The sequence below is a fragment of the Coregonus lavaretus genome (assembly GCF_964263955.1).
Source record: "Coregonus lavaretus genome assembly, chromosome: 9".
In the NCBI taxonomy this organism is placed as follows: Eukaryota; Metazoa; Chordata; class Actinopteri; order Salmoniformes; family Salmonidae; genus Coregonus; species Coregonus lavaretus.
This window is the reverse complement of record NC_139996.1, coordinates 42,968,531-43,040,619: the sequence shown is the minus strand read 5'-3', so window position 1 is coordinate 43,040,619 and position 72,089 is coordinate 42,968,531. Positions and strand designations below refer to the sequence as shown.

Sequence of the window (72,089 nt, the reverse complement as noted above, 5' to 3'; positions counted from 1 at the left end):
GTAGTAAACAACCTAAGATTTCAAAACTAAAAGTGGTAAAAGTAGTAGCTTACAATAATGAACAACTCCAGGTAAAAATACACTTTATCTAGTGCTTGGCCTACAGTGGGGGAAAAAAGTATTTAGTCAGCCACCAATTGTGCAAGTTCTCCCACTTAAAAATATGAGAGAGGCCTGTAATTTTCATCATAGGTACACGTCAACTATGACAGACAAATTGAGAGAAAAAAATTCCAGAAAATCACATTGTAGGATTTTTAATGAATTTATTTGCAAATTATGGTGGAAAATAAGTATTTGGTCACCTACAAACAAGCAAGATTTCTGGCTCTCACAGACCTGTAACTTCTTCTTTAAGAGGCTCCTCTGTCCTCCACTCGTTACCTGTATTAATGGCACCTGTTTGAACTTGTTATCAGTATAAAAGACACATGTCCACAACCTCAAACAGTCACACTCCAAACTCCACTATGGCCAAGACCAAAGAGCTGTCAAAGGACACCAGAAACAAAATTGTAGACCTGCACCAGGCTGGGAAGACTGAATCTGCAATAGGTAAGCAGCTTGGTTTGAAGAAATCAACTGTGGGAGCAATTATTAGGAAATGGAAGACATACAAGACCACTGATAATCTCCCTCGATCTGGGGCTCCACGCAAGATCTCACCCCGTGGGGTCAAAATGATCACAAGAACAGTGAGCAAAAATCCCAGAACCACACGGGGGGACCTAGTGAATGATCTGCAGAGAGCTGGGACCAAAGTAACAAAGCCTACCATCAGTAACACACTATGCCGCCAGGGACTCAAATCCTGCAGTGCCAGACGTGTCCCCCTGCTTAAGCCAGTACATGTCCAGGCCCGTCTGAAGTTTGCTAGAGTGCATTTGGATGATCCAGAAGAGGATTGGGAGAATGTCATATGGTCAGATGAAACCAAAATAGAACTTTTTAGTAAAAACTCAACTCGTCGAGTTTGGAGGACAAAGAATGCTGAGTTGCATCCAAAGAACACCATACCTACTGTGAAGCATGGGGGTGGAAACATCATGCTTTGGGGCTGTTTTTCTGCAAAGGGACCAGGACGACTGATCCGTGTAAAGGAAAGAATGAATGGGGCCATGTATCGTGAGATTTTGAGTGAAAACCTCCTTCCATCAGCAAGGGCATTGAAGATGAAACGTGGCTGGGTCTTTCAGCATGACAATGATCCCAAATACACCGCCCGGGCAACGAAGGAGTGGCTTCGTAAGAAGCATTTCAAGGTCCTGGAGTGGCCTAGCCAGTCTCCAGATCTCAACCCCATAGAAAATCTTTGGAGGGAGTTGAAAGTCCGTGTTGCCCAGCGACAGCCCCCAGCGACAGCCCCCACTGCTCTAGAGGAGATCTGCATGGAGGAATGGGCAAAAATACCAGCAACAGTGTGTGAAAACCTTGTGAAGACTTACAGAAAACATTTGACCTGTGTCATTGCCAACAAAGGGTATATAACAAAGTATTGAGAAACTTTTGTTATTGACCAAATACTTATTTTCCACCATAATTTGCAAATAAATTCATAAAAAATCCTACAATATGATTTTCTGGATTTTTTTTCTCATTTTGTCTGTCATAGTTGATGTGTACCTATGATGAAAATTACAGGCCTCTCTCATCTTTTTAAGTGGGAAAACTTGCACAATTGTTGGCTGACTAAATACTTTTTTTTCCCCACTGTATATCCTAATCTGACTTTGGTGCAGGTCATGTTGTTCTTCATATTACCGTCTCTGGTAAACACACACTATATCAAATAAAATCTAATCTTTATTTGTCACATGCACAGGATACAGAATGTGTAAACAGTACAGTGAAATGGTTACTTGCATAGTAACAATATCAAAAACAGAAAGTGTCCCGATAAAAATATTTTATAATTTTTCGATGACGCTTACCCGACAAACTTGTCTAAATTGATGGGTCATGTGAAATAAATGCTATAACCATCCCCCAGCCACATCTAGCTAAGTGGATGGGGCACTTTTGTCTAGACATGTACACATGTTCATGAAATGCAATAGATGGCCGTAATCACCCCGAGACACACATGGCTAAATTGATGGGTCATGTAATCATCTAGCGAAGTGGAGTCTTTTGTTTAGACATGTAGCTAGCTAGTTAGCTATTTAAACAATGAACCGGCATAATCCCAACTCATACTACTACCAATAAAAGCATTGTCATAGCTGTAGTATGAATCTGCAGGTAGCTAAAGCTAACCAACTAGGTTCAATGTTAGCTAGCTAACATTATGCTATAACTAGCAATGCAAATGGTTTCTGATAATATTACTACACAGATCCTACACGTAACGTTAGCTAGCGAGCCAGCAAGCTAACGTTCGCTAGATACCTAAACAGTACGCTTTAACTTGCAATCAAAAATACTTTCTGACAAAATTAGAAACTTAGAATATCTGAAAATGTAGCTAGACTCTTACCCGTGTACATGGATGAACGCTTCATGGCAGACTGGAATCATATAACTCCACTTTGTTTGTAGCTACATCTTGTTTGGCCAGCATTGTGTCAAGTCACTCCAGTTCATACTAACCGTGGCGTGTGCAGAAAGTAGCCCATCATAGCTTTTTCCAACTGATCTGTTGATAGCACCTGCAAAACTTTTGTAGTTCTCGATGGCTAACAATATATCTTTCAAAAATGCTGCGGTAGAAAGGAATACCAACACATACTGAGCAGCTCACGTTATAGACAGAAGCATGCTACATGGAAGACTAATCCAAACCCATCTCCTGGCATGTCCAGCCTCCCCATTATCTCAGCCAATCATGGCTAGCGGGAAGGTTTCTGCCTTTTTCTGTGGCTAAACCAACTAGGCTCGTAATTTAAGAATTGTATTTGTATTTACAGATGGAATACAAGTTTGTTATTAAGGCACAGGAAAGTTAACATGTTCCAGAAGGCATTTCTGCCAAAAAATTCATTAAAATAAAATGACATTCAAAAGCCTCTTCTGTGAAGTAGTGACGTGCGGCATACGCCTAGTTTCTTGAAATGGGTTCTTATATTTCTCTGGTGTATTCGTTAAAATAACATCAATCAGAGCTGACTTTGAAGGATCTTTAGGGTTGGGCCGTGTAGGCTTAGTCACCAGCTGGATTAGGTTTATATCATTACACATCTTTTAGATTGCCTTTAAGCCTGCATTTCCCAATCATAATTTAGGTCACCCAGGATAATAACTTCTGATTTAGTAAAAGAAGACAACAAACTAGTGAATTCCTTGAGTGCACAAAGGTTAGCCGAAGGAGGATGGTAGACCACTATAAGAGTTATGTGTCACGCTCGTGGACTGATGAAGGCACGGACCAAGGCGCAGCGTGGTAAGCGTACATACTTTTATTACGTGTAGTACACAACTCACGGACAAAACAACAAACCAAACGATACGTGAAGTCTTAGGTTAACACCAAAACAAACCTTACGGAACAAGATCCCACAATGACTAGTGAATACAGGCTGCCTAAGTATGGACCCCAATCAGAGACAACGAGCTACAGCTGCCTCTGATTGGGAACCACCCTGGCCAACATAGATCTAACCGATCTAGAATGAAAACATAGAAAAACTAAACATAGAAAAATCCACACCCTAGCTCAACATTTAAGAGTCCCCAGAGCCAGGGCGTGACATTATGGATAAATATTTCCCCAGACAAAGGCTTACATTGTGTAACAAAAACATTTGGGCAATGGAAATGGATTTCAGGAAAGAGACAGATAAATTATTTTTTTATAAGAATGGCCACTCTACCACTCTACCCTGTCTGTTAGCTCTGAACACATTATAACCCTCATTATCGATATCAGAGTCCAGAATGTCCAGAAGTTTCAGTTAATACAAGTATGTCCAGATTTGTCTGCATAGCCCAGATCTTGATGTAATCCAGTTTAAGAAGTAAGCTCTTAATGTTCAGATGCATCAACCCAAGTCCTTTACGATTTCACATGGAGTCTCCATCTCAAACAAGCTACGTTCAATATGTGGTTGCAGGCCCTGTCTGATGGTTAATATTGATATAGTTGGTATGGCTATAAGATTGCACAGAACTGCACCATTTGGTCTATCCCTATTAGTAATAGAGGAAGGAGAAATTGGAATTCGTTTTCCAAGGTTAGCACCATAGGGCAGTCAATATGAGGAACTCTCAGAGTAACCAATGATAGAATGTTATAAACTGACTTACATGGGCTTTGGTTGCTATTTGTGATGTGGAATGTGGAAAGCGAGTGGAGGAAGCCAGGGGCAGTCAGTGGAGGACCTGTACCCGGCCGAAGACTACAACCCTCTGTCCCGAGAGCCCACAGAGGAAGATCTTCAGTGGCTAAGGAATCGTCTCCGGGGCAGGTTCAGTGGAATGGCATGTCTCCTTGAACCTGAGCCAGAACAACTGCTACTCTCCCTGTCATCCCTGTCTGTACTGGACATTTAAAAAAAAAACAAGGGCACCTGGGGCATGCAGGCATCCTGGCTGGCATGGCGCTGTCGGTGGAGCAGCAGGAGGCTATATGGCAGGCAACAGTTGGACAGCGCATCAACCCCAACTGGCATACCAAGAGGAGAGGGAGGTTGACGGCCAGCAATTATGGAGCAGTGGTTAGGGCCAAGCGCATTACTCCATCGCTGCTAGAAAGGGTCCTCAGATCACAGCCATTGGATGGGGTATTGTCTGTAAAGTAGGGCATAGATAACGAATAGGAGGGCATCAAGGCATTCAAAATGGCTACAAGGATGGATGTGCAGGAGTCAGGGCTTTGGGTCACAGGGTCTGGGATCCTGGGATCCTGGGTGCCTCACCAGATGATCTGTTGGGCACCACAGCAGTGGTGGAGGTCAAGTGTCCCTATGGTGCAAGGGACCTTACCATTGAAGAGGCAGTGAAGTCAAAGGATTTCTATATCAAGGAGGGAGGGTCTTACAGCCTCTGTGAAGACCATCCTTACTGGCACCAGGTCCAAGGTCAGCTCCACATCACTGGAAGGGACACATGCTTCTTCATTGTGTGAACCACCAAAGCCTCTATCAGCATCCCCATCCAGCGTGACGACCTCTGACAGACTCATATTGCTCCTCCTGTCAGTACATGTTTTCAGGGAAGCCAATGGTCCAAACATATTCCACATAGCTCATACACACACACACACTAAGCTCCCGGAATAGGTTATGTTATAGTACAAACAAGTTTCACTCAAAGCAGCCAGCTAAAGTAATGTAGGTAACTTTATTATGGGCAGAGTGTGAACTTATATATGTGATGTTCAAATTATTTCGTACCCTGTGTCTTACTTGCTGAAGGCCCCAGTCATCCCTGCCTGTACCTGACATTGTTGAAAAACAAGTGAACAATGAATAAAGATCACACACAAACAATAGGCTCCTAGAAGAGGTTATATTACATTCACGTTTTGCTCAAAGCAGCCAACTAAAGTAATGTAGTTCAATCACAAAGGCTGGTCTGAGTCCATCTCCTCAGTTTCATTCAGTAATACAACACAATTTACATTGCATTTTATCATGGGCACAGTGGGAATTTATATCTGTTGTTTAAATTATGTCTTACCCCCAGAGTGAGAGAGTGAGAGAGTACATAACTTCCAACAGATCACCTTGCTGAGGGTGATGTTGATCGTGTAGGATATCCATGCACCGGATGGCCTGAGGGATGCACTCCTGTTGGACTGGAAAACAAAGAGACATTTGGTCAGTGGTGGGTCTTTTTCAATGCTGTATCACCATCTTTATCTGGACAGAAAACACATTGTTTATCATACCATTGTGACAAGTGGTACCTCAACACCCAATCTTAAGTCATGAGAACCATACACAAACATGACAGATATGCAGTATCTACAAATTAATTGTTGTATCACATTTGATGAGTTACTGACCTGTCCGTCCACAGGCTTTATCTGCTGTAGTCTCTACAACTGGATGCTTGCACTTGGATCACACTGGCACAGGATGTCATCACACTGGCACAGGATGTCCATGCACAGGATGGTCTGAGGGATGCACTGTTGTTGGAAAACAACAGACATTTGGTCAGTTTTAGGTCTTGTTTAATGCTGTATCACCATCTTTATCTGGACAGAAAATGCATTGTGTATCATAACACAATCCCACCTTGGACAATGTGAAAAGTGGTCCCTCAAAACCCAATCCTCATGCCTCAATTTTTGTTCTTGTTTCCCAAGAACAGTCTGGATCTTCCTCTTCTGCCATGGTGGATGAGCTACCTTTTCTGGTAAATACAGGGCCATTTCTCTTTCCCAACGGAAAATGGCAGCTGCAGACCCGAGTGTTGTCACTGAGTATCCGGTCCACCCATCTGAAAGATAAAAAAAAATGTTTTTACTAGCTAGCTAGGTTGATTACTAAAATGGTAACATCTATATTTAAATACCATAAACCACAGACTTGGCTATAGTAACGGTAAAAGACTCGGCTTTGGTCTATCTGCACATCTAAAATCCTTCTATGTGGATGGGACATTTCTGCTGGGATGGAGGAATTATCTGGAATGCTCAACTAGATGATCAGGACAGTCTAGGGTACTATTTGCCCGAGAGGTGAAGTATTGTGATGAGCTATACAACTGTACTTATGATTCTAATTCTCAAGAGGAAAGTTAAAACCTTCAGCCGTGAGGTCACTGAGGAGGACCAACAGTGGTAGGGGGGCGTCTGAAAAAGACTGACATGCAGGGGTGGAACGTAAGGATTTTGGGCACTGGCCAGCAGACCACGATTTCTACTAGCCTGGGTAACATTCAGGTCCTAAATCTGTTGCATGCAATGTTTTTTTTATTTTTTTTTAAAAAAAATTGGGGGGGGGGGGGTAGATCAACTTAATATTGCAGATAGATTATAACTTCCATCAATGTAATTGTCTGCATCACTTCCAATCCCCCATGTTTTTTTATATATATATATATATACATATATGTCACGGATTCAGCCGAGGCTGCTCCTCCTCCTTGCTCGGGCAGGCTTCGGCGTTCGTCGTCCCCGGAGTACTAGCTGCTACCGATCTATGTTTCGGTGTTTGTCTAGATTGGTCTGTATTGTTTACACCTGTGTCCCATTAGTGTTGAATTGTATTCCCTTTAAAACCCCCTGTCTCTCATTTGTTTGTTGTGTGTGATTGTTTTCCGTTAGGTCGGCAGTGCTGGTTGTATGCGATTATTGTTCCTCCCTGTTTGGAGTTTTTGCTTTGTACTTTCTTTACTGTGTTGAGTAAAGTACATTCTGCCAGTAGTTCGGTGTCCTGCGCTTGACTTCGTTTCCTGCATACACGTCACCCTGACAATATATATATCTACATACATACATACATACATACATACATACATACATACATACATACATATACAAAGTAATAAAGGGGAATATATATATATTTTTAAAGGATGTGTATGTGTGTGTGTATATGTGTATGTATATATGTGTATGTATATATATATATGTGTATATATATATATATATATATATATATATATATACACTGCTCAAAAAAATAAAGGGAACACTTAAACAACACATCCTAGATCTGAATGAATGAAATAATCTTATTAAATACTTTTTTCTTTACATAGTTGAATGTGCTGACAACAAAATCACACAAAAATTATCAATGGAAATAAAATGTATCAACCCATGGAGGTCTGGATTTGGAGTCACCCTCAAAATTAAAGTGGAAAACCACACTACAGGCTGATCCAACTTTGCTGTAATGTCCTTAAAACAAGTCAAAATGAGGCTCAGTAGTGTTTGTGGCCTCCACGTGCCTGTATGACCTCCCTACAACGCCTGGGCATGCTCCTGATGAGGTGGCGGATGGTCTCCTGAGGGATCTCCTCCCAGACCTGGACTAAAGCATCCGCCAACTCCTGGACAGTCTGTGGTGCAACGTGGTGTTGGTGGATGGAGCGAGACATGATGTCCCAGATGTGCTCAATTGGATTCAGGTCTGGGGAACGGGTGGGCAAGTCCATAGCATCAATGCCTTCTTCTTGCAGGAACTGCTGACACACTCCAGCCACATGAGGTCTAGCATTGTCTTGCATTATGAGGAACCCAGGGCCAACCGCACCAGCATATGGTCTCACAAGGGGTCTGAGGATCTCATCTCGGTACCTAATGGCAGTCAGGCTACCTCTGGCGAGCACATGGAGGGCTGTGCGGCCCCCCAAAGAAATGCCACTCCACACCATGACTGATCCACCGCCAAACCGGTCATGCTGGAGGATGTTGCAGGCAGCAGAACATTCTCCACGGCGTCTCCAGACTCTGTCACTTCTGTCACATGTGCTCAGTGTGAACCTGCTTTCATCTGTGAAGAGCACAGGGCGCCAGTGGCGAATTTGCCAATCTTGGTGTTCTCTGGCAAATGCCAAACGTCCTGCACGGTGTTGGGCTGTAAGCACAACCCCCACCTGTGGACGTCGGGCCCTCATACCACCCTCATGGAGTCTGTTTCTGACCGTTTGAGCAGACACATGCACATTTGTGGCCTGCTGGAGGACATTTTGCAGGGCTCTGGCAGTGCTCCTCCTGCTCCTCCTTGCACAAAGGCGGAGGTAGCGGTCCTGCTGCTGGGTTGTTGCCCTCCTACGGCCTCCTCCACGTCTCCTGATGTACTGGCCTGTCTCCTGGTAGCGCCTCCATGCTCTGGACACTACACTGACAGACACAGCAAACCTTCTTGCCACAGCTCGCATTGATGTGCCATCCTGGATGAGCTGCACTACCTGAGCCACTTGTGTGGGTTGTAGACTCTGTCTCATGCTACCACTAGAGTGAAAGCACCGCCAGCATTCAAAAGTGACCAAAACATCAGCCAGGAAGCATAGGAACTGAGAAGTGGTCTGTGGTCACCACCTGCAGAACCACTTCTTTATTGGGGGTGTCTTGCTAATTGCCACCTGTTGTCTATTCCATTTGCACAACAGCATGTGAAATTTATTGTCAATCAGTGTTGCTTCCTAAGTGGACAGTTTGATTTCACAGAAGTGTGATTGACTTGGAGTAACATTGTGTTGTTTAAGTGTTCCCTTTATTTTTTTGAGCAGTGTATATATATATATATATATATATATATATATATATATATATATATATATATATATATATATATATATATATATACATACATACACATATATATACATACATACATACATACATACATACATACATACATACATACATACATACATACATACATACATACATACATACATACATACATACATACATACATACATACATACATACATACACATACATATCCTTTAAAAAAAATATATATATTCCCCTTTATTACTTTCCAACCCTGCCACCCTTTCACCACTTGGAGTAAACTAGTGAACAACAACGCCTAGGCCTCTACTTCCAGCCTATACCCACTATCTACATTTTATAGACACAGTCAATTTTACAGTAATTACATTTTGTTTGTTCTTTCTCCTGAACTTCTTCTACTCTGAACCTCTCCGATCATTTTCATGATGTCCATCCGGTTTGCTTCTATATGCCATATCTTTCTAACTGTGCTTCTTCACCAAAGCTCCCAACATACAACCCATACACTTATTATGGACACGTAAGGATTTTGGGCACTGGCCAGCAGACCACGATTTCTACTAGCCTGGGTAACATTCAGGTCCTAAATCTGTTGCATGCGATGTTTGTAAAGGCAAAATTTCACTGCTGTGTCAGGCTAGTTTGGCACATTTTCAACTAACCATTTCACTGCTGTGTCAGGCTAGTTTGGACCAATCTACTAGCCCAGTCTGAAAAGTACTAACTTCGGACTAGCTTAATTTCCATCTCTGCTGACATTTCTAACTGACTTCACAGGTCATTTGATTAGGTCATGGACAAACAGATGCACTTGTGGAACAAAACCATTTCTGTGTTTTGTATGGGGAAAACATTAAGCCAAAAAGTCCTTTGTGAGCTAGCTAGCCAACCTAGCTAGCTCACCAGGTGAAAAAAGAAACTACTGGAACCATTTCCGGGTTTTACCGCAAGGGTTTTATGGGTATTATGTACTGTGGTACTCAATAGAATGACGTCGTTCTGTATGTAAGAGAGCACTGCACGATGACCTCAGCCTCAGCTTTCCAACACTGAGCAGACAGCCTTGTCCTCTCTGGCGTCATAATCCCCTACATCTGTCAAACTCATGCGTCACTCTATGTGTCAGGCATGTAATGTCTGCCGCCGTAGCGCACCGTGCTGTCACCACCACCGCTGGGCTGAGCAGGAATCAAGGGCCCAGGAATGAAGAGTGGGAGGAAATGAACAGTGGCTCTAATCTGATGCCCTGGAGTGGAGAGCCACTCCATCGCATTTGTCCCATTTTACATATTTGACAAGGGCTTCAGCTGCAGAGAAGAAGATGGTTAGAGATTGAAGGGAAAAGTGGACGAAGAGGAGGAGAAATTCTGAGGAAATTGCAGGTGTGCCCATGTGGATGGATGGCAACGTGGCGAGAAAATTCCCACCCCATCACCCTTTCCACCCCCTTCACCACCCCCTCAACCCTTCTAGCTGTGAGGACTCTCAGAGCCCATTTAGCGGATGAAGTTTGCCATCTGCCACTACAGTTCCCTGCCACTCTCTACACCAACCACTGCTTATTCTCTGCTCTGTCTCTCTCTTTCTCTGAGCCCTCTCTCTTCCTAAATATAATTTCATTCTCATTGATTCTTTAGTGTAGACTGTAGAGTCCTAGAGATGTATCTGGCTGATTGGCACTTCTCTCAGAACGGCAGGTGTAGGTCCATCAGAGGAGCATGCTCAATCCCTGCTACTTCATGTGACTTAGGCCTAGATTCAATCAGATCAAGCGTTAACGGTCGATAGCCGACACCCGCATAGCTGATGTTTTGGTGGTGTCGGAGGTGTAACTGTGTTGGAGCTGTCAAATCGGTCAGCAGCTGCTCTTGATCATTGTCACAAAGCCACACCCCTCCTACCCACGTTAGAAGTTCAGAAAGACAAAGTGTAGGCTATATAGAAATAATGACGCTCAAATTGAAAATCATTCAACAAAATAGTGAGGATTTCTATCAGCCTAATCGAGGTGTAGATTACATCTCACATTCCAGTGTTTGAACTTGTAAAGTAGGCTGCATGGGATTTCTCTTAATGCAACTCTGTGCAGCCAATGGCAATGTCCGCTTTAGGTATAATGCCAGGAGCCGCTTGTGGATTTGACAGATCTAACGCAGTTCCACCTCTGACACTGCCAAACAGCCGCTATGTGGATGTCAGCTAAAGCGGACCTGATTGAATAGATCTCCTAGTTCATCTCTGATCTATCTGGTCTACGCTCAGAATGGATGATACTGTTTTTGAGGGTGTACCATCACTTACCTGGTGCCGACGAAGATGGCGGCCTCGCGACTAGCTCTTAGGAAACTTTGCAGTATTTTGTTTTTTTATGTATTGTTTTTTACATTATTAGCTCAGAAAGTGTTTTGCATCATTACATACAGCCGGGAAAAACTATTGGATATCAGAGTGGCGGTAACTCACCAGCATTACGACCAGGAATACGACTTTCCCGAAGCGGATCCTTTGTTTGCTCTCCCCAGGGCAACTGAACTGATTCCAGCTGCTGACCCAAAACATCGCCGGCGGAGGAGAGGCACTCGGAGCGGCCTGCTGGTCCGACTTAGGAGGCGCGCACACCACCCACCGCTTCCAAGTATTCTACTCGCTAATGTTCAATCTTTGGTTAACAAAGTCAACAAACTACGGGCTAGGATTTCTTTCCAGATAGACATCAAGGCCTGTAACATACTTTGTTTCACGGAAACATGGCTCTCTTGGGATATTCTGTCGGAATCGGTCCAGCCAGATGGGTTCTCAGTTCATCGCGCAGACAGGAGTAAATATCTCTCTGGGAAGCAGAAGGGCGGAGGTGTGTGTTTCATGATTAATGACTCGTGGTGTAATTGTAGTAACATAGAGGAACTCGAGTCCTTCTGTTCACCCGACCTAGAATATCTCACAATCAAATGCTGACCGTATTATCTCCCATGATAATTTTATTCGGTTATAGTCACGGCCGTGTATATCCACCCTCAAGCCGATACCACGACGGCCCTCAAATAATTTCACTCGACCTTATGCAAACTGGAAACCATATATCCTGAGGCTGCATTTATTGTAACAAAGCAAATTTGAGGACTAGGCTGCCAAAGTTCTATCAACTTATCGACTGTTGTACTCGCGCTGCTAAAATCCTCGACCATTGCTATTCAAACTTCCGGGATGGTTATAAGGCCCTCCCCCACCCTCCTTTCGGCAAATCTGACCACGACTCCATTTTGCTTCTCCCTTTCTATAGGCAGAAACTCAAATAGGAAGTATCCGTGCTAAGGTCTATTCAACGCTGGTCTGACCAATCGGAATCCACGCTTCAAGATTGTTTTGATCACGCAGACTGGGATATGTTCCGGGTTGCTCCCGAAAATAATTTTGACATAAACACTGAAACAGTGACTGAGTTTATCAGGAAGTGTATAGGTGATGTTGTGCCCACTGTGACTATTAAAACCTACCCTAACCTGAAACCGTGGATGGATGGCAGCATTCGCGCAAATCTGAAAGCGCGAACCACCGCATTCAACCATGGCAAAGTGACTGGGAATATGGCAGAATACAAACAGTGTAGCTACTCACTCCGCAAGGCAATAAAACTGGCAAAACATCAGTATAGCGACAAAGTGGAGTCGCAATTCAACAGCTCAGGATAACACAGTGCCACTGACTAGGCCCACTACCAAGGACTGTGGCCTCTTCTTCTCCATGGCCGACGTGATTAAGACATTTAAGCAAGTTAACCCCCGCAAGGCATACCATGCTTCACAGTAGGTATGGTGTTCTTTGGATGCAACTCAGCATTCTTTGTCCTCCAAACACGACGAGTTGAGTTTTTACCAAAAAGTTATATTTTGGTTTCATCTGACCACATTACATTCTCCCAATCCTCTTCTGGATCATCCAAATGCACTCTAGCAAACTTCAGACGGGCCTGGACATGTACTGGCTTAAGCAGGGGGACACGTCTGGCACTGCAGGAATTGAGTCTCTGGCGGCGTAGTGTGTTACTGATGGTAGGCTTTGTTACTTTGGTCCCAGCTCTCTGCAGGTCATTCACTAGGTCCCCCCGTGTGGTTCTGGGATTTTTGCTCACCGTTCTTGTGATCATTTTGACCCCACGGGGTGAGATCTTGCGTGGAGCCCCAGATCGAGGGAGATTATCAGTGGTCTTGTATGTCTTCCATTTCCTAATAATTGCACCCACAGTTGATTTCTTCAAACCAAGCTGCTTACCTATTGCAGATTCAGTCTTCCCAGCCTGGTGCAGGTCTACAATTTTGTTTCTGGTGTCCTTTGACAGCTCTTTGGTCTTGGCCATAGTGGAGTTTGGAGTGTGACTGTTTGAGGTTGTGGACAGGTGTCTTTTATACTGATAACAAGTTCAAACAGGTGCCATTAATACAGGTAACGAGTGGAGGACAGAGGAGCCTCTTAAAGAAGAAGTTACAGGTCTGTGAAAGCCAGAAATCCTGCTTGTTTGTAGGTGACCAAATACTTATTTTCCACCATAATTTGCAAATAAATTCATTACAAATCCTACAATGTGATTTTCTGGATTTTTTTTTCTCAATTTGTCTGTCATAGTTGACGTGTACCTATGATGAAAATTACAGGCCTCTCTCATCTTTTTAAGTGGGAGAACTTGCACAATTGGTGGCTGACTAAATACTTTTTTTCCCCACTGTATGTATATATTCTTAAATCCCATTCCTTACTTTTTTGTGTGTATTGGGTATATGTTGTGAAATTGTTAGATATTACTGCACTGTCGGAGCTAGAAGCACCAGCATTTCGCTACACCCGCTATAACATCTGCTAAACACGTGTATGTGACAAATAAAATTTGATTTGATTTGATTTGATTTCATTGTTAACATCCTAGAAATGGGGAAAGATGAACTAAGCAATCCCCCTATATATGTAGGCTTTTCCTTTAGAAGATCTACACCCAAAGGCTCTGTCTGTCCGTCCATCCGTCCTTGCATTTCTCCAGAGCTCTCCTAGTCTTTCTAGTCAGTCTTGCCCCTGGATGATGGGTAAGCCCTCTGCAATGTTTTACCTTCTCCTGTCCTTCCCCTCTAACCCTCTAATCCTTTTCTCAAGGTTGATTTTCTTTCTGTGGAATGTTGCACATCTCAAAAATGCCCAAGCCAGGAGTATAAATCGAAATGGCTAATAAGAAACCTTACCAGAGAAAATTGCCCTTAAATACAAACCACTGTTACTGGTTGTTTAGCCATTTTGCTATGGAGGTGAGATTGGGCAGCCATTCCAAATATAATGATTAGGATCAGAGCCTTGTATTAGTCTTTCAATATAAGGCTCTGGTTGGGGTTTTCTGCCCATTGTCTGGCTCTGTGAGCGCCTATGAATTCCCTGTGTCATGTAATGGTTCTCTTTGTATGCCTCTGATCAGTGGTGTAAAGTGCTTAAGTAAAAATACTTGAAAGTACTACTTAAGTAGTTTTTTGGGGTATCTGTACTTTATTGTACTATTTATATTTTGACAACTTTCACTTTTACTTCAATATATTTCTAAAGAAAATAATATGCTTTTTACTCCATACATTTTCCCTGACACCCAAAAGTACTTGTTACATTTTGAATGCTTAGCAGGACAGGAAATTGTCTAATTCACACACTTATCAAGAGAACGTCCCTCGTCATCCGTACTGCCTCTGATCTGGCGAACTCACTAAACACATGCTTCGTTTGTAAATGTTGTCTGAGTGTTGGAATTTTGTCCCTGGCTATCCGTAAATTAAAAAAAGAAAAAGAAAATGGTGCCATTTGTTTTGCTTAATATAATGAATTTGAAATTATTCATACTTTTACTTTTGATACTTGAATATATTTTAGCAATTTACATTTCAAACCAAATACTTTTAGACTTTTACTAAAGTCGTTTTTTACTGGATGACTTTCACTTTTACTTAAGTCATTTTCTATTAAGGTATCTTTACTTTTTCTCAAGTATGACAATTGGGTATCTTTTCCACCACTGCCTCTGATGATGAACAGCTATTCAGTACACCAGGATAAAAACAACAACATTGCAGTGAATCAATCACACTATTCTTGATAACTTTACAGCAGCAATTTGAGATTTATATTTTGGTCGCCAGCATGGGAATGTGTGGAGTGAAGTGTCAGTGGGAAGTAGGCAGCTCGCTATCTCAGTGGATGACAAGGGTTACATCCCAAATGGCACCCTATTCTCTATGTTGTCCACTACTTTTTACAAGGGCTCTGGTTAAAAGTAGTGCACTAAATAGGGAATAGAGTGACATTTGGGACACTGCCAAGGAGTGGGTTACTGTCAGAATGACTTCTGATAGGACCTGTTGAGACATTACATTTCAGATGACTATGTGTGTACGCTATGAATCCCTGTGGTATTGAGAAACTCAATGCTTTCAAATTACCCTGAAGGCTGGCACCTGTGGTAAGATCTGTGGTGTATTTGTGGTCCCGGCCAGGGGCACCTGTGGCAAGATTTGTGGTCTATTTGTGGTCCAGGCCACGGGCAAGATTTGATCCCAGGAGAAGAAGGTGACTTCTACCAGTTTATTTGCTCATTCAGTGACAGCGTTTCATGAAAATAGGTGTCAGTGGAGTGAGTTCGTGTGTAGGAGGATGCACCCTTCACTGCTCTCATTAAAGTTTGATGCCTCACTTCTAACTCCTCTAAGACTAGATATGTTATTTTTATGAGTTTGGACCCTGTGTGAATCTGCTACTCAACCCTTTCAGGAAAAGTGCCTTAGGCGTTTTTTCAGAACATGTCAATGTATATAGAGTGACGGCAGGTAGCTTAGTGGCTAATCCCCGAGCCGACTAGGTGAAAAATCTGTCGATGTGCCCTTGAGCAAGGCACTTAACCCTAATTGCTCCTGTAAGTCGCTCTGGATAAGAGCGTCTGCTAAATGACTAATTATTATTACTTTGAGCATTTATCCCAGTTCTCAGTGACTGTAGTCTGGATAAACCCAGCTGGAAACCTGGCTGGTTTAAAGGCCAATATGAAATTAAAATATCTAAGCCACCAGTCTCTCATACTATTGTCCATGTTTCTGCCTCTTTAAAAAATGAATGACATTGTTCATTTTTTAAAGAGAGACAGAAACGTACCTCTAAAGGTTGGTCTTCGGGAGCCCAGGGTTTTGAAGGAGAGCATTGGACTTGGACCTCGCCTTGTCTGTGTTGGCTATGCAGGGTGTAGTATCCCAGCTGTCATTTGATGCTCATCATTGTCCCCCATGATGAAATCTGGGAGGGGACTGTGGTTCTCCGTCTGTCTGTCTGTCTGTCCGTTCGTCACACAAGATATCTCAGACAGCACTAGCCCAATTTTGAAGAAACTTGGGTGAATGATGCGTCTTGCCATAGAGATCCGGTATTTACAAAATTACACTGATTGGCCCAAGGTGGGAGCTATTCATTAACTGAAATTTGAGTCACACCAGAGAGGAAAAGGCAAAGTGAGAGGGATAACTGGGCCCAAAATCTGTCTTCTCCAGCAGGTGGCGTTTTTTTCTTTGGCACATGACATGGAGTATAGGGAGTGGATTAGCTAAAGAGACTGCAGGGCTCGACATTCAGGGCTGCCCGCTGGCCCGTCAACATCTGATGAGCTCACCGGGCCAGTTAATCAAGCTTTCATATGGCCCGCTTGGGCCAGTACATTTTCCATCTCCAAAACAGAAAACATACATATACATACAGTATATATATATATATATATATACACATATATATATACATATATATATACATACGTATATATATACACACATATATATATATATATATATATATATATATATATATATATATATATATATATATACACACTACCAGTCAAAAGTTTGGACACACCTACTCATTCAAGGGTTTTCTTTATTTTTACAATTTTTTACATTGTAGAAAAATTGTGAAGACATCAAAACTATGAAATAACACATATGCAATCATGTAGTAACCAAAAAAGTGTTAAACAAATCAAAATATATTTTATATTTGAGATTCTTCAAATAGCCACCCTTTGCCTTGATGACAGCTTTGCACACTCTTAGATATTCCATTAAAAAATCAGCCATTTCCAGCTACAATAATCATATACAACATTAACAATGTCTACACTGTATTTCTGATCAATTTGATGTTATTTTAATGGACAAAAAAAATGATTTTCTTTCGAAAACAAGGACATTTCTAAGTGACCCCAAACTTTTGAACGGTAGTACATATATAGAGGCAAGCATGTCAAAGCCTTCCCTCTCCATCTCTGTTGAGCAAGCCTCAGTAGGCTACGTCCTGGATAGGTCTACTTGCCCCAGACCCATCTCAGCGGAGGCAGGAACCCCATGTGCATTCAAAAGTCCTACACCTGCTTTCCAGTCTTTTTTCATATCAGACACAGCAATGTCATTATTAGAAAATAAGGTTTTACATAGGCCTACACTGTGGAGCTGCTTGGTTATCAAGACATGAACATTATTTACACGAATCACTTGTTGGTTAAATACAAAATGAATATTGTAGTAATACTATTCAGTAGTCTAGGCCTATATAATTGTTTAGAAAACATATTTCCCGAAGCTGTTCATGAACTATGACCTTTATTTAGGCTGTCATCTGAATATCAACTGTAGGGTGGCAAGAGCACGCAACTCCTCACACAGCTGATTGCAGAAATAAATTTATTCTAATAAACCCAGTCACTGCACAATATTCCCAAATGCAATCTCAGGAAAATACAGTTTTTCAGTGCTGTATGATTTATTCCTCAACTTAAATGTTTTGAGCAATTGGCAGCGTTTTACAATCTTGATTGTCTGGCATGACAATATCAAAGTTACCGCGGGAAGCGCGCCAGCCATTTGAATGCATAAACGGTAGGCCTATATTCACTGTAAAATTCACACAATTATATTGTATTTATAAACACTGTAAAAATCACATGATTATATCAGTGCCAGCGCAATATTTTTTAGGACATTAAACAAGCAACAAGATGATATTTAGAGTCTGTGATCTAGCTAATGATTAGCCCACTGTGGTAAACAGTGCAGAGGAGCAACCCCATTGCTTCAGCCATGTAGCCACCATGCTGCATCAGACAGGGATAATGTTTATTGCTAAAATAACACACCTGCCTGATAATATTGCTTTTCATCAAAATGTTATTGGACTCATTTCTGGAGGGGAATATTTCAGTTTAAAGGTTTAATATAGGCTATATGTAATCATTGAGAGGGGGATGGTTTTATTTTTGTTTTCCAAACAATCAGTGTATCAGATTTTGTGGTTGGCTATAAGGTACTTGCCCAGACTGCAAATGAAACATGAAATCACCTTCAACTGATATTCTGTTTGCATAACTTGCTTTCCTGTGATCTTGGCCTGGGCCATAAATGTCTCATTCGGGCCAGTAGTTTTCACTTGGTACTGGCCCAGTGTGCCACTGGCAAATGTACCTTAATGTCAAGCCCTTGCACTGTATCAGTCATGGGGGACTATATGTTTACTGTTGCCTTGTTAATTTTGATAGTAGCTTCCCTCCACATTTCTCCTTATTGCTGACATAAACACTCACCCCCCCTCTAGTAGTTACTTTGGATCATGGGGAGGTCAGGAGGGAGTTAGAAGAGTTGTCTAGGGCCATCTGTTGGCAGACAGTCCAATGCTTTGTGGGTTTTTGACTGTAATGAGAGATGACACACTCAGATCTACTTAAAGGCATTGGCTTGGGAGAGTCATGCATCCCTCTTCCTTGTCTGTCCATCCACCTTCACAATTTCACCTCCATAATCACATTTTACAGCAGTACTATCCAAAGTGGACTCAAAGTATGTTTCCACTCGGCTGTCTCTCCTGTCCTTGAAACAACTCTAGAAGGGCCATCTCCATTCTCCTAATTGAGATAGACTTGAATATCTTTGAACAAAATTTGCGTCTGCTGTCTGAAGGAAAATGTCTTAGCTCATTTGGGTCATAGTGTAAGTGAGACTTGTCATAAGGGGTTTGTGAAAAACAACGTTTCTGGAAGGACTGACATTAACTCTTCGAACTCACACACCCATTATGTGATCTGAGTCTTAGATACACAGGGTGATTAGACACAAGATGTATGTGGCAGGGTCTACAGACAATCACGGACTACAAAAAGAAAACCAGCCACGTCGCCGACACCGACGTCTCGCTTCCAGACACGCTAAACACCTTCTTCGCCCGCTTTGAGGATAATACAGTGCCACTGACGAGGCCCACTACCAAGGACTGTGGCTTCTCCTTCTCCATGGCCGACGTGATTAAAACATTTAAGCATGTTAACCACCGCAAGGCTGCCGGCCCAGACGGCATCCCTAGCCGCGTCCTCAGAGCATGCGCAGACCAGCTGGCTGGTGTGTTTATGGACATATTCAATCTCTCCCTTTCCCAGTCTGCTGTTCCCACATGCTTCAAGATGGCCACCATTGTTCCTGTACCCAAGAAAGCAAAGGTAACTGAACTAAATGACTATCGCCCTGTAGCACTCACCTCTGTCATCATGAAGTGCTTTGAGAGACTAGTCAAGGATCATATCACCTCTACCTTACCTGTCACCCTAGACCCATTTCAATTTGCTTAACGCCCCAATAGATCCACAGACGATACAATCGCTATCACACTGTACACTGCCCTATCCCATCTGGACAAGAGGAATACCTATGTAAGAATGCTGTTCATTGACTATAGCTCAGCATTCAACACCATAGTACCCTCCAAGCTCATCATTAAGCTTGAGGCCCTGTGTCTGAACCCCGCCCTGTGCAACTGGGTCCTGGACTTCCTGACGGGCCATCCCCAGGTGGTGAAGGTAGGAAACAACATCTCCACTTCGATGATCCTCAACACTGGGGCCCCACAAGGGTGCGTGCTCAGCCCCCTCCTGTACTCCCTGTTCACCCATGACTGCATGGCCAAGCATGCCTCCAACTCAATCATCAAGTTTGCAGACGACACAACAGTAGTAGGCTTGATTACCAACAATGACGAGACAGCCTACAGGGAGTAGGTGAGGGCTCTGGGAGTGTGGTGCCAGGAAAATAACCTCTCACTCAACATCAACAAAACAAAGGAGATGGACTTCAGGAAACAGCAGAGGGTGCACCCCCCCTATCCACATCGACGGGACCGCAGTGGAGAAGGTGGAAAGCTTCAAGTTCCTTGGCGTACACATCACCGACAAACTGAAATGGTCCACCCACGCAGACAGTGTGGTGAAGAAGGCGCATCAGAGCCTCTTCAACCTCAGGAGGCTGAAGAAATTCAGCTTAGCACCTAAAACCCTCACAAACTTTTACAGATGCACAATTGAGAGCATCCTGTCAGGCTGTATCACCGCCTGGTACGGCAACTGCACCGCCCACAACCGCAGGGCTCTCCAGAGGGTGGTGCGGTCTGCCGAATGCATTACCGTGGGCAAACTACCCGCCCTCCAAGACACATACAGCACCCGATGTCACAGGAAGGCCAAAAAGATCATCAAGGACATCAACCACCCGAGCCACTGCCTGTTCACCCCGCTATCATCCAGAAGGCGAGGTCAGTACAAGTGCATCAAAGCTGGGACCGAGAGAATGAAAAACAGCTTCTATCTCAAGGCCATCAGACTGTTAAATAGCCATCACTAGCACATTTTGAGGCTGCTGCTGCCTATTGAAATCACTGGCCACTTTAAGAAATGGAACACTAGTCACTTTAATAATGTTTACATATCTTGCACTACTCATCTCATATGTATATACTGCATTCTATTCTATAATATTCTACTGTATCTTAGTCCATGCCGCTCTGTCATTGCTTGTCCATATATGTATATATTCTGAAATCCCATTCCTTACTAGTTTTGTGTGTATTGGGCATATGTTGTGAAATTGTTAGATATTACTTGTTAGATATTACTGCATTGTCGGAGCTAGAAGCACAAGCATTTCGCTACACCTGCTATAACATCTGCCAAACACTTGTATGTGACAAATACAATTTTATTTGATTACCATTTCCTGTCACTCCTCTAAATGACCTGAATTGCATTTGACATTTATGTTAGCTCATAAACGCTGCAGCGCTAGTTTTTCCTGCCCTGATTTGAAATAGGTATAAGGTTTTTTATTATTTCTCCACCTGTTGTTAATGCTAGGCTAACCTCTGTCCCCCACCTGTGGCTAACGGACCAATCATCCTGGGGGACAAGCGTGTGGATGTAAATTACTCTCTCAATACTTGTCACACTGCAAGCAGATGGTGTCTGAAATTGCTCCATCATATTTCATCCTCCCTCTTAAAGCTTTCTCCTTGGGTTTAACCATGACACTCTTGTTGTTGTTTTTTTCTTGTCTTGGATACATGAATTGAGCTGCTAGGCAACAGAGAGGAAACTGTATTTGTTATTTAGCCCTTTTTTTTGCACTTTGTCCGTTTGTCAAAAGCCTCAATTTCCGTATGGGTGAGAGGGATATTTTTGAAAGAGGTTTAATTTTGTTGTGGCGATCTTTATCAGACTCAATCAGGAGACAGATTTGCAGTATAATCATGGTCATGTGGAGAAATTTTATTTTTATTTTTGTCGATGACGCAGTAGGTGTGATGCAGTGGTGGTGCTGAATACAAAGTGTTCCCTCAATGTCCACACAGTTTAGGGACAGAAGTCCTCATTTAAGTAAAGAAAATAATCTTAATGATACAATTTATTTACCTCAGAAATGGATGCCTTGCTGGTATTTCTGAGCACCTTTTTCAGTTGGAGGGATTCAATGCAATTCCTTACCACAAAGCTTTCCACATAAAACATGGAAACAACATATGGCAAGTTGACAAACAACATTGCTGTCACAATAGGATAAATCACAAGCATTCATCAACAGATTTTTTTTTTCCCAAGTGGAGTACAGCAAAGCACAAATTTGATACCGTAACATCTTTACAATGGTATTGTTCGTTGTGCTTTTTTGTCCATTCATCGGCGGTGGTGCCTTAGCCTGGTCCCAGATCTGTTTTTGCTGTGTTGCCAATGACCATAGGAGTGACAATGACCATAGGATTTGCTTGTCTTAATGACAGATTTGGGACCAGGTTAGCTGTGCTCGCCTTGTCTATCAGTATGTACAGCAGCTGTGGAGGAATTTCTTGAAGTAGTTCCTGAACTCTGTGTTGAAAACTGTGTAGATGATGGGGTTGAGGGCGCTGTTGACGTAGCCCAGCCAGGTGACGATGCTCATCAGGCCTGGGGGGATGTAACAGGTGGCACACAGGGCCTGCATGGTGTGGACCACGAAGAACGGGGTCCAGCAGAACAGGAAGGCACCTGGGATGGAATAGACACACACATACAGGCAGTCAGGCACATACACAAGCAGACACATGCAGGAAGGCACGAGGTACACACACACATAGGAACACAGGTATGCGGTACGCACACACAGGCATGCACACACACACATCACAAAGAGGGAGGTTTATACTGAGGCTCTTTAGATTTCTGCTTAAGAAATCGTAAACCACAGGGATAGCAGTAAAATGACACCTCTGAGACTTCTCTCATTTAGGCTGACACAGGCTTGAAACTCTTTATTACTACATATGTAGGAGCTTAATTTGATCACCCTGTTGCAGGAGAACGTTCCTGCAATGCAGAACATTTTAAACTTGTAGTGTATTTGAGGTTTGAAAAAGCTTCTGCGGTTAGTAATTTCCACTTTGACATTTCAGACTTGATTTTCCTCTACAAAAATGTCAATTAATAATATAATCCACATAATAATTCACATTTCCTGTTATTTTCCTGCTGTAGCAAATTGGCTTAAATTAAGATCCGTCTGTGTCCCAAATGGCACCCTATTCCCTTTACAGTGCACCACTTTTGACCAGAGCCCATGGTAAAAAGTAGTGGACTTTATAGGGAATGGGGTGCCATTTGGGATGCAGATCACATTTAATAACACAGGAATTGCTCAATATATCATGAGTCTTACTTTGAGGACATCAGTGAGTGGCGAGTGGGAATAGATCTAGCTAGAAATAATGATGAAGTCAAACGCAATCAAAATCAAAGATTGGGCCCTACAAATACAGTATAGCATCCCCCTGTTAGGGCTCCATTCAGATGGCTTTATTTCAGATTCAAGTAGTCTGAAGAGACCCGGCTGATAGGATTCCATTTTTTTTTTTTACCACTGAGCATAAATTACATCTGCATTATGAAGTGTGATCATATCCCCATGATATACTGTAGGTAAAATGGTGCTATTTACAGAAATACTTACACAACCTGTCATTTCCATATCAGAGTGATAGCGAGGGTTGTTAGATCTATGCTAATGGTGGATATAGGGGGAAGTCAGCCCCAATCTGTATTGTAAGTAGACAAATGCCATTTTAAATCATACACTTGCCCATACATGAACCAATTGCTCATACATGAGCAAAACGCATGAGGAATACTTCAGAAAAGGATCCATCAGTTAAGCTTGATAGAACTGCGCCAGATCAAATGATGTTTGTATGTAAAGAAGTACACCTGCCAGGCAGCTTCCCTGCCTAGCCCCCTGCTTGGCTGAATAATTCAGAAATGCTGATGAGCTTTCTATTCATATCTAGAATGAACGTTAGGATGAGTGATAGATTAGACACTAACTGTTGCATGATGAGTAGGTCTGGGTTGCGACCATGGCCCACAGGGTTCCAGTCAAAAGTAGTGCACTATATAGGGAATAAGGTGCCATTTGGGTCTGAGCAGCAACTCCCTTTGGAAGCTGGGCTTTCCTTTCTCCAACTCATTCACTTACTGTAGAGGGAGGCCTTTGGCTGAACAACATAATGTGAGGCAGAAATAGGATTAGATTATATCCATTCGTTCAGCTATCTCAAAGGAGCTCAAGCTATGGATGTTTTATTTTTATTTTTATTTCACCTTTATTTAACCAGGTAAGCCAGTTGAGAACAAGTTCTCATTTACAACTGCGACCTGGCCAAGATAAAGCAAAGCAGTGCGATAAAAATAACAACACAGAGTTACATATGGGGTAGACAAAACATAAAGTCAAAAATACAACAGAAAATATATATACAGTGTGTGCAAATGTAGCAAGTTATGGAGGTAAGGCAATAAATAGGCCATAGTGAAACATAATTGCAATTTAGTATTAACACTGGAATGATAGATGTACAAGAGATGATGTGCAAATAGAGACACTGGGGTGCAAATGAGCAAAAAAGATATGGGGATGAGGTAGTTGGGTGGGCTAATTTCAGATCAATCAATCAATCAATTTTATTTTATATAGCCCTTCTTACATCAGCTAATATCTCGAAGTGCTGTACAGAAACCCAGCCTAAAACCCCAAACAGCTAGTAATGCAGGTGTAGAAGCACGGTGGCTAGGAAAAACTCCCTAGAAAGGCAAAACCTAGGAAGAAACCTAGAGAGGAACCAGGCTATGAGGGGTGGCCAGTCCTCTTCTGGCTGTGCCGGGTGGAGATTATAACAGAACCATGCCAAGATGTTCAAAAATGTTCATAAGTGACAAGCATGGTCAAATAATAATCAGGAATAAATCTCAGTTGGCTTTTCATAGCCGATCATTAAGAGTTGAAAACAGCAGGTCTGGGACAGGTAGGGGTTCCATAACCGCAGGCAGAACAGTTTAAACTGGAATAGCAGCAAGGCCAGGCGGACTGGGGACAGCAAGGAGTCACCACGGCCGGTAGTCCCGACGTATGGTCCTAGGGCTCAGGTCTCTCAGTTGGCTTTTCATAGCCGATCATTAAGAGTTGAAAACAGCAGGTCTGGGACAGGTAGGGGTTTCGTAGCCGCAGGCAGAACAGTTGAAACTGGAATAGCAGCAAGGCCAGGCGGACTGGGGACAGCAAGGTGTCATCATGCCCGGTAGTCCTGACGTATGGTCCTAGGGCTCAGGTTCTCAGAGAGAAAGAGAGAACGAGAGAATTAGAGAGAGCATACTTAAATTCACACAGGACACTGGATAAGACAGGAGAAGTACTCCAGGTATAACCAACTAACCCCAGCCCCCCGACACATAAACTACTGCAGCATAAATACTGGAGGCTGAGACAGGAGCGGTCCGGAGACACTGTGGCCCCATCCGAAGAAACCCCCGGACAGGGCCAAACAGGAAGGATATAACCCCACCCACTCCGCCAAAGCACAGCCCCCGCACCACTAGAGGGATATCCCCAACCACCAACTTACAATCCTGAGACAAGGCCGAGTATAGCCCACAGAGGTCTCCACCACAGCACAAACCAAGGGGGGGGCGCCAACCCAGACAGGAAGATCACGTCAGTAACTCAACCCACTCAAGTGACGCACCCCTCCCAGGGACGGCATGAAAGAGCACCAGCAAGCCAGTGACTCAGCCCCTGCAACAGGGTTAGAGGCAGAGAACCCCAGTGGAGAGGGGAACCGGCCCGGCAGAGACAGCAAGGGCTGTTCGTTGCTCCAGCCTTTCCGTTCACCTTCACACTCCTGGGCCAGACTACACTCAATCATATGACCTACTGAAGAGATAAGTCTTCAGTAAAGACTTAAAGGTTGAGACCGAGTCTGCGTCTCTCACATGGGTAGGCAGACTGTTCCATAAAAATGGAGATCTATAGGAGAAAGCCCTGCCTCCCGCTGTTTGCTTAGAAATTCTAGGGACAATTAGGAGGCCTGCGTCTTGTGACCGTAGCGTACGTATTGGTATGTACGGCAGGACCAACTCGGAAAGATAGGTAGGAGCAAGCCCATGTAACGCTTTATAGGTTAACAGTAAAACCTTGAAATCAGCCCTTGCCTTAACAGGAAGCCAGTGTAGGGAAGCTAGCACTGGAGTAATATGATCAAATTTCTTGGTTCTAGTCAGGATTCTAGCAGCCGTATTTAGCACTAACTGAAGTTTATTTAGTGCTTTATCCGGGTAGCCGGAAAATAGAGCATTGCAGTAGTCTAACCTAGAAGTAACAAATGCATGGATTAATTTTTCTGCATCATTTTTGGACAGAAAATTTCTGATTTTTGCAATGTTACGTAGATGGAAAAAAGCTGTCCTTGAAACAGTCTTGATATGTTCGTCAAAAGAGAGATCAGGGTCAAGAGTAACGCCTAGGTCCTTCACAGTTTTATTTGAGACGACTTTACAACCATCAAGATGAATTGTCAGATTTAACAGAAGATCTCTTTGTTTCTTGGGACCTAGAACAAGCATCTCTGTTTTGTCCGAGTTTAAAAGTAAAAAGTTTTCAGCCATCCACTTCCTTATGTCTGAAACACAGGCTTCTAGCGAGGGCAATTTTGGGGCTTCACCATGCTTCATTGAAATGTACAGCTGTGTGTCATCCGCATAGCAGTGAAAGTTAACATTATGTTTTCGAATAACATCCCCAAGAGGTAAAATATATAGTGAAAACAATAGTGGTCCTAAAACGGAACCTTGAGGAACACCGAAATGTACAGTTGATTTGTCGGAGGACAGACCATTCACAGAGACAAACTGATATCTTTCCGACAGGTAGGATCTAAACCAGGCCAGAACTTGTCCGTGTAGACCAATTTGGGTTTCCAGTCTCTCCAAAAGAATGTGGTGATCGATGGTGTCAAAGGCAGCATTAAGGTCTAGTAGCACGAGGACAGATGCAGAGCCTCGGTCTGACGCCATTAAAAGGTCATTTACCACCTTCACAAGTGCAGTCTCAGTGCTATGATGGGGTCTAAAACCAGACTGAAGCATTTCGTATACATTGTTTGTCTTCAGAAAGGCAGTGAGTTGCTGCGCAACAGCTTTTTCTAAAATTTTTGAGAGGAATGGAAGATTCGATATAGGCCGATAGTTTTTTATATTTTCCGGGTCAAGGTTTGGCTTTTTCAAGAGAGGCTTTATCACTGCCACTTTTAGTGAGTTTGGTACACATCCGGTGGATAGAGAGCTGTTTATTATGTTCAACATAGGAGGGCCAAGCACAGGAAGCAGCTCCTTCAGCAGTTTAGTAGGAATAGGATCCAGTATGCAGCTTGAAGGTTTAGAGGCCATGATTATTTTCATCATTGTGTCAAGAGATATAGTACTAAAACACTTAAGTGTCTCTCCCGATCCCAGGCCCTCGCAGAGCTGTGCAGATCCAGGACAGCTAAGCCCTGGAGGAATACGCAGATTCAAAGAGGAGTCCGTAATTTGCTTTCTAATGGTCATGATCTTTTCCTCAAAGAAGTTCATGAATTTATCACTGCTGAAGTGAAAGCCATCCTCTCTTGGGGAATGCTGCTTTTTAGTTAGCTTTGCAACAGTATCAAAAAGAAATTTTGGATTGTTCTTATTTTCCTCGATTAAGTTGGAAAAGTAGGATGATCGAGCAGCAGTGAGGGCTCTTCGGTACTGCACGGTACTGTCTTTCCAAGCTAGTCGGAAGACTTCCAGTTTGGTGTGGCGCCATTTCCGTTCCAATTTCCTGGAAGCTTGCTTCAAATCTCGGGTATTTTCTGTATACCAGGGAGCTAGTTTCTTATGACAAATGTTTTTCGTTTTTAGGGGTGCAACTGCATCTAGGGTATTGCGCAAGGTTAAATTGAGTTCCTCAGTTAAGTGGTTAACTGATTTTTGTCCTCTGACGTCCTTGGGTAGGCAGAAGGAGTCTGGAAGGGCATCAATGAATTTTTGTGTTGTCTGAGAATTTATAGCACGACTTTTGATGCTCCTTGGTTGGGGTCTGAGCAGATTATTTGTTGCGATTGCAAACGTAATAAAATGGTGGTCCGATAGTCCAGGATTTTGTGGAAAAACATTAAGATCTACAACATTTATTCCATGGGACAAAACTAGGTCCAGAGTATGACTGTGGCAGTGAGTAGGTCCAGAGACATGTTGGACAAAACCCACTGAGTCGATAATGGCTCCGAAAGACTTTTGGAGTGGGTCTGTGGACTTCTCCATGTGAATATTAAAATCACCAAAAATTAGAATATGATCTGCTATGACTACAAGGTCTGATAGGAATTCAGGAAACTCAGAGAGGAACGCTGTATATGGCCCAGGAGGCCTGTAAACAGTAGCTATAAAAAGTGATTGAGTAGGCTGCATAGATTTCATGACTAGAAGCTCAAAAGATGAAAACGCCATTTTTTTTTTTGTAAATTGAAATTTGCTATCGTAAATGTTAGCAACACCTCCGCCTTTGCGGGATGCACGGGGAATATGGTCACTAGTGTAACCAGGAGGTGATGCCTCATTTAACACAGCAAATTCATCAGGCTTAAGCCATGTTTCAGTCAGGCCAATCACATCAAGATTATGATCAGTGATTAGTTCATTGACTATGACTGCCTTTGAAGTGAGGGATCTAACATTAAGTAACCCTATTTTGAGATGTGAGGTATCACGATCTCTTTCAATAATGGCAGGAATGGAGGAGGTCTTTATCCTAATAAGATTGCTAGGGTGAACACCGCCATGTTTAGTTTTGCCCAACCTAGGTCGAGGCACAGACACAGTCTCAATGGGTATGGCTGAGCTGACTACACTGACTGTGCTATTGGCAGACTCCACTAAGCTGGCAGGTTGGCTAACAGCCTGCTGCCTGGCCTGCACCCTATTTCACTGTGGGGCTAGAGGAGTTAGAGCCCTATCTATGTTGGTAGATAAGAGGAGAGCACCCCTCCAGCTAGGATGGAGTCCGTCACTCCTCAGCAGGTCAGGCTTGGTCCTGTTTGTGGGTGAGTCCCAGAAAGAGGGCCAATTATCCACAAATGTTATCTTTTGGGAGGGGCAGAAAACAGTTTTCAACCAGCGATTAAGTGCTGAGACTCTGCTGTAGAGCTCGTCACTTCCCCTAACTGGGAGGGGGCCAGAGACAATTACTCGATGCCGACACATCTTTCTAGCTGATTTACACGCTGAAGCTATGTTGCACTTGGTGACCTCTGACTGTTTCATCCTAACATCGTTGGTGCCGACGTGGATAACAATATCTCTATACTCTCTACACTCGCCAGTTTTAGCTTTAGCCAGCACCATCTTTAGATTAGCCTTAACGTCGGTAGCCCTGCCCCCTGGTAAACAGTGTATGATCGCTGGGTGATTCGTTTTAAGTCTAATACTGCGGGTAATGGAGTCGCCAATGACTAGGGTTTTCAATTTGTCAGAGCTAATGGTGGGAGCCTTCGGAGTCTCAGACCCCGTAACGGGAGGAGTAGAGACTAGAGAAGACTCAGACTCAGACTCCGACTCGCTACATAATGGGGAAAACCGGTTGAAGGTTTCTGTCGGCTGAATGAGCGACACCGGTTGAGCATTCCAACAGTATTTCCCTCCAGAAGCCATGAGAAAGTTGTCCGGCTGCGGGGACTGTGCGGGGGGATTTATACTAACGTTACTGTCTGTACTTACTGGTGGCACAGACGCTGTTTCTTCCTTTCCTACACTGATATTACCCTTGCCTAACGATTGCGTCTGAAGCTGGGCTTGTAGCACAGCTATTCTCGCCGTAAGGCGAGAATTCTCCTGTATATTATGAGTACAGCGACTGTGTACAGGTGCAGTGATCGGTAAGGTGCTCTGACAACTGATGCTTAAAGTTAGTGAGGGAGATAAGAGTCTCCAGCTTCAGAGATTTTTGCAGTTCGTTCCAGTCATTGGTAGCAGAGAACTGGAAGGAATGGCGGCCAAAGGAGGTGTTGGCTTTGGGGATGACCGGTGAGATATACCTGCTGGAGCGCATACTACGGGTGGGTGTTGCTATGGTGACCAATGAGCTAAGATAAGGCGGAGATTTGCCTAGCAGTGATTTATAGATGACCTGGAGCCAGTGGGTTTGGCGACGAATATGTAATGAGGACCAGCCAACAAGAGCGTACAGGTCACAGTGGTGGGTAGTATATGGGGCTTTGGTGACAAAACGGATGGCACTGTGATAGACTACATCCAATTTGCTGAGTAGAGTTTTGGAAGCTATTTTGTAAATGACATCGCCGAAGTCAAGGATCGGTAGGATAGTCTGTTTTACGAGGGCATGTTTGGCAGCATGAGTGAAGGAGGCTTTGTTGCGAAATAGGAAGCCGATTCTAGATTTAACTTTGGATTGGAGATGCTTAATGTGAGTCTGGAAGGATAGTTTACAGTCTAACCAGACACCTAGGTATTTGTAGTTGTCCACATACTCTAGGTCAGACCCGCCGAGAGTAGTGATTCTAGTCGGGTTGGTGGGTGCCAGCAGTGTTCGATTGAAGAGCATGCATTTAGTTTTACTAGTGTTTAAGAGCAGTTGGAGGCTACGGAAGGAGTGTTGTATGGCATTGAAGCTCGTTTGGAGGTTTGTTAACACGGTGTCCAATGAAGGGCCAGATGTATACAAAATGGTGTCGTATGCGTAGAGGTGGATCTGAGAGTCACCAGCAGCAAGAGCGACATCATTGATATACACAGAGAAAAGAGTCGGCCCGAGAATTGAACCCTGTGGCACCCCCATAGAGACTGCCATAGGTACAGACAACAGGCCCTCTGATTTGACACATTAAACACTATCTGAGAAGTAGTTGGTGAACCAGGCGAGGCAGTCATTAGAGAAACCAAGGCTATTTAGTCTGCCAATAAGAATGCGGTGATTGACGGAGTCGAAAGTCTTGGCCAGGTCGATGAAGACGGCAGCACAGTACTGTCTATTATTGATTGCGTTTATAATATCGTTTAGGACCTTGAGCATGGCTGAGGTGCACCCATGACCAGCTCGGAAACCGGATTGCATAGCGGAGAAGGTACGGTGGGATTCGAAATGGTCGGTGATCTGTTTGTTAACTTGGCATTCAAAAACTTTCGAAAGGCAGGGCAGGATGGATATAGGTCTGTAACAGTTTGGATCTAGAGTGTCACCCCCTTTGAAGAGGGGGATGACCGCGGCAGCTTTCCAATCTCTGGGGATCTCAGACGTTACGAAAGAGAGGTTGAACAGGCTAGTAATAGGGGTTGCGACAATTTCAGCTGCTAATTTCAGAAAGAAAGGGTCCAGATTGTCTAGCCCAGATGATTTGTAGGGGTCCAGATTTTGCAGCTCTTTCAGAACATCAGCTGTCTGAATTTGTGTGAAGGAGAAGCTGGGGGGGCATGGGCAAGTTGCAGCGGAGGGTGCAGAGCTGGTGGCTGGGGTAGTGGTAGCCAGGTGGAAAGCATGGCCAGCCGTAGAAAAATGCTTGTTGAAATTCTTGATTATTGTAGATATATCGGTGGTGATAGTGTTTCCTAGCCTCTGTGAAATGGGCAGCGGGGCGGAGGTGCTCTTATTCTCCATGGACTTTACAGTGTCCCAAAACTTTTTGGAGTTAGTGCTACAGGATGCACATTTCTGTTTGAAAAAGCTAGCCTTTTCTTTCCTAACTGCTTGTGTATATTGGTTCCTAACTTCCCTGATAAGTTGCATATCGCTGGGGCTATTCGATGCTAATGCAGTACGCCACAGGATGTTTTTGTGCTGGTCAAGGGCAGTCAAGTCTGAGGAAAACCAGGGGCTATATCTGTTCTTAGTTCAGCATTGTTTGAATGGGGCAGGCTTATTTAAGATTGAGAGGAAAGATTTTTTAAAGAACAACCAGGCATCCTCTACTGACGGAATGAGATCGATATCCATCCAGGATACCTGGGCCAGGTCAATTAGGAAGGTCTGCTCACTAAAGTGTTTTAGGGAGCGTTTGACAGTGATGAGGGGTGGTCGTTTGACCACGGACCCGTTATGGACGCAGGCAATAAGGCAGTGATCGCTGAGATCCTGGTTGAAGACAGCGGAGGTGTATTTAGAGGGTAAGTTAGTCAGGATGATATCTATGAGGGTGCCCATGTTTCTGGATTTATGGTTGTACCTGGTAGGTTCCTTGATAATTTGTGTGAGATTGAGGGCATCTAGTTTGGATTGTAGGATGGCCGGGGTGTTAAGCATATCCCAGTTTAGGTCACCAAGCAGTACGAACTCTGAAGATAGATGGGGGGCAATCAATTCACATATGGTGTCCAGGGCACAGCTGGGGGCTGAGGGGAGTCTGTAGCAAGCGGCAACAGTGAGAGACTTATTTCTGGAAAGGTGGATTTTTAGAAGTAGGAGCTCAAACTGTTTGGGCACAGACCTGGAAAGTATGATAGAGCTCTGCAGGCTCTCTCTACAGTAGATTGCAACTCCACACCCTTTGGCAGTTCTATCTAGACTGAAAATGTTGTAGTTGGAGATGGACATTTCTGAAATTTTTGGTGGCCTTCCTAAGCCAGGATTCAGACACTGCTAGAACATCAGCGTTGGCGGAGTGTGCTAACGCAGTGAATAACTCAAACTTAGGGAGGAGGCTTCTGATGTTAACATGCAAAAAGCCAAGGCTTTTACGGTTACAGAAGTCAACAAATTATAGCGCCTGGGGAGTAGGAGTGATACTGGGGGCTGCAGGGCCTGGGTTAACCTCTACATCACCAGAGGAACAGAGAAGGACTAGAATAAGGATATGGCTAAAGGCTTTAAGAACTGGTCTTCTAGTGCGTTGGGTACAGAGAATAAAAGGGGCAGATTTCTGGGCGTTGTAGAATAGATTCAGGGCATTATGTACAGACAAGGATATGGAAGGATATGAGTACAGTGGAGGTAAACCTAAGCGTTGGGTAACAATGAAAGAGATAGCATCACTGGAGGCACCGATTGAGCCGTTCTCCGCGTGTATGGGGGGTGGAACAAAGGAGCTATTTGAGGCAGTTTGAGAGGGACTTGGGGCTCTACGGTGAAATTGTATAATAAAAACTAACTGGAACAGCAATAGGCAAGGCATATTGACATGGGAGAGAGGCATAAAGCAATCACAGGTGTTATTCGAGAGAGCTAAGACAACAACTGGTAATGGCGATGAAAGTTTGGGCTGAGGCTAAACAGATAAAACAGGACAGGGTACCGTGTAAAGGAACAGTCCAGCAGGCATCAGCTGTGCAGCTGAGTGATCATAAGGTCCAGTGAACAGCAATATGTGAGTCCGAGAGCAGTTCAAATTGGTGCTACAGCACAGGCGAGCAGGAAGCACGGCTGTTGATTTGCGTGTGCTAGCGGGCCGGGGCTAGCAGATGGATCTTCGTGGTCGTCGCAACGGGAAGCCTGTTGAAACCACAGATGATTACGTCGGCAGACCAGTCATGATGGATCGGCGGGGCTCCGTGTCGACACTAGGAGGTCCCGTCCGGTTGACAGAGAGGTAGATAGCCGGGAGATGGGCCTGACTCGAGGCTAGCTCAAGGCTGATTAGCCAACCACAACATCCATTCGGTTGCAGCTAGCTAGTTGCGATGATCCGGTGTTAAAGGTCCAGTGATTCAGTGATTCCGGCAGAAAATCCGATATGTTCTGGGTCGATAACGCGCTGTGCAGACTGGCCGATAATAGTCCAGGCTAGAGCTGGCTGGTAGGTAGTGCAAGCCACGGACAATGGTGAAAAAACCGCTAACGGTGGCTAATAGCAAGTAGCTAGTTAGCTGGCTACTCCCGTCCGGTAGACAGAGAGATAGATAGCCTTGATATGGGCCTGGCTCGAGGCTAGCTCAAGGCTAACTGGTGCTTGCTTCGGGGGCAGTGTTGATTAGCCAACAGCAACATCCATTCGGTTGCGGCTAGCTGGTTGCGATCCGGTGTTAAGGTCCAGTGATTCAGTTATTCCGGCAGAAAATCTGATGTTCTGGGTGAAAACCGCTAACAGTGGCTAATATTAAGTAGCTAGTTAGCTGGCTAGCTAGTTTCAACTGGAGAGTCTAGATAAAAGGTAAGTAAATAATATAATCCGTTCCACACTGAGTGAGGCGGGTTGCAGGAAAGTATATTTAGTAGAAGGATGAAAAGTGTGATAGGGGAATATATACGAAAAAGACCAAAAAAAAACTGGCTATTTACACGGACACACTACAGAGTACACGACCGCACTGCTACGCCATCTTGGATACTAATGTAATAAGTCATCTAATGTAATGTGTCTTATTAAAACCTGGTCCCCTTGTGGGTCCCCCAGGACCAGTATTAGGAAAGCCTTATTACATTTACATTGTAGTCATTTAGCAGGCGTTCTTATCCAGAGCGACTTACAGTTAGTGAGTGCATACATTATTTATTTATTTTTCATACTGGCCCCCCGTGGGAATCGAACCCACAACCCTGGCGTTGCAAACGCCATGCTCTACCAACTGAGCTACTACTTATCTAATGGAATTGTGATGAGTGTGATGAAAGGAGTCAGGCGCAGGAGGGTAATCACCGAATACAGAGTTTATTCCTTCGTTGACACACAAATGCGCTCAAATAGCGATCAACGAAACAGGCACAGGGGAAACTCTCATCCCTGGCAAATACACTGTAACGGTAGAATCCAATAATACATAGGCACAGGGGAAAATCTACCCTGGTAACTAAATGTACGAGTAGCTCCACCGAGCTATACTACTCTCACAACTAACAATCACCCACAAGGACAAGGGGGCAGTGGGAACACTTATACACGGACTAATGAGAGGATTAGAACCAGGTGTGTGTGATTGACAAGACAAGACCAATGTGATGATGATTGGGGTGGCAGTGGTTAGTAAGCCGGTGACGACGAACGCCGAAGCCTGCCCGAACAAGGAGGGGAGGCAGCCTCGGCCGAAGTCGTGACAGGAATAATGTGTTTCTGAGTTCCTTCCTACCAGACAGCTCCATCACTCCTGATATTTGGAGTTGTTGAAGATCCATCATCACCTCCTATTTTAAATAAAGGGAAGGATATGAGAATTGAGTGATGCTGGTTGAAATGGCTTTCAGACACCCTCTGACTTTGAGGCGTATATCAGTATTTTACCCACATAACTCTTTGCAGTCTAGGGGTTCTCAAACTTTTTGGGTCCGAGGACCTCTGTTGTGATAGCAAATTCATCAGGGACCCCCTCATAATCAGAACACAACTCGAGTGCGATAAAATTAGTCTACAAGGAGTTTTACTATGACGTCTACAGTGCAAGACTGGACGAACCAAGTCTCAGACACTGGGAAAGAACATTTAAAAGCCCCGCTTTCTTGGCATCAGAGAGAAAATGTTGCAGCTTTAAAGCTAATATCCTGCAATTATACACATTTTGAGGGAATAGTACTGTGGATACCAATATCCCTGTGAGCCTACCAGGCCCATGTTGCCCAGGGTTAAGAACATACATTATTAATTTATTTAACCTTTATTTAACCAGGAAAAGCCCATTGAGACCCAGAGTCTCTTTTTTCAAGGGAGACCTGGCCAAGAAGGCAGCAACAATCAATACATTACAGAATTAAAACATACAACTATACAATACAATTCAACAACATGATCCAGCCTAAAAAAAGCATTTACACTCCTCTGTAACAGTCTCCCATCAAACGTGTAGATGAATAATATTACATTGTATTGTATTACACACTTGAAACTCATTTCATGGATCCCTTGGTTAAAAGTCATTTAATCTGTTAGTAATATTCATTTAAAAAATGAAATTAAATGCAGTACCGCCATGGACCCTACTTTGAGAACCCTTGGTCTAGACTACTTCTTCTGTTTGTCTCCTGATTTAAATATGATCAACTTGTTTGTCAAATCTATTTGATTGACTTTCTTGAACACAGGGTTTTAAATACTGCATTATCTTCAAATGCCATAGTATATAGGCCATACTTCCGTTCTGCCTTTTCAATAAATACACCAACTCCATCCCTGAACAGATGGACTCAAAGATAGCACAAGGAAACGAGGCTGATCGAGGGTGACTTTGATTGTTTCTCGCTCTCTCTTTCTCCCCTCTCCTCCCCCCTTATCTTTCTCCCCCTTTTCCCTTTTCCTCCCTCTGCTCTAGTAGATTCATTTTGCTCAGTATTTGTGTGTATGTGTTTGTGCTGCTCCTTTAGTGTACGACTTTGCAGTATGGATGATTTTGGCCTGGAGCATCATCCAGAATAAATTCATGTCATGCCCTCTGCCTGTACCCTGTGGGGCTGTGTGTTGTGTGTGTGTATGTGTGTGTGGGTGTGTCTACTGGGACAGATTACAGGATTGCCTCTCTGGCTTAAAGAAGCTCCGGATAATTGTCATTCAATTTTGATAAAACATTATTCTGTTCAAGTCTCTTTGCTCAGGTGTGTTTATAGGTCCATACTTCCAGTCAAAAGGCTGAACCCTCTACCATCACAATGGTGATGCTGTAGGGATAACATCCTCTCTATGTCTTAAGGCCTCAGGTAAACCTTACATGATGATTGGATAAAGGATTAAGGTTAAGTTAATTAGCCAATGTTCGCTAAATGGTATTATAATGACTCGTTAGGCCCAACAATGACCCTGTTTATTTAGACGTAAGAAAGTCACTTTTTAAAGATGAGAAACATCCAAAAACACAAGAGTTCTGGCCAGAGGTGAGGTTCTACAAAGCTTTGTATAGCTGGAGTGGTACATTAGTTCTCTTGAAGCCAGATGATTCCGGACCTACCGTTACGCTCATTTACACTGAACTGCACTGGGGTCGGAACGCCATCATGGTTATATCAAGATATGAGTCAGAAAACGAACCTCAATGCAGGGATGAGACATGCCACTGCACTCCATATTTTAACTTTTCCAAACTGATACATCAACAAGGCAGAAATACTACAATTTTTTTCTGGAAATATGCCCTTTTCATCCTCATGCTAGCTAGCAGTAGCCACCGGAGCCATTTTGGAATGGCAGTGTCAGCCAATCAGCTCCTTTGTTGTTCAATGCGATGTGCCATTTCATAATGGCTGCTGTGAATACTGCTACCTAGTATGAGGACGAAAAGAGCAGTTTTCAGGGAAAACTAGCAGTATTTCAATCTTCTTGATGTGTCAGCTTGGAAAAAGTACAGTGGCATAACCCATCCCTGAATTGAGGTACACTATACAGTATATACAAAAGTATGTGGACACCCCTTCAAATTAATGGATTTGAGCCCCCAGCCATGCAATCTCCTTGAGCCCCCAGCCATGCAATCTCCATAGACAAACACTGGCAGTACAATGGCCCATACTGAAGAGCTCAGTGACTTTCAACGTGGCACCGTCATAGGATGCCACCTTTCCAACAAGTCAGTTCGTAAAATGTCTGCCCTGCTAGAGCTGCCCCGGTCAACTGTAAGTGCTGTTATTGTGAAGTGGAAATGTCTAGGAGCAACAATGGCTCAGCCGCAAAGTGGTAGGCTACACAAGCTCACAGAACTGGGACCGCTGAGTGCTGAAGTGCGTAGCGTGTAAAAATCGTCAGTCTTTCGTTGCAACCCTCACTATGGAGTTCCAAACTGCCTCCGGAAGCAACGTCAGCAAACAATTGTTTACCGGGAGCTTCATGAAATGGGTTTCCATGGCCGAGCAGCCGCACACAAGCCTAAGATCACCATGCGCAATGCCAAGCTTCGACTGGAGTGGTGTAAAACTCGTCGCCATTGGACTCTGGAGCAGTGGAAACGCATTCTCTGGAGTGATGAATCATGCTTCACCATCTGGCAGTCCGACAGACTAATCTGGGTTTGGCGGATGCCAGGAGAACACTACCTGCCCGAATGCATAGTACCAACTGTAAAGTTAGGTGGAAGAGGAATAATGGTCTGGGGCTGTTTTTCATGGTTTGGGCTAGGCCCCTTAGTTCCAGTGAAGGGACATCTTAACGCTACAGCAAACAATGACATTCTAGACAATTCTGTGCTTCCAACTTTGTGGTAACAGTTTGGGGAAGGCCCTTTCCTGTTTCAGCATGACAATGCCCCCATGCACAAAGCGAGGTCCGTACAGAAATGCTTTGTCAAGATTGGTGTGGAAGAACTTGACTGGCCTGCACAGAGCCCTGACCTTAACCCCATCGAACACCTTAGGAATTAATTGGAACACTGACTGCGAGCCAGGGCTAATCATCCAAAATCAGTGCCCGACCTCACTACTACTCTTGTGGCTGAATGGAAGCAAGTCCCTGCAGCAATGTCTAGTGGAAAGCTTACCCAGAAGAGTGGAGGCTGTTATAGCAGCAAAGGGGGGACCAACTCCATATGAATGACCATGATTCTGGAATGAGATGTTCGACGAGCAGGTGTCCACATACTGGTCAAGTAGTGTACGTTTTCCAACCCATATCTCGCGCCTGCTCCGCAGTGACTTAATATAACCATAATGGCGTTCCGACCCCAGTTTAGCTCAGTGTAAACAAGCATAACGGTAGGGTCAGAATCATCTGGTTAGTTCTCTTGGTGATGACTAAGACCGCTCAATGCACAGAAGATTGACCATGAAAATATTTATGATGAATCTCTCGCGGTTGTTGTGTGGCTTTGTTTGTTCAGAGAAATACCATGCCATGTTAGCTTTGAAGCTTTCAGGGAACTCACTCCAGTTCAGTGCTGTAAGATCTGTCAATGTCTTGTGTTGATGATGCCCTTTGCTTGAAGCCATCGTTCAAATTGTGCTTGGATTATTTTGTATGGCCCATCGTTTGTTATTGTTACTTACATTGTTCAGTCCCCCTCGCAGATTGAACGACTTCAAAAAACCTGATTGTGGTGAAGATGAATGTGTCTTTGACCTAAAGAAGATTACATTTAGCATTTAAATAAAAATGTCTGATTATGCTGTGTTAATGGTCATTTCAAGAGAAACCTGACACCCTGATCCTGTGTTTCTGTCTGGGGGAAAGTTATTGTGAAGAGGCATAATAATCATCATGTGTTTGCTGTCAGTTCTGTTGGCTTTCTAACAAAGAGAAACACCTTCTTTCTGTAGCATTGACACTGCAACAGTTACATTAACAGTTACAGCAGTGCCCCAACCAACAGTTTCACCATAATAGAACAATTGCAAAGTGCAAACCAAACACATAAGAGAACAGAAATTATTCAACTCACCCACAACGACAGGAAGCACCTTCATGGCCTTCCTCTCTCGGCCATTAATCTTGGCCCTCTTCTTCTTGTGAGGGCCAGTTTGGGGGTGGAGGTTGTACCTAATGTTAGAGTAGGCCACCACCGTGGGCACGGGGCCGTCCTTGTACTCTGGAGATGTTAAGGAGTTGTTATAGGGGCGGTCTGGAGTGTCTGGTGAGGAGTTATTATAGGGGCCGTCTGGAGACTCTGGAGGGTAAGGGTCCAGCTCTTCCAGATTAATCTCCTTTAGCTCTGGCTTCATGTCTGTGAGCTCCTCCCTCTTGATAATGGGGGGTAGAGGAGGAGGCAGGGAGTCCAGCGGGGGCATGGAGGCAGTTGCGTCCTGGAACTTCCTACAGGCCTGGATGCTGCTCCTCAGCTTGGCCTTGCGTGCCTCCTCCCACCTCCTCAAGCCCCGGAACATGCCGCAGTAGAGAAGGAGCATGATGGGACAGGGGATGAAGAAAGAGCAGACGGAGGAGTAGACCACGAAGTTGTCGTCCTCCAGTTTACACTCTGTAGGGTCCCGCTGGGGGACGTTTTGGATGCCGAATATGACGGGTGAGGCCACTGCCAAGGCCAGGATCCACGTGGCAGAGAGCAGGAAGATCTGTCTCTGATCAACATGCTTAACATTGTAGTTGAGTGGAATGGAGACAGCAATGAACCTGAATGAATCACATCAAGCAGAGAAAAGATTGAGAGGAGCTGTATTCTCTTTGTAGAAGAGAGATATTTATGAATTAAATTAATGATTTACTTCGAGCTATCATTATATACTAAACAAAAATATAAACGCAACATGCAAAAATGTCAAAGATTTTACTGAGTTACAGTTCATAGAAGGAAATCAGTCAATTGAAATAAATTCATTAGGCCCTAATCTTTGGATTTCACATGACTGAGCAGGGGCGCAGACATGGGTGGGCCTGGGAGGGCATAGGCTCACCCACTTGGGAGCAGGCCCACCCACTGGGGAGCCAGGACCAGCCAATCAGAATGAGTTTTTTCCCCACAAAAGGGCTTTATTACAGACAGAAATACTCCTTTCATCAGCTGTCCGGGTGGCTGGTCTCAGACGATCCCGCAGGTGAAGAAGCCGGATGTGTAGGTCATGGGCTGGCGTGGTTACACGTGGTCTGCGATTGTGAGGCTAGTTGGACGTACTGCTAAATTCATGTTGCGTTCATATTTTTGTTCAGTATAGTACAGGTGTGTCAAACTCATTCAATGGAGGGCCGAGTGTCTGCTGTTTGTTTTTTCCTTTCAATTTGTGTCCAATTAAGACCTATACAACCAGGTGAGGGGAGTTTTTAACTAATCAGTGACCTTAACTCATCAATCAAGAACAAGGGAGGACAGAAAACAGACACTTAGCCTTCCATGTAATGAATTTGACACACGTGTTCTAGTACATTACATTTGACACAAATACACCATGTACACTGAGTGCACAAAACATTAGGAACACCTTCCTAACATTGAGTTGCACCCCATATTTCCCTCAGAACAGCTTCAATTCCTCGGTACATGGACTCTACAAGGTGTCAAGTGTTCCAGAGGGATGCTGGCCCATGTTGACTCCAATGCTTCCCACATTTGTATCAAGTTGGCTGGATGTCCTTTGGGTGGTGGACCATTCTTGATACACACGGGAAACTGTTGAGCTTTCATTTATTGCATTTTTCCATTATTCCCATTTGTGTGAATGCTAATGTTTTCTTGGCAACAGGCAACACAGAGGCAACAAATACTTCAACAGGCCCCTATATATCTGCATGTCAGTGAGAGGCTATGCAACAGTGAGCAAAGAAAAGGATAATCATATCAGCTAATGATCCCATCTCAATGCTGGCAGTTTATCAAGATGGAAACATATTTTATCCTGAGGTTGTATGTTTTTTTTCTCTCTGCTTCATTTGTGCTTTCCGTTAAGACTGATTGCTTTCAGGGAGGAGGGGGGAAGAGAGAGATGACAGGTCATTGCTGGAGATGTGGTTATTTTCCTAATCTGATCTAGTGGAGGAGACACTATGACCTTTGACTTGGGCTGATAGCGAAAGCAGCAGGGGTCTCCTCCCTTGTACTGCTAAAGCTGCCAGCACAACTCCCAGCAAAGTGTTTTGGGAGAGAACATGTTAGTATTGGTATTCAATGGCTCAAACATTCGGACACAGGGTAGGAAAGTTAATTGGAATCCATAGATTATTTTAGTGAATTTGACCTTGACCTAGCTCAAAAATCACGACTATAAGTCGCTTTGGATAAAAGCGTCTGCTAAATGGCATATTATTATTATTATTAACAGAGAGTTAAAGGTCGATAACCTGTCGATGCTGATGGAGCAGAGGTTGAATATGGAGGCCGTACACAGCATCACGTCCATGGTCATCAGGCCGTCGCAGACATGCATGTTCATTGTCCATAGACCACCCTGGAACTGAAACAGAGCAGCAAACACACACGGTCAGACAGGCAACTTCACTGACCTTAAAAATAACTTTGTCTCTTTCTCAATCTTTCCTCGATTCCAAGCATCCTTTCTTCTCTTCTCTTTCTCAAAACACATGAAAGAAAGTAATTGGGTAATGACCTTCGATATGCTCCTTCAGTATGGTTGAGAAGGAGGCAAGGACATAGGATGCAAGGAATCACGGAAAGATTAATCGAGATAGAGCCAAGGTGTGCTGACGACTCCTTGCCCCTCCCTGCCCTCTAATCACTTCCACAAGGTCTTGCCCTTGGCTAGCATTCTGCACCCACCAGATTGGCTGTGTGTGAAATCAATTTCCTCATTAGCGCTGCTGCAGCTCTATCATAGAGCTGAGCAGAGTGAGGCCCCTCTGGCTGATTGGAAATTGCAGGCGTGGAGCACGTGCCAGTTATGACAAGTTTTGGCCTTGACAAAATTTAGATGATTTTAATGGTATTCTAATCACAAAAGCAATAAAGGAAGAAACCTTTTTATTGGCTTGTTCTTAATTGCTTCTCTCTCTCTGATTTGGCAGCCAGGTTGGGGACATGTGTTCACCGTCATGTAACATGATACATGTGGCTCTGTTCCAATACCATGTAAAACACATTTCTCCTTCCCCTTACGGAAAAACCACAAAGAAATTTCAAATGTGAAATCATATAAAACCATGTGTTTTTGGAATATTTCACGTGATGATAATTCATATGAAGTTTCACATATGGATTTTCACATGTTGATGAACCTAACCTTTCACATGTGGATTCAAATTTTCACGTGCACATTTTTCAAATGAGATTTCACAGGTGATGCCCTGCAAACAAAAATGAGTCGTTAGGATACACACAAACAGTGCTTTAAACATACAGTGATTTCAACTTACATATTTGACACACATGATTACATTGTGTCTTTTTATTTATACTAGGGCTGGGCGATATGGCCAAACTATATCACAATATTGTTTTAATTTTTGACAGTATGATGGTATTTTATGTTTTTAAATAATACAAGTTATTTATATGCTTCATGAGTAGTGCATGACCATAGGGTGGCAACAAATACATTCTAAGTGGTTTTACTGTGGCTTTCTCTCTTCGGATTGTTTTATCAAACTTCAACCAAAAATCATTTTCTGCAATTTCATCAATTTCTGTATTTCCTTCACTCATTATCATTTCATTTTTACATTTACATTTTCGTCATTTAGCAGACGCTCTTATCCAGAGCGACTTACAAATAGGTGCATTCACCTTATGATAGCCAGTGGGACAACCACTTTACAATATACATATATATATATTTATTTATTTATTTATTTTTTGGGTGGGGTAAGTGGGGGTAGAAGGATTACTTTATCCTATCCCAGGTATTCCTTAATGAGGTGGGGTTTCAAGTGTCTCCGGAAGGTGGTGAGTGACTCCGCTGTCCTGGCGTCGTGAGGGAGCTTGTTCCATCATTGGGATAACAGAGCAGCGAACAGTTTTCACTGGGCTGAGCGGGAACTGTGCTTCCGCAGAGGTAGGGGGGCCAGCAGGCCAGAGGTGGATGAACGCAATGCCCTCATTTGGGTGTAGGGACTGATCAGAGCCTGAAGGTACGGAGGTGCCGTTCCCCTCACAGCTCCGTAGGCAAGCACCATGGTCTTGTAGCAGATGCGAGCTTCAACTGGAAGCCAGTGGAGTGTGCGGAGGAGCGGGGTGACGTGAGAGAACTTGGGAAGGTTGTACACCAGACGGGCTGCGGCGTACTGGATGAGTTTTGGGGTTTAATGGCACAGGTAGGGAGCCCAGCCAACAGCGAGTTGCAGTAATCCAGACGGGAGATGACAAGTGCCTGGATTAGGACCTGTGCCGCTTCCTGTGTAAGGCAGGGTCGTACTCTGCGAATGTTGTAGAGCATGAACCTACAGGATCGGGTCACCGCCTTGATGTTATTGGAGAACGACAGGGTGTTGTCCAGGGTCACGCCAAGGCTCTTTGCACTCTGGGAGGAGGACACAACGGAGTTGTCAACCGTGATGGCGAGATCATGGAACGGGCAGTCCTTCCCCGGGAGGAAGAGCAGCTCTGTCTTGTCGAGGTTCAGCTTGAGGTGGTGATCCGTCACCCACTGATATGTCTGCCAGAAGTGCAGAGATGCGATTCGCCACCTGGTTATCAGAAGGGGGAAAGGAGAAGATTAATTGTGTGTCGTCTGCGTAGCAATGATAGGAGAGGCCATGTGAGGATATGACAGAGCCAAGTGACTTGGTGTATAGCGAGAATTTCCACACTATACCTGTGACGAGGTGTAAATGAAGGAGTCAGGCGCAGGAGGTAAAACACTGAAGTCCAGAGTTTATTTCATTTACATAAATAAAATGCACCCAGCATCGAAACGAAACATTAACATGGGAAAATATTCCACCTTGGCAACTACAAAATGGAAGAGTAGCTCAACAGAGCTACTCGCGCTCATAATAAACAATCACTCACAAAGACAAGGGGAACAGAGGGAACACTTATACACATACTAATTAGGGGAATGAGCACCAGGTGTGTGTGATTGACAAGACAAGACATGACAAGTGGAGTGATGAGAATGGGATCGGCAGTAGCTAGTAAGCCGGTGACGACGAACACCGAAACCTTCCCAAACGAGGAGGGGAGGCAGCCTCGGCGGAAGTCGTGACAGTACCCCCCCTTGACGCGCGGCTACAGCAGTGCGCCGACCCCGGCCTCGGGGACGGCCAGGAGGACGCAGAGCAGGGCGAGTCGGATGGCAACGGTGGAAATCCCTCAACAGGGAGGGATCGAGGATGTCCCTCCTTGGGACCCAGCACCGTTCCTCCGGACCGTACCCCTCCCACTCCATGAGATACTGAAGGCCCCCCATCCGACGTCTCGAATCCAGTATGGAATGGACCAAGTACGCCGGGGCCCCCTCAATGACCAGAGGAGGTGGAGGAACCTCCCGCACCGCAGACTCCTGGAGTGGACCAGCTACCACCGGCCTGAGGAGAGACACATGAAATGAGGGGTTAATACGGTAATCAGGGGGGAGTAACAACCTGTATGTAACCTCGTTTATCCTCTTCAGGACTTTAAACGGCCCCACAAACTGCGGGCTCAGCTTCCGGTAGGGCTGTCGGAGGGGTAGATTCCGGTTCGAGAGCCAGACCCAATCCAGGTACGAAAACCGGGGCCTCCCTGCGGTGGCGGTCAGCGTTCACCTTCTGACGACGCACGGCGCGCTGGAGGCAAATGTGGGCAGCGTACCAAGTGTCCTCTGCGCGCCGAAACCAGTAATCCACCGCAGGAGCCTCGGTCTGGCTCTGGTGCCACGGTGCCAGGACCGGTTGGTAACCCAAAATACATTGGAAGGGTGTTAGGTTAGTGGAGGAGTGGCGGAGAGAGTTCTGAGCATATTCTGCCCATGGCAGGAACACCGACCACTCCCCCGGCCAGTCCTGACAGTAGGTCCGCAGGAACCTACCCACATCTTGATTCACCCTTTCCACCTGCCCATTACTCTCGGGGTGAAATCGAGAGGTCAGGCTGACCGAGACCCCCAGACGTTCCATGAACGCCTTCCAGACTCTAAACGTGAACTGGGGACCTCGGTCGGACACTATATCCTCTGGTACCCCGTAGTGCCGGAAAACGTGAGTAAACAGAGCCTCCACAGCTTGTAGGGCCGTGGTGAGACTGGGCATAGGAAGGAGGCGGCAGGACTTCGAAAATCGATCCACAACGACTAGGATAATAGTGTTGTTACCTTGGGAGAGGGGAAGATCAGTAAGAAAATCAATACTAAGGTGAGACCATGGTCGTTGTGGAACTGGTAAAGGTTGTAGCTTACCCGCTGGGAGGTGCCTAGGTGCCTTACTCTGGGTGCACACTGAGCAGGAGGAAGCATACACCCTCACGTCCATAGCCAAGGTAGGCCACCAGTACTTCTCGGTCAGGCAGCGTATTGTACGACCGATATCTGGATGACCAGAGGAGGGTGACGTGTGTGCCCAGTAGATCAGACGATCACGGATAAGTGCAGGCACGTACTGCAGCCCAGCTGGACACTGCGGTGGAGATGGATCTGTGCGTAATGCCTGCACTATATCCGCGTCCATCGCCCATACTACCGGCGCCACAATGATGAGGCCGGGAGTATGGGGGTGTTGTCTCTGGGCCTCTCCTCTGTGTCATACAGCTGAGACAGTGCGTCTGCCTTCACGTTATTCGTACCCGGAATGTATGAGAGTGTGAAATCAAACCGGGTGAAGAAGAGGGCCCACCTGGCCTGGCGAGGATTCAGCCTCGCTGCCCGAATGTACACCAGGTTATGGTGGTCTGTCCAGACGAGGAAAGGGTGTTTCTCCCCTTTGAGCCAATGCCTCCACACCGTCAAAGCTCGGACAACAGCCAGCAGCTCCTGATCACCAACGCTGTAGTTCTGCTCCGCTGAGCTGAGCTTCTTCGGAAAGAAGGCACAGGGACGGAGCTAGGATGGCGTGCCCGAGCGTTGGGATAAGACAGCGCCTATCCCTACCTCGGTCGCATCCACCTCCACTACGAACAGTATTGATGGATCGGGGTGAGCCAGTACCGGGGCGGAGGTTAATAGTCCCCGAAATCTACTGAAGGCCAAATCAGCCTCAGCAGACCAGCGGAGTCAGGACAGCCCACCCTTCAACAAGGAGGTAATGGGAGCTGTGACCTTGCCAAAGCCCCGAATAAACCTCTGATAGTAGTTGGCAAAGCCAAGGAAGTGCTGCACCTCCTTCACCGTGGTTGGAGTCGGCCAATTACGCACGGCTGAAATGCGATCTCCTTCTATCTCCACACCTGTGGTAGTAATGCGGTATCCAAGGAAGGAGATTGACTGCTGGAAAAACTCACACTTCTCTGCCTTGGCATAAAGATCATTTTCCAGCAGTCGGACCAGTATCTTGCGAACAAGGGACACATGCACGGCATGCGTAGAGGAATACACCAGGATGTCATAATAATAAATAATAATAATATGCCATTTAGCAGACGCTTTTATCCAAAGCGACTTACAGTCATGCGTGCATACATTTTTGTGTATGGGTGGTCCCGGGGATCGAACCCACTACCTTGGCGTTACAAGCGCCGTGCTCTACCAGCTGAGCTACAGAGGACCACATCGATGTAGATGTAGACCACCACACCGCGACCAAGCATGTCCCGAAACACCTCGTTCACAAAGGACTGGAAAACGGATGGAGCATTCATCAAACCATAGGGCATCACCAGGTATTCATAATGCCCCGAGGTTGTGCTGAATGCTGTTTTCCACTCATACCCTTCCCGAATACGCACCAGGTTGTAGGCACTCCTGAGGACTAATTTGGTGAAAAAGCGGGCCCCATGCATTGACTCAATCACTGAAGGAATGAGGGGAAGAGGATAAGTGGTTGAGTCAGTGGTTGATAATCAATGCACGGGCGTAAACCACCATCTTTCTTCTTCACAAAGAAGAAACTCAAGGAAGCAGGTGAAGTGGAGGGACGTATATACCCCTGGTGCAGGGACTCGGTGACGTATGTTTCCATAGCCTCCGTTTCAGCCTGCGACAGGGGATACACATGACTCCTGGGAGCTACAGCGTCTACCCGAAGGTTTATCGCACAATTCCCCTCATTCCTTCAGTGATTGAGTCAATGCATGGGGCCCGCTTTTTCACCAAATTAGTCCTCAGGAGTGCCTACAACCTGGTGCGTATTAAGGTGGTAATTTAGTCTCTTGAGGCTTGGAAAACGCGAGCGCCAGATCATGGTATTCGGGGGGAATGCGCACGGTGGGAGTACCGTCTGGACTTTCCACCATGGTCGCACCAACGGAAACACCTAGACACCTACCTGGACACTCACGCGACCACCCCGTAAGAACCCTCTGCGGCCATGAAACATTGGGGTTGTGAAGGGCTAACCACGGAATACCTAAGACTACAGGGTAAGCAGGAGACTCAATAATCAAAAAAGTGATCTGCTCAACATGCGTCTCCTGTGTAATCATGGTGACTGGTACAGTAACCTCCTTAACCAATCCGGACCCTAATGGTCGACTATCAAGTGCTCTGATGGGGAGTGGAATGGATAGGGGAACCAATGAAATGACTTGACGGCGTTCAAATGCCCTGTCCATAAAGCTCCCAGCTGCACCTGAATCAACTAGCGCCTTACACTGGGAAACTACCAGGTGATCGGGAAAGGAGATAGATAGGGTTCAGTGCGCCGCAAAGGGCTCTGAACAAGTTTGGGTGTTCGTTACCTGGAGTGATGCGTGAGTACCCTGCCTACCACCTCCAGACCCAAAAGAACGTTGACTGCGACGTGAGGTGGATTGTCCCTTCGTGCCACCAGTATGGCACTGTCGCTGTCCTCCTGCGTTCTCTCGACCGGCAGCTACCCCCAGCTCCATCTGCTCGTGGTCAGAGTCGTCCGGGGTGGGAACGGGCAGACCCCTACCAGGACGTCCTCTGGCTGCTAGCAGATTGTCCAGCCGGATGGCCATGTCCACCATTTGGGAGAACGATAGCATGGCATCACGACATGCTAGCTCCCGTCGGACATCCTCCCTTAGGTGGCACCAGAAATGGTCGATCAGGGCCCGCTCATTCCACCCGGACCCCGCTGCCAGTGTCCGGAACTCCAGCGCGTAGTCCTGTGCGGTCCTCGTCCCCTGCCTCAGATGGACCAGTCGTTCGCCCGCCTGAAAGAGGCGAGCAAACTCCCCGTAGTCCTCCAATACGGGACCTCTCTCGTTCAATGGGCCGTGTTGGCCCACTCCAGGACTCTCCCACAAAGGCAGGAAACGAGGACGGATACCTTCTCCCGCTCCAGTGGCGCCGGCCTGATGCTGGAGAAATACAGCTCGAGTTGGGCAGAAATCCCTTACATCGCGCTGCCATCCCATCAAACGCCGGTGGACGGGATATCTGGATCCCTCCAGGGGCTGGGGTGTAGGTGGCTGGATCCGGTTGACCAGCTGGTCTCGATAGATCAGTTCCTCTCCTCTCCAGGCGTTGTACTACCTGAAGAACCCGATCCATCGCTTCCCCCAAGCTGGCCAGCATCGATGAATGCTCCTGGACCATTGTCACTACACCAGGCATGCGGTCTTCTCCTGCTGACTCCATTCAGCTGGTGAGTGATTCTGTGACGAGGTGTGAATTAAGGAGTCAGGCGCAGGAGGTAAAACACAGAAGTCCAGAGTTTATTTTGTGTACATAAATAAAATGCACCCAACGTCGAAACGAAACATTAACAAGGGAAAATATTCCACCTTGGCAACTACAAAATGGAAGAGTAGCTCAACCAAGCTACTCGCTCTCACAAATACAATCACTCACAAAGACAAGGGGAACAGAGGGAACACTTATACACATACTAATTATGGAAATGAGCACCAGGTGTGTGTGATTGACAAGACAAGACATGACAAGTGGAGTGATGAGAATGGGATAGGTAGTAGCTAGTAAGCCGGTGACGACGAACGCCGAAACCTGCCCGAACAAGGAGGGGAGGCAGCCTCGGCGGAAGTCGTGACAGTACCACATTTCTTTTTTCTTTGTATGGCTTCAATTTTGTGAAAAAGTCACTTTTCCTTTATCAGAAAAAAGATTATACTCTATGACCATGATGTATACTGAACAAAAATATAAATGCAACATGTAAAGTGTTGGTCCCATGTTTCATGAGTTTAAATAAAAGATTACCGAAATGTTCAATACACACAAAAACCTTATTTCTCTCAACTTTTGTGCACAAATTTGTTAACATCCCTGTTAGTGAGCATTTCTCCTTTGTCAAGATAATCCATCCACCTGACAGGGTTGGCATATTAAGAACCTGATTAAACAGCATGATCATTACATGGGTTCAACTTGTACTGGGGACAATAAAAGGCCACTCTAAAATGTTCAGTTTTGTCACACAACACAATGCCACAGATGTCTCAAGTTTTGAGGGAGCGTGCAATTTGCATGCTGACTGCAGGAATGTCTACCAGAGCTGTTGCCAATTTAATGTTAATTTCTCTACCATAAGCCGCCTCCAACATTGTTTTATAGAATTTGGCAGTACGTCCAACAGGACTCACAGCCGCAGACCACATGTAACCATGCCAGCCCAGGACCTACACATCTGGCTTCTTCACCTGCGGGATCGTCTGAGACCAGCCACCCGGACAGCTGATGAAACTGTGGGTTTTGCACAACCGAATAATTTCTGCACAAACTGTCAGATACCATCTCAGGGAAGCTCATATGCGTGCTTGTTGACTTCGTAACCGACTTTACTGGGCAAATGCTCACCTTCGATGACCACTGGCACGCTGGAGAAATGTGCTCTTCACGGATGAATCCCAGTTTCAACTGTACCGGGCAGATGGCATACAGCATGTATAGCGTCGTGTGGGCAGGCGGTTTGCTGATGTCAATATTGTGAACAGAGTGCCCCATGGTGTCAGTGGGGTTATGGTATGGGCAGGCATAAGCTACGGACAACAAACACAATTGAATTTTATCGATGGCAATTTGAATGCACAGAGATACCATGACGAAGTCATGAGGCCCATTGTTGTGCCATTCATCCGTTGCCATCACCTCATGTTTCAGCATAATGCACGGCCCCATGTCGCAAGGATCTGTACACAATTCCTGGAAGCTGAACATTTTCCAGTTCTTCCTTGGCCTGCATACTCACCAGACATGTCACCCATTGAGCATGTTTGGGATGCTCTGGATCGACATGTACGACAGTGTGTTTGTCACACTCTGGCTCTGGGACTTTTTATGTTGAGTCAGGGTGTGTAGATTTCCGTGTGTTTTGTACTGTGTTTAGTGTCTAGGTGTTCTCGTTCTATGTTTGGTCAGTGACTCCCAATCGGAGGTAACGAGTGTCAGCTGTCGGCTCGTTATCTCTGATTGGGAGCCATATTTAACTGTCTGTGTTCACCTTGTGGTTGTGGGTTTTTGTTTCCTTGTTCCGTGTTTCTGTATTGGTAACTTTTGGACTTCACGTATCGTCTTTTGTTTTGTTTTCTCGTGTTGCACTTTATTTAATAAAGTCATCATGTTCACTCGCAACGCTGCGCATTGGTCCGCTCCTTTTGACGATCGTGACAGAAAAACCCACCATAACCAGACCAAGCAGCGTGTTCAGGAGCCATCGCTGGCAGATCGCCGTGGAAACCTCGACTGGATCAAGCAGCGGGACGAGGAGAGAGGATGGACGTGGCAGGAGATGATTGCGAGTCTGGCAGGAGGGAGAGAGGCCTGGGCCACGGGGAGGAGAGACCCCCAGGAAATTTTTAGGGGGGGGCTCACGACGTCGGGGCAGCAGGTGTACGGGTTAGAGTGGTGCAAAGCGTTGGCAGAGAGGGCCGCCAGGTTAGGGGGGCCACTGGGCACAGAGGAGAGGGAAAGTGTGGAGGCACGGCGAGAGGTACTGGGATGTGTTACCAGTCCGGTCCGGCCCGTTCCTGATCCCTGCGTGGAGCCAGTGGTTTGTGTCCCCAGTACGGTTCGGCCTGTTCCTGCCATTCCCACCAAGGCAGTGGTGCGCGTCGTCAGCCCAGCCCGGCCTGTTCCTGCTTTACGCACAAAGCCTACGGTGTGCGTCTCCAGCCCAGCCCGACCTGTTCCTGCCACTCGCACCAAACCTACGGTGTGCGCCGCCAGCCCAGCCCGGCCTGTCCCTGCCACTCGCACCAAACCTACGGTGCGCGTCACCAGCCCGGCCCGGCCTGTTCCTGCCACTCGCACTAAACCTACGGTGCGCGTCGCCAGCCCGGCCCGGCCTGTTCCTGCCACTCGCACTAAGCCAAGGGTGCGAGTCGTCAGCCTGGTCCAGCCCGTTCCTGCTACTCGCACCAAGCCAAGGGTGCGAGTCGTCAGCCTGGTCCAGCCCGTTCCTGCTACTCGCACCAAGCCAGGGGTACGAGTCGTCGGCCTGGTCCAGCCCGATCCTGCTACTCGCACCAAGCCAAGGGTGCGAGTCGTTAGCCTGGTTCAGCTCGTCCCTGCTACTCGCACCAAGCCAAGGGTGCGAGCCGTCAGCCTGATCCAGCCCATTCCTGCTACTCGCACAAAGCCAGGGATGCGAGTCGTCAGCCTGGTGAGGCCCGTTCCGGCTCTACGCATCAAGCCTAGGGTGCGTATCGTCAGCCAGGTCCGGTCCGTTCCTGCCGCACGCGCCAAGCCAGGGGTGCGCGTCGTCAGTCCAGATCCTACCAGCTGGGTTAGATCGGACCGGGGGCGCTACGGGGGGATTGAAGAAGGGTGGTGGTCAAGCCCGGAGCCGGAGCCGCCTCCGAGGAGCAACACCCACCCAGCCCTCCCCTATTTGGGGTGTAGGCGCGGTCGGAGTCCGCGCCTTTAGGGGGGGGTACTGTCACACTCTGGCTCTGGGACTTTTTATGTTGAGTCAGGGTGTGTAGATTTCCGTGTGTTTTGTACTGTGTTTAGTGTCTAGGTGTTCTCGTTCTATGTTTGGTCAGTGACTCCCAATCGGAGGTAACGAGTGTCAGCTGTCGGCTCGTTATCTCTGATTGGGAGCCATATTTAACTGTCTGTGTTCACCTTGTGGTTGTGGGTTTTTGTTTCCTTGTTCCGTGTTTCTGTATTGGTAACTTTTGGACTTCACGTATCGTCTTTTGTTTTGTTTTCTCGTGTTGCACTTTATTTAATAAAGTCATCATGTTCACTCGCAACGCTGCGCATTGGTCCGCTCCTTTTGACGATCGTGACAGTGTTCCAGTTCCCGCCAATATCCTGCAACTTCGCACAGCCATTGAAGAGGAGTGGGACAAAATTCCACAGGCCACAATCAACAGCCTGATCAACTCTATGCGAAGGAGATGTGTTGCGCTACATGAGGCAAATGGTGGTCACATCAGCTACTGACTGGTTTTCTGATACACAACCCTACCTTTTTTTAAGGTATCTGTGACCAACAGATGCATATCTGTATTCCCAGTCATGTGAAATCCATAGATTAGGGAGTAATTCATTTATTTCAATTGACTGATTTCCTTTCATTAACTTTAATTCAGTAATATTTTTGAAATTGTTGCATGTTGCGTTTCTATTGTTGTTCAGTGTATTTTCAATAGATTCAATGGCAGTTCTTACTTTTGCCACAAGTGGCATTGTGCCGATTTCTAGGTAGAGCTCTGCTATCCGACCCAAGCCCGACGGACCCCGAAATTGTACATTTGGTTTGGACCGGGTAGGGCCTGTTTTTTTTCATCAATAACAGTCAGGGCTCAGGTAGCCTATCACTAAATTGATCACTAACATTTTGAAGCTGAGCCATGTGCTTGTGCTCTGCTGTGCAATACAGTCATATCTGACTAAGATCATAACATGGTGTCAGAAGTGCTTCAACCTCGTCAAATATAAGACAGGAAAGATTATTAATAATAATATTATTTGAGTCTTGTCTGAGTTTAGAGTGACGAAAAGTAGCTAACAGCCTAACTGCTCTCTCAAATCTCGTCATTGAGCAGAGCAGCCCAAGCCGTTTCTATGGATACTCACAAACCCAGAGCCGCCATGAGCGGAGCACATGCAGAGCGCGCAGGGAGCGAGTGACAGACAGAGAGGAGCAACTAACGGAGGAAGTTATTTAGGGTTTCGGGCAGGGCTGGGCTTTAAATTTGGCAGAAGCTTTCAGGACTGGGTAGATTATGTCCTGAACATTGCAAGCATGGGTAGGGTTAAAATTCATGCTCGTACAGGGCTCTATTTCTAGGGTGCTTTGGCACCAGCACTGCCTCACAGGCACTATTCATGAAAAAAAAAGTACATGTGGGCACCCGAAGCTCATGCTAGTAAGTGAGTAGTTCTCAACTGTTAGCTGTCTCTTACTGCCGATAAGAACGGACCGATTGCCATAATTTCTCATGTTTCATCAGTTAGTTATTACATTTATATTACATTTAACAAACCAAACATTGAAATACCGTTATGTAAGGTAAAGTAAAATGTTAAACCAGTCCGTTACATTACTGGTATGTAATAAAATACGGTTTACCGCCCAGCCCTAATTTATACAGCAATTATTATGTCCTCATCTGGGATTTGAACCTCTTGGTTTACGGCCTTCCGATCTTCCTGCTACGCCACCATGTCTGTGTCAATTACTGATTTCACCTGTATTCCTACACTTTGGACTTAAAAGTAAATCTCAGTTTTGTTAAAAATACACTCAAGAAAAACTATTATATTTATCATAGTGATTCAGGAGTAACATTAAAATATAGTAATATGACCCAACATTAGACAACTATACAGAAAACCCTAAAATTGCAAAAAATAAGTCAATTATATCAATGATGAAAGAATAGTCAGATTAACTGACAACTACAATAGCAATGCAGATGGCACACTTTTGCTAAGTGCAGAGATGTATTATACAGTGCCTTCAGAAAGTATTCACACCCCTTGACTTTTTCCACATTTTGTTGTTATAGCCTGAATTTAAAATATCCTAAATTGAGATTTTGCCACTGGCCTACACACAATACCCTATAATGTGAAAGTGGAATAATGTTTTTCAAATTTGCTACGAATGAATTAAAAATGTAAAGCTGAAATGTCTTGAGTCATTAAGTATTCAACCCCTCTGTTATGGGAAGCGTAAATACTGTAAATCCAGGAGTAGAAATGTGCTTAACAAGTCACATAATAAGTTGCATGGACTCACTCTGTGTGCAATAATAGTATTTAACATTATTTTTGAATGACTACCTAATCTCTGTACCCCACACATACAATTATATGTAAGGTCTCTCAGTCGAGCAGTGAATCTCAAGATTCAACCACAAAGACCAGGGAGGTTTTTCAGTGCCTCACAAAGAAGGGCACCTATTGGTAGATGGGTAAACATACAAAAAGTAGACATTGAATATCCCTTTGAGCATGCTGAAGCTATTATTTACACTTTGGATGGTGTATCAATACACCCAGTTACTACAAAGATACAGGCGTCCTTCCTAACTCGGTTGCCGGAGAAGAAGGAACCGCTAAGGGATTTCAACAAGAGGCCAATGGTGACTTTAAAACAGTTACAGAGTTTAATGGCTGTAATAAGAGAAAACAGGATGGATCAACAACATTGTAGTTACGCCACAATACTAACCTAAATCACAGAGTGAAAAGAAGGAAGCCTGTACAGAATAAACATATTCCAAAACGTACATCTTGTTTGCAATAAGGCACTAAAGTAAAACTGCAAAAAATGTGGCAAAGAAATTAACTTTATGTCCTGAATACAGTGTTATGTTTGGGCCAAATCCAACACAACACATCACTGAGTGCCACTCTTCATATTATCAAGCACGGTAGTGGCTGCATCATGTTATGGGTATGCTTGTCATCAGCAAGGACTATGGTGTTTTTTTTTAGGATAAAAAGAAACGGAATAGAGCTAAGCACAGGCAAAGTCCTAGAAGAAAACCTGATTGTCTGCATTCCAACAGACACTGGGAGACACTGAAATTCACCTTTCAGCAGGACAATAACCTAAAACACACAGCCAAATATACACTGGTTGCATACCAAGTTGCTTACTAAAACGACATTGAATGTTTCTGAGTGGCCTGGTTACAGTTTTGACTTAAATTGGCTAGAAAATGATCAACAACCAACTAGAAAGAGCTTGAATATTTTTTTAAAGAATAATGTGCAAATATTGTACAATCCAGGTGTCTCTTCGAGACTTACCCAGAAAGACTCAAAGCTGTTTTCGCTGCCAAAAGTGATTCTAACACATATTGACTCAGGGGTGTGAATACTTATGTAAATGAGATATTTCTGTATTACATTTTCAATAAATGTACAAAAAAATCTAAAAACGTGTTTTCACTCTGTCATTATGAGCTATTGTGTGTAAATGGGAGAGAAAAAATATTTATTTCATGCGTTTTGAATTCAGTCTGTAACACAACAAAATGTGGAATATGTCAAGGGGTATGAATACTTTCTGAAGGCACTGTAGGTAATGAATGTGTAAGGGACTTTGTGGCGAAGCAGAAAAATCAGCGTACCCCAAATCCAGAGGTTGTGAGTTAATATCCCAGGTGGGGTGATATTGACAAGTCAGTACTAAGTTATCATGTCAAATGTAATCATATTGTCATTGATGAAAGATTTTTACACTATTTTTGCTGAACAGTGTACCACTTACTTTAAACCCCCCATACCATTTCATTACTTATCATGGTTTAGGACCATCTGGGACCATCACATGACGTTCTGACGACTGGTAAAACAAATGTCTTGAGAACATCTTACAAACATCCTAACATGTTCCTCCAATGATGTTCATGGGATGTTGTGTCATGGTCCCCTGGAGCTTTTTGTCTAGTTCCCGTTTTGTTCCATAAACGTTCCCAAATATGTTTTTAGTACGTTCTCGAAACGTTGTGTCATGGTTCCCTGGAGGTTTTGTCTAGTTACAGGGATGTCCCTGAGGACGTTCTTGGGATGTTATGTCATGGTCCCCTGGAGGTTTTTGTCTAGTTTAGGAACTAAACAAAAACAACACCCCAAGGTTGTTTTTAGGACGTTCTTGGGATGTTTTGTCATGGTCCCCTGGAGGTACACCCCCCCCCCCCCCCTTCCAGGGGACCATAACTGTCTAAATTCAATTAATGTAAATTATGCATTTTAAAGTAAAATGTTCTAAATGAAATTTGATACCTGGGCTTTCACATGTTCAAATGTTGTCACGTGTAGTTTAATGGTATCACATGTTATAATTTTGCATCCCCATGTTGTCAGATCTTTACACGTGACATTATTTGAGCACGTGAAAGTTTCATGGTATCACATGTTGAAAGGTTGCATCCCCATGTTGTCAGATTTATTTCACGAGATCATGTTTTCACATGTGTAGTTTCATGTTATTGCATGTTGTTGAAACACATGTGATCACGTGAAATTCATGTGGTTTTTCTGTACGGCTCCTTCTTTGAGTCCTTGAAGTAATCACTGAAAGCGAGGATTCCATCACATAGCTTAAAGCCGATTTATGGTCAAGGAAGTGCTGTTGTGAATGAAGTTTTCAAGGAAGTGAGTTTGTGTTTATACAGGAAGTACCGCCCCCACCTACCATCAACCAATCATGTCAATGCGGAGCTATACGGAGCCCTCCACATTGTTAAAAAATGTGGGTCACACAGCGATATGGTACGGAGCTTTATTTGGACTCAGGAGGCTCCGAAATTGCGTCACACCCTCCGTACGGAGCCTCCGGACCGCATTGACGGCTCAAGCATAAATTGTCTTTTACACCAGTCATGTCAGATCAGCATTCCCCCCAAGAAGAGGAGGAAAGGAGGGATGCGAGGCATGATGGATGCATTCTCAAAGTATTAGAACAGGACCCCTCAATTTCATCCATCACTTCCTCCATGCTCTCTGTACGACTGGCCAGTCGGATGCTATTTCAAGCTCTCTTGAAGGGGCCATAGTGGTGTCCAGTGTGGTGCTTGGGACAGTGACCCTGGGAATGGAATGTTCAGTCAGTGAAAAACCATTGTTCCTATGCTGGGTCTCTTGGCTACTAGTGGCTGTCTAGCTGAGGGGGGAGGAGAGGGGCTGAGGGGAGGCGCTAATCAGCCTCAGTTCCCCGGCCCAGTGTTGACTGCCTGCTGGGACAAATGTGTGTATTGTGCTGCGATTGTTGAGGCATGTGCTGTGGCAGAATGGATGGGGATGCAGCCGTGCAGTGACTCGCTGCAGGGGGTTCTGGTCCCAACAGTGGAGAGGCAACCCATGCATATTTGTATTTTATTTTAACCTTTATTTAACTAGGCAAGTCAGTTAAGAACAAATTATTATTTACAATGACGGCCTACACCGGCCAAACCCGGACAACGCTGGGCCAATTGTGCGCCGCCCTATGGGACTCCCAATCACGGCCGGTTGTGATACAGCCTGGAATCGAACCAGGGGATCTGTAGTGACGCCTCAAGCACTGAGATGCAGTGACTTAGACCGCTGCGCCACTCGGGACCCGAGGGGTCAAATACAGTTCATGCCTACAGTGTAGCTACAGCTGTGTGGTTGTTGGAGTTAGATTGAGTTACAGGATTGGGAAATTATTCCAATCCACAGTAATGACTTATAGACAGTAGTTATAAGCGTATCTGATTATTTCTGAAATACTTAGAAATAGTATAAATATTTGCAAAGTTGAAAATGTAGTATGATCTGGTGAAGTCATGTTGTCTAATGATCATTTGGCTGTCTCAAATACTCAATGGTGTTGACAAGCCATATGAGAAGTTTTGACAGAAAAGTTTTGACAACAACAGCAATCTAGGCACACATGCCTTTGCAAACTATTGGATTAATGAGTTAACTGTGTTTATCCAGCATGCACATCATCCATTCTATGCAGTGTTCACCCTTGCATCAGCTGCAACACATGTAAATAAACCTGGCCCCAACAGATGATAGGTTGTTAGACAATAACCAATTGTGTAAATATGGCATACTATTATCTATGCACAATATCAATGTGAAATGACAATTGATAGTATTGTGATTTGGAGTGATTGATGGTATATTACATTATAAACAACGTTACATTATGTGCTATAATTTGAAATAGCTTCCAATCATAATTCATTGGCCCTTTCTAATGAATATCATCATTAGTTAATTATGTTCTAATGGAATATTATCATGTCTAATTATTATAATGATTAATACCATCACTACTAATAATGTTATGAATATGAATCATCATCATCATGAAGGCACATTGTTTTAATCTTAATAAAATGCATGGCTTGACTGAGGCACCATACCATTTTGAGATATATTACTCACCTCAACATATATAAACAGTGGCAAAACCAAAACTGCCAACATCAAATCAGCCACAGCCAGACTGACTATGAAGTAGTTGGTTGTAGTTTTCAAAGCTTTTTCCCTGTACACGCTAAGGCACACAAGCACATTTCCACAAATTATGACCACAATTAGCAATATTCCGGATATCAGTGCAGGGAAGTTATAGTCGGTGTCCCGGGTTTGTGCTGTGTTAATTTCGGCACCCAGAACTAGCACGGTGTTGTTTGAGACGGTGAGGTTGGCTGGCATTTCTGCAGACAGCCGCTCTTGCACCTAAAAGGATCCACTCTCGCTCTCTTCTAATAGAAGAAGATGAAGTTCAATTACGGCCGGTCCGAGAGAAAGCAGCAGTCTTGAAAGGGATTTTCATGTAGGCATCGCTTCAAATAGGTATATAGGATGGGTTTATTTTGCCATCTCGAAGTCTTCATCACTGAAAACTCTGTTGAGACGCCTTGTTGTTGTCCTATATTATCTTTTCAGCACTGTGCGGGTTGGACAGAGCCACAGAGTGTCATGCTTTCAAGCAACAAGCTTGCTCTTCGCGCGCGCACTTTATGTAGGGTTCATGCTGACAATAACAGGCATCCAAAATTAATCAAAGAATCAGTCCTGTTAATGTATCTATTTAAAATCAAGTTCTTTGGCACCGCACTATTGTGTTTCTCCCCAAGCCCAGTTATTTCCAGTTGAACTGATGAAGCTTATCAAGTGTGTCGTTGCGAATCCAGGGGTTTAAAGCCGCTTACCTCTACTGGTTGTTCTCATGGTCTGCCCTTGAATCCTAGTCCAAGGAGTAATTTCAGATTTCTGAGCGTGCATTTGTTTCTTGTCAGTCACAGGGATAGTGACTATTGGAGTGGGAGTTTTTGTGTGACTAATGACACACATTGGATTTTCTTGGATACTACGAATGAACAAGTATTAGACAAAATGAAGGAATTCCCTGCACCCTTGAGTCTTAAATGAGTGCGTGCCAAGCATTTGCATACATTTGTTCTTTAGGCTCATGTAGTCCTGGACCATGGAAAGCTCGTTTCAGTAGATATTCTGAGTGTGAAATGTCATGCATTTGTGCAATTAAAACTATCTCTGACACACTTCAATGAGATTATACATAATGCATAAAGTACATAAGCAAAACTGCCACAGGGGATGGGGGGACATGTACTCTATATTCAGAACAGGTCAAATATTTAGAATAGGTCGATTCATCCCCCTCCCAAATAATTTCTTTAAAATAAACAAAATAAACACATCATAAGTGATGGCAAAATGTTTAGAATTGCAGGAAATTAGCTTTAATGGTCGACCTTGGACACGAAAAACGGTCCAACTCCTTCTCTTTCTCAGTTTTCAAACAGAAATGGGGTGTGCCTTTGGTGGTTCATCGATGTGTCATCCTGGTCATGCATACCATGATCGACATAGTTAGTTCGTTAGCTAAGCTAGCCACATGTAGCTAGCCAGTAACTCCTCCAGTATGTGTTGACATCATTTCACAGGATTTGTTTTTGGATGGCTCCTGTAGAGATCGTAAGAAATTGCATTCCACTTCTCCTTCCACTCTTACTGTGTTTTCAAAATACCCCTCAAGAGAGGCATAACAAGTAATGTCAAACTGTGTAGAGTTGCAAGAAATGCGTTTTAAAATGTCAAAATAAAATCAGGGGAGGAACCCCCGGAGCCCCGTCTACTCCCCCCCAATATATACACCACGTGTTGTCCCTTAATACAATATGTCCACAAAATTGCTTATTAAACCATGACCTATAGGGTCCCACATTAAAGGACGTTCAGCTTACAAATGCTTCATAAAGCCTTCAAAATGCCTTCAAAAGTACTAGATAAATGTGTTACAAAGCATCTATAAACTTATGTCATGCTTTATAAAGGGTTGATAAATGTGGCATAACTGTGTGACAATCACGAATGTCAAATGTGACATAACCCTCTATGTCGAATATGATATAAACATGTGCTTTATAAAGGGTGACATGTTGTGCTGAAGGATGGCACATGCTCTAAATTGAAGTTCCCACGGGGGGCAGTATGAAAAATAAAAAATATAATGTATGCATTCACTAACTGTAAGTCGCTCTGGAAAAGAGCATCTGCTAAATGACTAAAATGTAAATGTAAATGTAAGTCATGTTAGTCACATTACACATAATCTAAATCCGTCCAAATGCAAAGAAGGTCTGGTGGACCAACGCATCAAACTTGGCCTTCATTAGTTAGGGTTAGGTTTAAAATCACATTTTAAGAAGATAAATTGTGTAAATGGGCAGGGTTTAGCCATAATTGTGACTTTGTGGCTGTGTTGACTAGTGACGACCAGGGAGAACGTTTTTGCTAGAAAAGGACATAGCCTGATGACCAATACTTTACTCAGTAAGGTCACTCCCATAGAATTTTATGGTCACTCCCACTAAGGCCAGCTTTGAATGGTTGATATCCCAGGCTTATATGTGCTGTGTGCGCAATAGCCTGGGGACGATGTTACTTCAAGAAACACTCAAGGAAATTGAAAATGGCTTTCTTCTGGAATCAAGTTACATGTTCCTCAGTACAAAAACACACACACAACAATATAACGAGCCATACCATGTGGTGCTGGGCCCAGTCAGGTCTTTGACACATTCACTCACTACCCCGCTGAAAGATCAGCCACAAAATGTTGGCACCATTGTAACAGGTTGTAATCAAGCTCTGGTCTCCAGCATGGGAACAGAAGAGGAATACCTGGTTCAGTAGTCTCAGATTGGACTATTCCAAATCATCTTGGCTCTGACAAACATAAACACACACACACACACACACACACACACACACACACACACACACACTCACCCACACATACACATTCACAAACTTTGCAGGTACATCAACCCTCTTAAATACCTCTCAAACCCTACAGTAACCTGTGGATCATGAAAGAACCTTCATACATCAGCAGAACGTTAATAGCCTATTTATTGACACTTCATGTAGTGTCCTGTAATACTTAGTTTGTGAGACACCTTTGGTCATTTATAACACATACATAAATGCCTTGTATCATATGACGCTGTACTTACCATGAAGTCAGACACCTTTGGTCATTCATAACATACACATAAAGGCTTAATGATGTAAACACAAATGTATTAACACTTAGTGAATTATCACTAACAGCTAAAACAAATAAAAATTAAAGACATATTTAAACCATATATTTTCTTTCATTTTTTACATTTTTAAAACAATACAAGTACATGAAGTTTCAAAAAGTCTAGCAATGCAATTACATTGAACATTACACAGGGCTGTGAATAGTGTAGAATGCCTCTCTGCCTGCTGGAGGTACTGCATGTTGGCTCCAACCTTCAATGTAACAACAAAGAAAGTTAGCAGGTATGTTAGGAAATGCCTTTGTCACACCATCTGTGCTGCGCCAGAAAAACTCTAAATGGGGTGATGGGAAACTCCATTCGATTCGTATTATTATATTCCTTTCATTTACAAATCTCATGACATGACTATGAGACGTGTTTGTATTTAGGGGGATTTTTATTTAGCTGAGCCTGCTAGCTAGCTACATTTCGTTAGCTAGCTAGCAATTGCTGTGAAGTCACCAAAATTATTTGAAATAATGACTGAGGTAGCTATGTAATCTATCTCAACATTTAACTACAACAAATTAATTTAAATTACAATAAATAAAGGTTAACTTACTCGTTTTTCACTGTCCAGTGGCACCAAAAGTGGGCATTTGATTTGCAAACTCATCACATGTGCGCGTACTGAGCTACAGAAACACTGCTAACCAAACAACAGAGCAGGGCATGTGCACTGAATTAAAGAGCAACTACACTTAAATCTTTAAGTTTCTTAGATTTTCCCAGTACCCCTGATGTGGTTTAAGCAGAAAATCTAATTTTGTTGTTTTTCTATTAAAAAAGTGTGAAAAAACTGGGTGAAATTCGAAACCTGGAAAAACAAAACTGAGGAAACTGTATTTGGGAAAAAAACATAATTAGGCAAAATAAATTAACTGATTTTAAAAGGCCTTCCAATTTTTTTTTTGCTGTGCTTGACTGCACTTTAGAGTGTGTCATCCTGCAGCACAAGTTGAGGTCAAGTCCAATATTGGCTTTGCACCCAAGATGGAAATATGTTGGGCCATCCTAGAAATGTTTTAGAGTTATATAATATAATATACAGTATACAATTTAGTAGACACTTTTATCCAAAGCGACGTACAGTCATGCGTGCATAAATCTTTACTTATGGGTGGTCCTGGCAATCAAACCCACTATCCTGGCGTTGCAATGCTCTACCAAGATGCATGACAAAGTTATAAAAATGCTTTGTGAAGCCTCAATTTAATATGATTTATAAAGCCTTTATTAAGCAGTGCTTATGTCACCCTTTTAAAAGCACAGCTTTATGTAATATTTGACATAGTGGGTTATGTTCCATTTGACATTGGTGGTTAAGGCACACAGTTATGCCACATTTATGAACCCTTTATAGAGCATAGCATACAGTTATAGAGGATTTGTGACACATTTATGTAGTGTTTATGAAGGCTTTATGAAGGCTTTATGAAGCCTTTATAAGCTGCACCTAATTTAAAGCAGGACCGAATAAGGTCTATCTATCTGGATGATAGATGACAAACGTGCATGACCCAGTCTGAGCTACATGTTTATTCTTGGTTAGTTAGTATAATCGCAGAGCCTATCTGGTCCATGAGCTCATGCAAGCGGTCATATTGACCAAAGGCATGACACACTGGCATTATACAATTCACTGGCGCCTTTGACATTTCAGTAGGGTACCACTTACCTATTACTATTTAGGTGCCAAGCTCCTGGATGAGGGCTTGAAGTGACAAAAATGTACAAATGAATAATATGAATATGGGATTGGATTTATTATAGCAACTGACTGAGATGTTGCTGACATGATATCTGTGATTCAGTACAATACCCTATTCACATCCTCCTCTCCATCTGGTGAATTAGCATTAACAGAATAGTCAAGGAATTCAAAGTTTGACTAGATATTATTTTATAATAGAAAAAAAGCATGGTTCCATCCGAAATGGCACCCTATTCCCTACATAGTGCACTACATTTGACCAGAGCCCTATCCCTGGTCATAAGAAGAGCACTATATAGGGAATAGTGTTCCATTTCGGATGCACCCCATGCTCACTTACATTCGAGACTTGATGATTTGATGATTATGTTGATAGACTCCTCAGGAGTTCTACACTCTGCCCTTGTAGCCCATGGAGACTTGTAAGCGTGCCTTACAAATTACCTTAATAATGCTGAATGTTCTTAACATTAACCACTCAGCATTCTGTGGTGGCCATTGGGATGCATCTCACTATGTGCTAATGTAATGTACAGTAATAGAGGCTATGAATCCTACATGTGTGTTCCCTTAGAACTCAGTTCATACTGTATAGTATCATAACATGGTATCATCTCTGATAAGATAAGCATTCCTGCAACATTATTTAGTTGAAATATAATTTCATCCCTGAAAAATTAAGCTAATTGACTCCAACGAAATTGGCCATTTTCATTTATAGGATTCAGATATTCAATAAATATACACTGAACAAAAATATCAACCAACATGTAAAGTGTTGGTCCCATGTTTCATGAGCTGAAATAAAAGATCCCAGAAAATTGTGTGCACAAATTTGTTTACGCCCCTGTTAGTGAGCAGTTCTCCATTGCCAAGGTAATCCATCCATCCGACAGGTGTGGCATATCAAGAAGCTGATTTAACAGCATGATCATTACACAGGTGCATCTTGTGCTGGGGACAATCAAAGGCCACTCTAAATTGTGCAGTTTTGTCACACAACACAATGCCACAGTTGTCTCAATTTTGATGGAGCGCGCAATTGGCATGCTGACTGCAGGAATGTCCACCAGAGCTTTTGCCAGATAATTGAATGTTCATTTCTCTACCATAAGCCGCCTCCAATGTCGTTTTAGAGAATTTAGCAGGACCTCCAACCGGCCACACAACCGCAGACCATGTGTTTGCAACGGCAGGGTTGTGGGTTTGTTTCCCACGGGGGACCAGTATGAAAAAATATATATATGTATGCACTCACTAACTGTAAGTTGCTCTGGATAAGAGCGTCTGCTAAATTACTCAAATGTAAAAAAATAAAAATAATAAAGTAAAATGAGGAGGCTTGCACGCTCTTTGCACATGCACCCAGCAGCATTGGATTGACTTTCTCAGGCAGGATGATAATGACTACATTAACCATGATCCTTTGCTAGTTACTGCCACTGATTTTTTGGTACCCTTCTGCCCCATTCCGAAATATGACGCGCTTCAAATTAAAATACTTCCGGCTTAATGTGCCATCGGGAGTTTTCCATAGGAATACGTGGATGACATCAGCACTATCAATATCTAATGGTTTTAATGCCTATGGATCAAACATGTCTTCAGGTGCAACGTTAGCTATGCAAATATTCCTCTCACGTTACACGTTAGAGAGAGGCTATGTATTTATCTAGTTACATTACAATATCATAGCCTAGTATCATACCGGCATAGCCTATCAAATAATGACTATAAACTAAATGTAGCTACATACCAACAACACACCAGTCTCAGGTTTGACGGTTGACAGCCCAAGTACATTAGAAGCTAGTCGGATTTAATTTATATCCTAGCCATCTGCCCAAGATTGTTGAACAAATTTATGGAAGCCCATTTACACTAGAGTAGCTATTTCCAGAGCAAGGGCAAGTACTAACCACTGTCTGGGGAAGACGGTCCAGTGGGTGAGTTCGTTTTGTGTGACCCGGTGCTCCGAGTGGGCGGGTTTACTAATTTTTAATCATTTCATTAATCCTCCTAAGCAGAGGTCTCTGGCCGCCCGGGGCACCGGCCATGCAAAGCGAACTCGGCCAGTCTTTTCCCAGAAAACATCTTGCCACCATGTGATAATAGGCAAAAGGGGGCATGAATTGTTGATATAATTGTAATACAAAACCAAACCCTGGCGTTACAAGAGCCATACAACTGAGCTACAAAGGACCATAACTATATTTCAACAAAATAAACTGTACTGGTATTCTGGCAGCGTTCGAGCGGCCAGTTAAATGTTCAATCAAAACAAATCAGGGCTCCACTCACTCCACAGCTCCATCTGAGCCAGCCGCACACATTCCATCAGTGGAGGGTCATCAGAGAAGGGCTAAATTGCACCCTATTCCCTACATGCAGTAGTGCACTACTTTTGACCAGAGCCCTATGGGCCCTGGTCAAAAGTAGTGCACTATATAGGGAATAGTGCCATTTGGAATACAGAGAAGATGGTCCCGTTCATAACATTTTTCAGCGGTTCTAGTCGCCTCTTCATCATGCAGCCTGGCACTGCTCCACATTCAATTATGAGAATCTCAATCTGCCTAGCCAATTTCCTCTACAGCATAAGCACACTCATCTACTTGACTGATTGTAATTTGCTTTAGAAGGACAATTTTTGGGGTGAGGTCAGATGGAATATCTGTCATACAGTGTAGCTGGTACATTTATTTTACTGCGGTTGTTATGTCATTTTGTCGGTTGGGCCTATTTTCTTGAGAAATCTAATTGCCCGAACATCTGCACTGACTCTGACTTTGAGTGCTTTTGCAGTTGACTTCAAGATCTGGCAGATGCAACCCTCAACCATCCTCAACCCCCAACACCCTCTGCCTGTGGCTTGGAACAGAAATGTTATGTTCCTCAATAAGAAGCCAAAAATCTTCGCTCAACAGAAAAACAGAACTTACAAATTAACCACTGACAACCAAAATGAAACAGGTGGGATTTTAAAATTCGTTCTGAAAGGCATCCAAAATACAAATTATTGGGAAAATATCAGAATTGGGCTGCTTGTGTAAATGCAGCCTTAACTCCCACAGGAACTTACAAGCACCATGGGTTCACATTGGTTGGACTCATAGAGAGCCTTGGCGTGACCCTGGACAACACCCTGTTGTTCTCCGCTAACATCAAGGCGGTGACCCGATCCTGTAGGTTCATGCTCTACAGCATTCGGAGAGTACGACCCTGCCTTACACAGGAAGCGGCACAGGTCCTAATCCAGGCACTTGTCATCTCCCGTCTGGATTACTGAAACTCGCTGTTGGCTGGGCTCCCTGCCTGTGCCATTAAACCCCTACAACTCATCCAGAATGCCGCAGCCCGTCTGGTGTTCAACCTTCCCAAGTTCTCTCACGTCACCCCGCTTCTCCGCACACTCCACTGGCTTCCAGTTGAAGCTCGCATCTGCTACAAGACCATGGTGCTTGCCTACGGAGCTGTGAGGGGAACGGCACCTCAGTACCTTCAGGCTCTGATCAGTCCCTACACCCAAACGAGGGCATTGCGTTCATCCACCTCTGGCCTGCTGGCCCCCCTACCTCTGCGGAAGCACAGTTCCCGCTGATGACCCGGTTGGAAATGACTCCAACAGGGTCAACAGAAGGGATCAGCCAATGAAGTTGGAAGTCTCACCCAGTTGACTACATTAAAATGGTTGAAGCCCTCAATGGCGCTGTCCATGCTAATACGGCCTTTTGGCCACTAGAGGCCTCTATCATTCTCTACGGTTTGATTTAAGAAACATGGTGCATTATTTCCACCACTCTCTCAGGAAGAGTTATACACAGTACTCATATCATTTAGGCCACCTCTGTTGCTCTACAGATGCCCTTGAAGACTGTTGTACTAATAATGTACCACATCACTCTGTCTCAGTTTGTTCTGTGTCTCTGAATGTAGCAGATAAGCAATGAGGCTCTGTCTGTGTTCTTTGACACAGTATGGTTAAGTATCACAGTAGTGTGACTGTTTATTATATTAGTACTTGAATAAAATTATTTTAGAGGAGAGAACAAAAGGACATCTGGCTCAAGTATTTCAGAGATTAAGTTTACTGACTAGAAGTCTAAGGCACTGCATCGCAGTGCTAGCTGTGCCACTAGAGATCCTGGTTTGAGTCCAGGCTCTGTTGTAGCCTGCCGTGACCGGGAGAGCCATGGGGCGGCGCACAATTGACCCAGCATCGTCCAGGGTAGGGGAGGGAATGGCCGGCAGGGATGTAGCTCATTTGGTAGAGCATGATGTTTGCAACGCCAGGGTTGTGGGTTCAATTCCCACGGGGGGCCAGTATGAAAAAAAAAATATATATAATAATGTATGCACTCACTAACTGTAAGTCGCTCTGTATAAGAGCGTCTGCTAAATGTAAGTATTTACAGAGAATTTTACTTTAAGGATATTTTAATCTAATTTCAATAGTAGGGGTTGACATCATTTACAGGTACTTACGTTCCTTTAAGTGTGACTTTTTGAGGAGGATCATCTGGGGAACACGAGGTGGAGGGTCCTCCTCAAAACTTTCAGGAAAATGTTTAATAATTGTTGTTCCCTTATCTGAATGAAGTGCACAGTAGCAGGAAGCTTCTGGAAAGCATCCAGGTTCAGCTTGTTTTTTGGATGGAAGCCATTGGGTTGTATGATATGAGACGAGTCAGTAAACAAACCTATTGATTTGTCTATTCCTGCAATTTAGTATTGATCGAGCGAGACTAAGTGAAAATACAGTATGATGTTGCCACTTCCTTATTTTAATCAAATCAATACTTTGGGGGTGAGAGCTCTAAAACTCGATAAGCCTATTATGTGCTGCCTCTATATCTTTGGCCATTACTCCATCATCATAACTTTGTCTGGCTATATCTAAATCTTAAACAGAAGGCGACCCTCAAAAGGATGAACATAATAAAACAGTAAGTCTACATAAAATCACATCTAGTATAAGCTGTAATAATTTAATAAGAGCTTAGAGATGATTCTTTCACTGATTCTATTGGTGGTTCTTAGGTCCCGATTCAGGCTTAAGTCATGTACACCTTTCCTATGCATGCCTTTCCTACGCACTTCTTAGTAGTTGGTATTCAGACTTACCTTATGCAGGTGCATAACGGCTTGGCAGGCATGGTCCCTTGCCCGCTGAACAAATGCAATTCAACCGCTGAAAACCCTCCCACTTGCTGGCCAACAGATTTTTTGTGGAGTTTGCATTCAGTAGGGTTTTCATTACATTTATGTTAAACCACTCTTTAAATACGGTGTACCTTTAATTAGAATTTTGTCGACAGACTCATTAGAATACATAGAGAGAAAGGATTCATAATATAGGGATCAATGGGAAAAAAGTGTACAATAGGGGCTGAATAATAGTCCTATAAATCTACCCTAATTCTAATTAATAATGGAACTGTATAACAACGGTCCAGTCATCATGAACCGTGCCCCAGGCTCCAGGTTTAAACTGCTGGGTGTGGTCTGAGTTCCATAATGATTCAAATAGGCTACAAGTCCCAGATTATTGCACAACGTTAGCCTAATATGATCCACTATTGCCAGTGACCCTCAGGAACAACTACACAGATGTGACACAGGAAAGAAAGGGAAACGGAATGGAATGACGCTAAATGTAGGCTACAAATTGAAGGAAACTAACATTATAGTGACAGTTATAAATGTATGTGGGTATTACTAACAGTGTCTCCCGATAGTGGCTAATATTTAACATGTGTGACGAGGTGTGAAAGAAGGAGTCAGGCGCAGGAGGTAAAATACCGAAGTCCAGAGTTTAATCCGTTTGCATAAATCAAACGCCCAAAGCGTCAAACGAAACTATACAAGGGAAAACATCCACCTTGGCAATAACACAGTGAAATGTAGCTCAACCGAGCTACACGCTCTCACAACAAACAATCACTCACAAAGACAAGGGGAACAGAGGGAACACATACTAATTAGGGGAATGTGATTGACAAGACATGACAAGTGGAGTGATGAGAATGGGATCGGCAGTAGCTAGTACTCCGGTGACGACGAACGCCGAAGCCTGCCCGAACTAGGAGGGGGGGCAGCCTCGGCGGAAGTTGTGACAATACCCCCCCCCCCCCCCCCCCGACGCGCGGCTCCAGCAGTGCGTCGACCCCGGCCTCAAGGACGGCCAGGAGGACGCGGAGCAGGGCGAGTTAGATGGCGACGGTGGAAATCCCTCAACAGGGAGGGATCGAGGATGTCCCGCCTACGCTCTCTCGACCGGCGGCTCCCCCCAGCTCCATCTGCTCGGGGTCAGAGTCGTCCGGAGTGGGAACGGGCAGACCCCTACCAGGACGTCCTCTGGCTGAAGGCAGATTGTCCAGCCAGATGGCCATGTCCACCAGTTGGCCCGTAGAGGCGAGCAAACTCCCCGTAGTTCTCCAACGCGGTACCTCCCTCGTTCCACACCGCGTTGGCCCACTCCAGGGCTCTCCCACAAAGGCAGGAAACGAGGATGTATACCTTCTCCTGCTCCCGGGGCTCCGGCCTGATGCTGGAGAAATTCAACTCCAGTTGGAGTAGGAATCCCTTACATCGTGCTGCCGTCCCATCAAACGCCGGTGGCCGGGATATCTGGATCCCTCCAGGTGCTGGGGTGTAGGTGGATGGATCCGGTTGACCAGCTCGTCTCGATAGATCAGATCCTCTCCTCTCCAGGCGTTCTACCAGCTGAAGAACCCGATCCATCGCCACAACTCCAGGCATGCGGTCTTCTCCTGCTGACTCCATATCAGATCAGGTGAGTGATTCTGTGTGGAGGTGTGAAAGAAGGAGTCAGGCGCAGGAGGTAAAATACCAAAGTCCAGAGTTTAATCCGTTTGCATAAATCAAATGCCCCAATCGTCAAATGAAACTATACAAGGGAAAACATCCACCTTGGCAATAACACAGTGAAATGTAGCTCAACCGCGCTACACGCTCTCACAACAAACAATCACTCACAAAGACAAGGGGAACAGAGGGAACACGTATACACATACTAATTAGGGGAATGAGCACCAGGTGTGTGTGATTGACAAGACATGACAAGTGGAGTGATGAGAATGGGATCGGCAGTAGCTAGTACTCCGGTGACGACGAACGCCGAAGCCTGCCCGAACCAGGAGTGGGGGCAGCCTCGGTGGAAGTCGTGACAACATGATACACATTGAAAATAAAACGGAGAAAAGCCTGGGTCTCCAAAGTGCATACAATAACAATTCTGAATAATGTCACAGCTATTTATAGCCTACTTCACTGTGGAAAAGGGGCCACAGTACATGTCATGTTGATCTGATTTTCAGTTTACTTCCATATGTTTCACATTAATCTCTAGGGATCATAAGGAAAAAATCAGCTAAAACAGTTGCAAAGGGTTATTTACAATCCCCTTCTCCAAACGGATTACTCATTTACCTAGCTCTTATCAATAGCTATTATCAATTTATAAATTACAGTGCATGGAGATTCTATCGTAAAAAAATTAAATAGGATAGATGTTTTTCTCATTTGGATCCGGCAGGTTCACTCGACCCTATTCATGGTTTCCTTGCTCATAAAGGTGGTGGAATTATTAGGAAAGTAGCCCTTTACACTGGTACCCGTATACGGGTTGAAAATGGCAGATTTGGGCACTGACAAACACCGAAATTGGAACGCAGTGGCTATACAGTAAGAGCAATTGCTTGATCTGTAAATGTGGTCGGAAGCGCCGTATTGATGGTGAGACGTGATTGCGGAGCTTCTGGAGGCATGCAGAGGCCAAATTAAGCTCAGTACTCAATCACCATGCATCGCCCAAATTTTGAAACAATGCGGAGGGCTCTGTATATAGCTCCGCATTGACATGATTGGTTGATGGTAGGTGGGGGCGGGAGGTCATATATAAACATAAACTCACTTCCTTGACAACTTCCTTCACATCAGCTCTGCGCTGCTCCGTGAAGCTCAAGAAGTATAGTATGAATGCCCTGACTTCTGCAGAGGCCGTATCACCGTAAATGCTGCATGGCCAATGCAGACGACAGAATGGCCATGTAGCGCCTTTAACATGCTATACAACAACAGTAATTGTGTGACGGCGGGGATGCAGGGTTGTGTAATGCCGCGTTCAAGTGCTAGTCGGAACTAGGAAACTCTGACATTTCAGACTTGCTAACTGGTTGTAGTTATACACGTGCTGCGTTCAACCAGTTAGCAAGTCGGACATTTCTGACTTTCGTAGTTCCAACTAGCACATAGACGCGCCATTGTAAATGGTGTATCTGTAGACACACCTCCACCACACCTTCATTTATTTGACCTTCACCGCAAACTAATAGCAGGTGAATAACATGCTATTCTCATGCTTCAATTCAAGGTCTGAATACATGTAGAGAGAAAAGTGTATAGAAAGGGAATTACGTTCCATTTATGCAAGCTTAACTCGGGTCGGAATTCCCCCATTAGTGCCTTAAAGGGAATGTTATAGTCTCATGTTAATTAATCCCTAAAGGTGTATGGTTGTTTTATAGAAACCAGCCCACTGATAGCTGCTGAATAATCTCCTAGCAGGGCCCATTATGATGAAGCGGGATTTTATGGTTGTGTCCCAAATCGTAGTGCACTATGTAGAAAAAGGCTTTGTGAAGTAGTAATGTATGCTAATTCTATTCTCTTGGGATAGTTCACCAGCCTTCTCTACAGTTCCTCATGTTGATACTCCTCACTGT

General features: G+C 44.4%; 1 protein-coding gene across 1 annotated transcript; it reads right to left on the bottom strand.

Annotated features, from left to right (window-relative positions):
* Positions 1-22,317: 22,317 nt before the first annotated feature.
* On the bottom strand, positions 22,318-58,722 carry LOC311134731 (D(4) dopamine receptor-like; the record flags this gene model as incomplete). The annotated part of the gene is made up of 4 exons (XM_084168503.1): positions 22,318-22,526; positions 39,108-39,793; positions 41,453-41,565; positions 58,450-58,722. The coding sequence occupies 4 exons, from the start codon at positions 58,720-58,722 to the stop codon at positions 22,318-22,320; spliced, it is 1,281 nt and encodes a 426-aa protein (XP_084024629.1).
* Between the last annotated feature and the right edge of the window lie 13,367 nt (positions 58,723-72,089).